The 72,089-nt window shown below is 38.7% G+C and overlaps 1 protein-coding gene across 1 annotated transcript; it reads right to left on the minus strand.

Moving 5' to 3' along the window:
• Window positions 1-1,275: 1,275 nt before the first annotated feature.
• On the minus strand, window positions 1,276-32,305 carry HDAC2 (histone deacetylase 2). Its single transcript, XM_079716863.1, has 14 exons — window positions 32,232-32,305; window positions 21,546-21,658; window positions 20,315-20,432; window positions 18,349-18,423; window positions 17,733-17,871; window positions 15,365-15,506; window positions 11,727-11,819; window positions 11,538-11,646; window positions 7,485-7,625; window positions 7,131-7,239; window positions 6,342-6,472; window positions 5,216-5,371; window positions 2,721-2,778; window positions 1,276-1,634 (listed from the first exon to the last, which is right to left on the minus strand). The coding sequence occupies exons 1-14, from the start codon at window positions 32,281-32,283 to the stop codon at window positions 1,604-1,606; spliced, it is 1,467 nt and encodes a 488-aa protein (XP_079572989.1). The 5' UTR covers window positions 32,284-32,305; the 3' UTR covers window positions 1,276-1,603.
• Window positions 32,306-72,089: the final 39,784 nt, after the last annotated feature.

Consider the following 72,089-nt stretch of genomic DNA (forward strand, 5'->3'; position numbering starts at 1 on the left):
AGATAATTAAAATGTAAAGAAGCAAGTTACAGAAGTGTACACATGCAATACCATTTGTTTCGCAAACACTAAATGCATGTCACTATTTCACTAATGAAAGACTGAATTCCGTAATTCCTAATGTCGTAAGGGTTTATATGCTGACAGATGTGCAGCAAGAGTGAAAACATGGATAAGATATGGTTACTTCTGAAGAGTGGGAGGGAAATTAAATGGCAAAGTGGTAAGGAGGGCTTCTTCTGTGTAATTTATTTAAAGGAAAAAAAAAAGCTTGAACCAAATATGGCTAAAGTGAAACATCTGTTAAATACAGGTGGGAGAATGGCTGTTCATTACAAAAGTCCAGGTGCTTGTGAATGTCTGAAGTATTTCTTAACACAGGCTTTTAGAGAAACATTTTTGACTGACCTGTTGTCTAGCATTCTATAATTTTTATATCAAAATAATCAATTTGGGCTTTGTGAGAGATTTCACTGATTTTGGCAAGCTTCTGAAATTTTTTACTTTCTCCTTTGCATATTTTAGTAGAAATTACCCCATTTGTCTGCTTTCTACTGCTAGAATGTAAGCTATAGGAGCAGGCATTTTCCCCTTTATGTCCAGATGCATACTCAAAGCCTTAATGGGTAGACACTCAATAAATTGAACCATAAATGACTTTTAAGTGTTGATTTCCTTGATTTGGAAACCTGGGTGTAATTGTGGAACCTGGATACCATGTAAATGCGGTACAAGAACCAGGTTTTGTCTAAACAGCAGGTTTTATTTTAGCCTTAATATAAACACAGGAAAGTTCTGGTAAAACACAACCATACAATTTCTTGTCTACTTGGTTTATTGTGGGGGTTGGCAAAAGAGTCACATATAGCTCAGTATGGAAGCTATAGTTTCCTTTTCTGATTATGGATTTCTTCTTTCAACTCAGAATCTCCATTTCCAGTTTTTGAGAATCTTTGGTTCAGCTCAAAGATAATTCCTATATCTCAATTGCATAGCTTGTATAATTAATTTCAGAGATAAATTATGATAATGAGATATCAATATTCACCAACATTGACTGGTTAACCTATAGAGGACAAGACTGTAGAACTCCTATTACATTAAGAAATAATAATTACTGTAAATACAGTAATTTCCTGAAGAAATAGTTTATGGATGTCTTTGAAGTTGCAAGTCGGTATCTTCCACCTCTAGTGTATTCTATTTCTACAGAAACAGTCACGTCATTAGCCTATGAAAAAAGACTCCATGATGTAATAAACAGACAAAAGACAATCCAAGTACAATTTTTTAATAAAGATAATTACAAAAGATGGAAAAATCAGCTCAGAACGGCCAATTACTTCTTTAATAGAGCAGTTTTTTGACATATAACACATCAGTTTTAAATACTATCACATAAAGCATGGTGGAGAAAAGAAATTTTGCTTCATAATTAGAAAACTCACAATAAAACTTGCCAAGAAAAACAAAACCAAAAAAAGCCATTTTGAAAATAAATACAGTCCATGCCAAAGTAGTATAAAATGAAGCCAGAAGTCTTCAAAAAGAAAACATTTTTCTTCCCAATATTTTCTCACTGAAAGTGATGAGACTCTCAAATTCAAGGGTTGCTGAGCTGTTCTGATTTGGTTCTGTTAAAAGAGGCAACATGAAATATTAAAAACAGCATAATGATCATTTAAATGCACCGACCAATGGATCAGTCTTCATTGAGTCTTCATTCTTGGCTCCTACCAAGAAACATGTTAAGCTGATAGTGCCTTGAGTGTTTTTGGAGTACTGACTGCCTTGATCTTTCTAGTGGTTTTACAATCTATTCCAAGTCATCCTATGAAGGCTAGCACAAAATTATGTGTGGCCAAGCATTTACATGCTTTCCAACAATAAAAACCTCAACTACAGTTTTTAAAAAAATTATGTACGGTTTAAAAAAAATTATGTTATGCTAGCCCAGTGCTTCTTAAATTTACCTGTCTCACAACACTAAAAAATCATGTATACAGAAATAAGAGCACCATGAAAGATCACGAGTGCCTATATAAAAGTTAATAGCGGGCTTCCCTGGTAGCACAGTGGTTAAGAATCCACCTGCCAATGCAGGGGACACGGGTTTGAGCCCTGGTCTTGGAAGATACCACATGCCACGGAGCAACTAAGCCTGTGCACCACGACTACTGAGCCTGTGCTCTAGAGTCCATGAACCACAACTACTGAGCCCGCGCGCCTAGAGCCCATGCTCCGCAACGAGAGGCCACCGTAATGAGAAGCCCGCGCACCGCAACGAAGAGTAGCCCTCGCTTGCCCCAACTAGAGAAAGCCCGCGCGCAGCAATGAAGACCCAACGCAGCCAAAAATAAATACATTAATTTAAAAAAAAAAAAGTTAATAGCAAAACAAGGCTCAGATAAATTATGTTCAAGAATATAAACTGATCTATATTCAGTTACAATACTGATTATTACCAGTCTTTGTAATTTTTTAAAAGCAAGCTACATAAATGAAAAATGAGAAAGTAGATGACATATAAACTAATAGTTAAGATACATATATTCTCTTATGCACCATTACAGACTAAAACTCAGAGCATCTCATAACAACTTACTGATATTCCAGGTTCAGTTCAGTACTTCTCAAAAGAACACATGTACACCCACCCCAACCCCAGTATGTGCTCACTTATAGTATATGAAAATTACTAGATAAAGAATATAGTTTACCCTTTGGTATCTGTTTTTTCACCACTATTGTCCTTGGACTTATCTTCTTCTTTAACATCTAAAAACAAAAATTGGGAAAAGATTAACACCTACTTTGAAATATAAAGTGTATACATTTTATTTTAAAATATATCTTACTTAAAATATTAAAAACTGCCATATACAATCTTACTATTCAGGAGATCAGTAACTAAATAAGCTTTGTGTTAGGTGCTGTACTAAATGACAGAGGTTTAAGGTGTCAGTATAACACTGTAGTCCTGCCTTTGGGAAGTTTTCTTCTATGGGATCACAGCACTACAGCCAGGATATGTGCTGTGAAGAAGTCCAGCCTACAGACGTGAGCACAGCACTGTGGGAGATTAGGAAAGGCTACGATGAAGAAGTGACATTTGAGAGACATTCAGAAGAATGAATAGTTTCTGGGTGGGAAACGGGGAGAAGTATCTTGAACAGAGGGAAAACTTAAAAGGACTTTGAGGCAAGAAGGAATCAGGCTGGAAGGAAGAACTGAAAGACCAATGTGGCTGGAGTACTGTGAGAAGGGGATAGAATTAGATGAAGCCAGAGACAAAACAGAAGCTAAATTCTATTGCTTATATAACCATTAGTTTTTAACCCTCACTATATAAGTACCAAAACTTTACCATTTAAAAAAACATTAATGAAACAGGAGGAGCAACACTACCTATTCAAGATCACTGAAACAAATTAGCCCAAATGTACTAAATTTTTTCTTTAGATAAGCAAATGAACCAAAGTTGTAAGGCACTGATTATAATACAAACACATGGCAATATGGTTACTATGACATTTGTTTAGGCTTCTGGCTTAATTTAGGATGTGCAAACTTAAATAATTCAAAGTGCCAAATGGGATAGGGGGAGGGAGGTAGAGGAAAGAAACGTTCCTAACTTCAGTTTTTGAACTACAGATTTAAAAAAATGTTTTCTATGGTAATATTTCTTTTATCTGTAGGCTGTAAGATTTTAACAAACGCAAGACCCTATAAGAAGAATTTCATTACCAAATTTCATTACCGTATCAGTAACAAAAGTATTTAGGAACTACTATGAGATTAATCCACCACCAGGCCATTAAGCCAGATCAAAAAGTACTCTCATTTTTAGCTTAAATAGCAATGAAAGATAAGCACCATAGTGCACCCACTTTCCTGTTTGGAAGAAAAAGCACAGAAAAGCTAAAAGATTTAAAAACAGGAAGAAACACCAAAAAGGAAAACAAACAAACAAACAAACAGAAAAACCAGACAAGACAAGTTAACAGTAGGAGAAAAAAATACTAGAAAAATCCTACAACTAAAGCTAAGTCCTTCTTACCTCCATCACAGCTGGAATTTCTGGATGTCAATCAGTACACAAGAGTAGACTGGAGCCATCATTGTAATACATTGGGAAGTTAAAATTATAAAATGGTAGATAGAGAACAGTAGTGTATAGAGGAGTCAGTCCACGAACAAGAACAGAACTAGATGCGTCAGACATGCTACGGATTCCTAACTCTCTAGTAAAAAAGAACACGAGAGCCAGCTTACTCACATAACTTCAATATGATAGGAAAAGGATGTTGGACCAGTATCTCTGAATCAGTTTTCCACATGCTACAGGGTCAAAATTAACAGGTGAACTAAAACCTGTGCTCATCACCTTTACTTGCATATAGGTATCAGGTATCCATCAGGAAATGCACCAAGTGCAAGAATACAGATATTTAGCATATTGCATTCTCTAGCCATGAGCAGCTCTATCTAGCAGAGAGATATATAAAGTCCCTAGTGAGGTGATAATACAATGTGTTAAATAAAATAAAATGACCCAGGTATGTGTAAGTGCTCTGGAAACTCAGATAAAAGTAACACATTCTGGTAGCAAATTCAATGCCCTAAAGCATCTATTTTCTCAACAAACTGACACAGCATTTTAAAAATTAAGACAGCAGAAAGTATTATCTCCTCCCAACCCAGCCCCCAAATCCCTTCCCATCTTTCTGCAGCTTTTATGTTTCCTTCATATAATTTCTGAACAAAGTCTATTCTCTGAGCCTTTTCAAAATAGTGAAACTGGTCTAAGGATAGATAATGTGACTCTTCTGTGTTTTATTCCCATCACATAAAGTTATAGGTAGTTACAAATTATCTTAGAATTTCAGCTCTGCTCACAGGCTACATATGGATCTATAACCACTTTGTCCTCTCTCTTACCCAATCTATATCATAGTGCAATGTTCACTATTTTAAGCCTATGTCGTCAAGAAGAGATAGTTTCCTGTAATATAAAAACAAATGTGACTAATAACATTCAGAGAGCTCTAATTAAAAGAGCTTACTTACATGGGGGGAAGAAAAAAAGTCACCTACTGAGCACACTCACCCCCTCCAATACTTGTGTCATTGACTTCAGGATCTCATAAAAATTGCAGTATAGCTCACTTTCAAAAACTTACAATTAAAACATTAATCAAAAAATATATCTGACCTGTTTTTTTGTCCTCCGTTTCCTTCTTGTCTTCTTCAATTCTAGCTTTCTTTGCTCCTTTCTTATGATCAGCCACATTTCTACGACCTCCCTCTCCTTCGTCCTCAGAATCTGAGAATTCTTCATCACAAGCTATCCGTTTGTCTGATGCTCGAACTGATACATTAAAGATTTTTAATAAAAGTTTTGACAAAAGCAGTCACAGGTTTTACAATTGTTAAGTGCACCCCTCTACAAAAGAACTAGCCAGTCACCACATTTAAAAGTAAGGGTAACAGATTTTAAGATTAGAACTGAATGCATGGCTTGCTAAATACTGAAAATTTAGCTTTAGGAAGAAATAATTCAAAGAAACATGAAAAACATTTGCAGATCTCATTAAAAACACAAACAACTTTGGAGGAAAAAAAACTGTGTTTTCCTGATAGGTAGTGGGAATGATGTCTTCAAATAAAAAGTAATCCTTTATTTCAGAGCTGAGAGGGGAAGTAGAGAAAATAAAAAATATCATTAACACCAAGTATGTTAGAATGTCTATACCGTGAGAGTATACCATTATGCTATAAACCTACGAATCATATTAAGTGGAATTAGACTGTAGAATCAAACAGAAGGTGCTTAATGTTATTCAACTCACTCTACATAAGTGGTTAATTTGTGGAAACTTTTGATCATATATGTAGTCAAATAAACTGAAATGGCTGATACTCCAATCAAGCTTTGAGACATAGGAAATTAAATCCACGTAAGATCAAAAAAATAGTAAAAATAAAGACAAGTAATGATAGTGTGCTCATGAACAGGGGTCCCCAACGCCCTGGTCCATGGGCTGGTACCGGTCTGCAGCCTGTTAGGAACCAGGCTGCACAGCAGGGGGTGAGCGGTGGGCGAGCAAATCAGTGAAGCTCCATCTGCCGCTCCCCATCGCCTTCATTACCGCCTGAACCATCCCCACCCCCGGTGTGGAAAAACTGTCTTCCACGAAACCAGTCCCTGCTGCCAAAAAGGTTGGGGACTGCTGCTCATGAAAACATGTGAAGTTCTTGGGCCACCAAAACCTTCAATTTATAGTATTCTTTTAATAAACCAGAAAAATGTAACAATACACATTAAGGGACTTTCTTACTAGAAATTCTCTTGTCTGGATCTTCTCCATCTTCATCTCCACTGTCTTCATGAACTGCATCTTCTGGAATAGCTTGCATTTGGACGCCAGGTGCATGTGGCAACATGCGTAAATTTTCAAATAAACGCTGTCTAAATTACAACATGTGCAGTTATTAGAAAAAAATATTTTCTTTCAAGTTCCTTTTAAATGTAAGAGGAAACATGCAAAAAAAATTGCATCTTTTATCTAGCTTAACCTATGAATTAAAATAGTAACATTTACTGAGCACTGATACTTTACATATTATTAACCCGTTTAATCCTCAAAATTTACAAGATAGATACTATTTCATCCCCCATTTCAAGGATGAGGAAATATAAGCACAAAGGCAAATTAACTTGCCAAAAGTCACAGAGCTAGTGTGTGGTAAAGCGAGGACACAAACCCAGGTCTGTGTACTACAATGTCTCTCTAAACACCCCGTTCTTAGATAAAGCTTTATCAAAATGTTTCAATGAAAATAAATTTCACTTTCATGTAAGGTAAGAAAATATAAAATTTATAGTGCCCCTTTCAATTGAAAAATCCATTTTAACTAATAGAATATGGAAATATTTTTGAGCTATGAATCCCATACATTTTCCATTATTTTATAAAATTAATCAATAACCTTAAGGTTTCAAATACTTTTGACAAAGGAAATACCTATGTATAAAGCTAAAATGACCTACTGCATTTGGCCCTCTAAAAACTCTTAATGCTGTATCAAGATGAAATGTTTATCAAATCAATTCAATGATGTCTTACTTTATCTTTTCCATATATTCTGGAGTGTTCTGGTTTGTCATGTTTGAAGGACTAATATGCAGTTTGAAGTCTGGTCCAAAATACTCAAAGTAATCATTATATGGCAATTCTATCAAAAGCAATGAAATAAAGTTACATATTAAAAGCTCAATTTTCACACAAATCCATGCACAAAATCCAGATTCAAGTTGTGAAATATTTCCAGAGAAAATGTTTAAAAGTGAATGCAAAATGAATTCATTAAGTGACTGCTCTCCTATTTACATGGTTTTGGAATCAACTGTAATCACCTCAACATCTTTTTCTATGAATTGACAGTTCATCCAATAAAGACATCAAAATAAGAACACTTACCATTGGGAATCTCACAATCAAGGGCAACAGCAGTCTCATATGTCCAACATCGAGCAACATTGCGGATTGTGTATCCACCTCCCCCAAGCATCAGTAATGGTAAATTGAAAGTTTTTACAACTTCTACACATTTAGCATGACCTAAAACAAAGAAAATTTGTGTAACAATACATCTGCACATTGTAACAGTTGGAAAAATAAATTTTAAAAAGATAATATAAACAATACTTTACTCAACCAAAATAGCTTTAATATGTGAAAATTTCTAGTTTAAAACTTTTATCAATAAAACACCTTTTATGCAATGATATACAAAACACAATAAGACATAACTGGCTATGTTAGCAAGTGTCCCTGATTAAATATACAACTATATTAATATTAAAATATGAATATAACATTTTATTAACGTGATATGAAGATATTATGTTCCTGTGAGGTTACCTGGGGGAAAAAATAAGCGAGGTTGCAATGAAACATTGTATAATCTAATCTAAACTGTCTTTTTGTTACCACTTTCCTCCATAGACATATACAGAAAAATTATGTAAGGCTATACAGGTTTAACTATAGGTTATCATTAGGCAGTGGTATTATGGACATTTTTCTTAACTTATCTAAAATTATAAAATTTATATCTATTACTATTATAAAAAACTTTAACCAATTTCTATGTGTAGAAATTTCAGTATAAAGTAAACCTAACATGAAAACAAAATCTTTCCTTTGGATGTCATAGTTTAAAAATCAGTTACGAGTTACTAGTAACTTCTTATATTATCATCATCATTCAGGAACACAAGTCAATGTTTAAAGCAAGAAAAAAATCCTTCAATTATAGAAGAAATTGATGTATGTTGAATAATATTTTGGAAAAATCAAAATAGTACAAAGAAAAAACTACCTAAAATTCTATCATCCAAAGAGTTTTTTGAATATTCCTTTCCAATTCTTTTTTAGTTAATTTTAAAAAGCTTAATGGTATGTTTTCTTCATGTAACTATACTGTGAGCATTTTCATTAAGTACTCTTCAATAGTTACATTATATGCTTTGTGACCACCTAGAGGGGTGGGATAGGGAGGGTGGGAGGGAGGGAGATGCAAGAGGGAAGAGATATGGGGACATATGTATAACTGATTCACTTTGTTATAAAGCAGAAACTGACACACCACTGTAAAGCAATTATACAATAAAGATGTTAAAAAAAAAGGGTATACAAATATGTATAAATACTTGAAATTATGTATAAGGACATAAAAAGTGTAAACACATAAACATATAACATATATAAAAACATATATGTATATAAAAACAGTTATATTATATGATTCATAACCCAACTGTTATTACTGCAATTATGAAAATTCAGGCTTCTTATAATAGAGGAAAACCGTTTGGGTATTTTTTAAAGATGAAATAAACAAACAGTTAACTTAAAGATAACAGTAAAGATAGCTGGCTAAACAAAGACATTTACTTTTCTTCCATCTCAAAACCTGATAAAAATGATAAAGGAATTTTTTAAAGGCTAAAATTTATAAAAATGAAGAATGGGAGAGCATACAACAGTATCAATATAAAGTAAGGTAGAAAGGAGACAGGAGGTAAACTGACTTTAGCAGTTTGAATTGAAGCTGGCAGTGGAGAAAGCTTGGAATCAAGTTTAACATTTGGGATTGCAAACATCTTTACATGCTTTATACAACGGACATTCTATCAGTCAGTTGAAATATAGATTTATAGTAAGAGTAAAATAAAATACTGTAGTTTGTGATTATGAAAGCTATTGCTTTTAAGTACAAAGGCATTAATAACTTTCAAAAAGTTAAGAAAACTGACAAGTTAATACATATCTTAAGAGTACATTAAGTAGATTTTAAGAGGATTGTATCCATTTTGAGGAAACAGATGGTTATCTGCATATTATTTTCAAGAATACGAAACTGCTGCTTTTTGGCCACTTTTGACCTAGCAAGAAAAGGGGCAATTAATTTCAAATTATTCAACCTAATATAAGCAGAATAGATTCATTACATCATAATTTTAATGCTGGCTGGCATAGGAGCTATCATAACATCAAATAAAATAGCCTTTAATACCTGTATTTAGTTATTAAATTGCATTTAGGCCAAGAGTTGTTCTGGAAAAAGTTCTACCTGAGAATTCTTCACATTTTATGAGAGAATTCAAAGCAGAACATGAACTTGTTAGCTAAAAGTTCACAAGGAAAACAACTCCAAAATCATGTACAATATCTGTGATAAATCACAACTAATCCACACATATAAATTTTAAGAACTTATTAAATAAAATTTCAGATTTATTCTTATACCCTAGCAGTTCATTCCATAATGGTGATCTTTACTTTGGTCTGGACCTCTATCATATGTTGATTTCAACACTTATAAGCAAAGAACAGCTCGATGTTCTACCAGATCTACAGAGGAAATTCACCCAAACAGGAACAAGTCAGAAGGCTGTTCTTCATGGAGGTAAAGCTGATAGAACACTTGATCCATCTGAATATAATGTACTATTTATAAATACTGGCAATATATTAATGAGTAAGGAGAAAACTAAGGAAATGACAAAACTGTATGGGGAGAAACAAGTTATGCAAAAGGGAAATCGAATAAGCTGAAACATGCTTTAATGTTGCTGGTGATGCCATTAACACTGAATACCATGACCAAAATTCTGGTCTAAATACCAGATTTAAATGGTAAAAATGGAAATATTGGAAGGGTGTATGCATGTGTTGGGGACAAAGTGGTGCCTCCCTCTTCTTTCACAATGGAAAGTGAATATACAAGGTTAAAATTAAAAGTTAAAAATAACAAAGCTTGGGCAATTCCCCTGTGGTCCAGTGGTTAGGACTCTACACTTGCACTGACAAAGACCTGGGTTCAATCCCTGGTCAGGGAACTAAGATCCCACATGCTGCATGGTGCGGTCAAAAAAAAAAAAAAAGAAAATCTTGCATGTTATTTAAAGAAAGGTAAGCACCAAAAGAATCAACAAAAATTGTTGAAAATTATGCTAAGTGTAATATGTAGAATCAAAAAAACAAATGAACAAACATAACTAAACAGAAACAGTCACAGATACAGAGAACAAACAGATGGTTGCCAGAGCGGAGGAGAGAAATATATGAGGGAGATTAAGAGGTACAAACACTGAGTTACAAAATGAATGAGTCACAGGTATGAAATGTACAGAGTGGGGAATATAGTCAATAGTAATATAATATTTTTGTATGATGACAGATGACAACTAGACTTAGCATGGCGATCACTTTGAAATGTATAGAAATATCAAACCACAATGTTGTGGACCAGGAACTAACATAGTGTTGTAGGTCAGTATATTTTGAAAACAAACAACAAACAAACTCATAGAAAAAGAGATCAGATTTGTGATTAGCAGAGGCAGGGAGTCAGGGGAGGGGAGATTAGATGAAGATAGAAGGTACAAACTTCCAGTTAAAAGATAAATGAGTATTAGGGATGAAATGTATAACACGATAAAGATAATCAGCACTGCTGTATGTTATAAATGAAAGCTGTTAAAGAGAGTAAATCCTAAGAGTTTGCATCACAAAGAAAAATATACATATTTTTAATGTATTTCTTTAATGCTGTACCTATAGGAGATGAGTGTTCACTAAACCTACTGTGTTAATCATTTCATGATGCTGAAATCATGATATTGAAGTCAAATCATTATGTTGTACATCTTACGCTCACATGGTGCTGTATGCCAACAACATCTCAATAAAACTGGAATAAATAAATAAACATAAATAAAAGTTAAAAAAAAGAAGAAAATTACTGCCTTGGTTGGTATTGCAACAAGCCTTATAAAACTACTCATATATGAATATATACATAAATTTGACAAAATAAAAAATATATACATATGACAAAAACCCATAAAAAACACACGGTTCCCTGTTAAAATAACAGGTAAAAATTAAATGACAACTTTTATGGGAAGTTCTTAGGAAGAAAAAAAATTTTTTCCCTGGAATATCACCCTTCAAATTGCTTACCTTTGACTGTCAAATTGAAGCAACCAAGTCTATCACCAGATAGTGAGTCTGCACCACACTGTAGCACCACAGCACTAGGTTGATACATCTCCATCACTTTTGAGATAATCTATGTACAAGATAACAAATGTTAATGTCTCTAAAAAACATTTTAGAAACCTTTTCATTTTTGAAAATAATAATACTTACAGGCTTAAATATCTGCCCATATGATTCATCATCTATACCATCTCTCATTGGAAAATTGACAGCATAGTATTTGCCTTTTCCTGCACCAATATCCTAAAATACATAGTTAAATAGATCTCAGAGAATATATCATAATAAAAAGTCTGACATATTTAATTATTAAAATATTTTTAAAAGATTAAAAGACTAGGTAACAAAACCCAATTCTTAATTCATCTAGAAGGCTGAGAAAGGAAATAATACAGAAAAAGTACATATTACAACATTTATGGATGGCTTATAAAGCTGAAAAGAACCAATTCCACTTAATCTGTAATGATTATTTTGGGGAGAAATGAAATTTAACACAGTTAAAGGCAATTTGAAGTTAAATATTACCCAAGAAATTTGTCATAAACAAAATACACAAGACAACTTTATAGGTAAAACTGTAGGAAATATAAACTCTGAGCCAAAGAACCCTGCAGGACAATTGTCTCTAAAGTAGAATCCTTCTTGTGGCTCACAATCTAGTATGAGTTTACTTATAAGACTTTCTTGAAGCTTTAACAGTTGCAGACTAAAGCACTGAAATCTGTTCTTTAATTGGGCTTGAAATAAATTTTGTTTCTACTTGTTGAATAAGTACCACTCTAGGCATTAATACCTCCCAAAAGAAGCAAAGGAGAGAAATTGAGAGCTGGGTTCCAGCTACCTACACACACACACGCACACACACACACACACACACACACACACACACACACACACACACACACACTTACTTAAAACATACATACATGTATTATATATACTTATTTATTTGTATATGTTATGCATGTGTATATCTATGTATGTGTATGTTCATACAGATATATACACACAAAAACAGTTGACCTTTGAACACCAGGGTTAGGGGTACAGACCCCCGTATAGTTGAAAACCTGAATTTAACTTTACAGTCTGTCCTCAATCTCCATGATTCTGCATCTGCAGATCAACCAACTGTGAGTTGTGTAGCACTGCAATAATTATTTATTGAAAAAAATCTACATAGAAGTTCAGACCTGTGTTGTTCAAGGGTCAACTGTATATTCCTAGAAGATATGGCTGAGACATTTCTACAAAACAGTGCTTTAACTACAACATCAAAGGATTGGGGGTAACTGATTCTTACATGTTTTAAATTACAGTTGACCCTTAAACAACAGGGTTTGAATTGTGGGTCCACTTACATGCAGATTTTTTTCAATAAATGTATTGGAAAATTTTTCTGGAGATTTGCAACAACCTGAAAAAACTTGCACATGACTGCAGTCTAGAAATATTTTTAAAAATTAAGAAAAAGTTAGGTATGTTATGAATGCATAAAATACATGTAGATATACATATACAGAATATGTTAATTGATTTTATATCATCACGAAGGCTATTAGTATTTATGCTTTTGGGGAGTCAGAGTCATATGCAGATTTTCAACTGCACAGGAGTCAGTGCCCTGACCTTCTCATTCTTCAAGGGTCAACTGTAGAATGTCTCAATATATATGAATCTTTAGAATTACTAATACAAATACATGTTCTTCCCTTATCTCTCATGGAACGATCTCTCAGCTTGAATTAATTTTTTTAAAAAAGCATAGCCTACCCTTCAATATTAGAGTTATTATGATCCAACTTTCAATGAAAAAGCATGAAATTACACTCGCTCCTACAATTTTTCTTAAAGAATCTAAATTTTTATATAACTAAATACAAACTATACACATGTAGACAAACTTAAAGAACTGTAAATCCCTAGACTTCTGCACTAAAAACACAGTTGGAATACATGTTGACACTAAGATTTCACAATACAAAAAGTTGGTCAGCACTTCTCACTCTAGCTAAAGGCTGGTAACTCAGAACTGTGGCCTTTGTTGGACCAAGTTTTATACCTTCCATTTCTTATTCCACAACTACTACTTTATCTCACCTTTGGTTTTTTTCTTCCACCTAGACTACTGATCTAATAAATGCAAGCATAGTTCTAACAACAATCTAAGCTTAGAGTATCCTTCTTTTCTGATTTAGAATGAATTGTCAGGTAGAAAAGGTAATGTTTATTAAGTTATACTTGAGTTTCATGAAAGTCCAAATACAACTACACATATAATGAAGCAGTTGATTTTAGTTTCCTAAATTTGGGGTACACCTTTATAATATGCAAAAGGAAAAAATTTTGACATTTTATACAGGGAGTATAAAATCCTAAGAAAAGAGATACTGAAAGTCATTCTCAATCTTTTTAAAACACATATTCTCCAATATTTTCTAACAACTTCAAGTACACTGTCAGAAATTAAAACAGAGGCTTCCATTTGCTATTTCTGAGATTATTAGAATTGTATTGCAAAGACATTATCTTTCTTTAAGCTTAAAGCTGGAAAGCTTTTGTTTAATTTCTACCAGAGTGCAATGTTATATGCAAACAAATTCTACTGGTTTAGAACAGTGGTTCTCAAACTTTAGTGTGCAGAAAAGAATCATCCAGAGTTCCTAAAGTCTGAGAATATGTGCTTCTAAGTTCTCAGGTGATAGTGATTCTGCTAGTTTAAGGATCAATCTTTGGGAATCACTGGTCCGTAAGATAAGACCAAGTGGGGAAAGTCACTGAATGAGCTAACACGGCAAGAAAGAACTGAAAATATAAATTATTTTAAAAGCCACATAATTTAAACTGAAATAAATGAAACAAATGACCTCTTACCCACTTATAGATAAAGGTTTCACCATCTGAATTCTTACTGAAAGAGCACAACCTTGTGATCAAATAATTAAGTCATACATTTGAAGACTACTTTAAGGTCGCTCTAAACTTTTGGTTGTTAAACTATAAAGACATACCACAGATCTGAAAAACAACCTTAATGAAACAGCTTAGAACCAATGCTGAATGCCATGCCAAAAGAAATCTCCCATATAATACAGCTAAACTAAAAACAGCTTTTAAATTTCAGAATAAACTTCAACATGTTTGTAGTTTGGTTCAAAAAACCAAACCTACAGTGGAGCAAAAAAAACACAACAACTTCAAGAGCACCAAATGAAAGAAGATAACAGAAATATAGAAATAAATGCACTTAATGTAATAGGCAGGCAGGATAAGCTATGATATTCTTTCTCTCCCCAAGGTAGGGGAGGGGGGAGAGAGAGAATATACATACATTACAAATTTCAGAAGCCTAAAGAAAAAAAGGGATTAAAATTAGACCAATTAAATAAACACCAATCATAAAAGGAGGGCAGTACAAGAAACTTAAAAAGACTCAATTATTTTATTCCACCAATCTTTATATTCAACAGCAATACAGACTACCATCAAGTAGGTTTTGAAGATTCAAAATGAACATCAGAAAACTGCTTCATGCTTTGTGGATGTTCAAAAATATTTAGTCAACCAAAGAAAAAAGCTCAGCAAAAGAAAGCCCTTTAAGTTCTCATTGAATGTTTGCTTGTAGTCAGCAAAAGTGAATTCCAACAAATGTTACAGCATATAAAATGACTAATCCTTCATACAAGATTCAAATTAATGACTCAGAAAAACATTAGTTCAGGTGTAAGATTACTAACCTCCTAGGTTAATCTCATAATATTTATTCAGACAGAATTCAGTCTTACCCTCAAGTCTCCCGTTCCAGGAAAGTATTCCCCATATTTATGGAATGATACAGTCATTACACGATCTGTTGTATAAAAAGCTTCTTCAACACCATCACCATGATGGATATCAATATCAATATATAAGACTCTCTGATGATACCTGAAAACAAAACCTTAAGTAAGTTTTCAAAAAGGTTTTAAGATGGGAAAAACCACCACGGATTCAGGAAACCTATTTTTGAGCTCCTGCATTCCAGAATGTTTAATCCTCTTTCTTTTCTTTACTTCCAGCCTAAGACACCATTCAAAGAGACCATCCTGAAGTTACAGTTTGAGCCCAGACCTTTAAATCTTCCCTTTACAACCAATCTAGGTGAGAAAATGTATTTACTCTGTGAAATCTGCCCTATTCTGCTTTAAAAACATAGTATATGTTTCTGTACATTAATAACTGAAGATTATACTTTACTTAAGATTGTTACTTTAAAACATCTCTCTAGGGCTTCCCTGGTGGCACAGTGGTTGCGAGTCCGCCTGCCGATGCAGGGGACACGGGTTCGTGCCCCGGTCTGGGAAGATCCCACATGCCGCGGAGTGGCTGGGCCCGTGAGCCATGGCCGCTGAGCCTGCGCGTCCGGAGCCTGTGCTCCGCAACGGGAGAGGCCACAGCAGTGAGAAGCCCGTGTACCGCCAAAAAAAAAAAAAAAAAAAAAAAAAAAACAATCTCTCTAGCATATCTTTAGTATTATAAAATAGGGTTTGGCAATCTATGGTCCATAGTCCAAATCTGGACAATGGCCTCTTTCTGTATAGCCTTTGAGATAAGAATAGTTTTTAACATTTTTAAATGGCTGAAAAACAAAATCAAAATAAAAACTTTGTGATATGTGACAATTAAATGAAATTCGAATTTCAGTGTCCATAAGTAAAGTGTTACTGAAACATGGCCATGCTTGTTTGTTCACGTATTGTCTATGGCTTCTTTTTTATTTCAACTGAATGCTTGTGACAGAAACTACAAGTGGTATTCTCATCACTTCACAGTGCTGCTTGGAGAACTACATATTGCAGCAAAATTCGAATGCATTATAGGAGCCACGTGTATCACCATACTGGACATCTTATAACCAGTGCATACCCATGTCAAAACAAGAAAAAAGCAAAGTGAATTTCATATATCATCCTTTCAAGGCACAATGAAGTGAGATTATGGAATTAGATGGCAGAGCACTGTGTTTATTTTACAATAATACCACAGCCATGTCAAAAGAATACAATACAGGCTGACATTACCGACTAAGCAATCACAAGAATATCCTAAACTTGCAGGAAAGCAACATTCAGAAACTTGGAAAATAAAAACCAGAATGTCTCATCATAGACTTTCTTAAAAAAAGAAAAAAAAAGTGTGAACAAAGTTAAGTGTCTGAGTGGCTCATAAGCTGTTTCCAATAGTCAATTAATTAAATCAAGTTTGCACTAGTTGAAGAAGTGTGTCCAGAGAAACTACATTAAACCTGTTAAGACTGTTAGCATGCAGGCAAGAACTGCTGCTCAGAGATGAAGACACAGCAACCAACATCAACAGTGAATTAAAAAATAAGGCAAGTGATTTCAAGGGGTTTTGCTTGGCTCTCAATTAGTCAATTGACAGAGGTCAGTTGTTTATTGAAGGAGTCAATACCTAATTTTAAGTAACTGAAAAATTAGCCTTTATAAATAGTATGCATGGAATAACTTCAGGCAAGAACATTTTCAAAGTTAAGAAAACACCAATTTGTTACAATCTGAAGTACGATCTGCTAAGATGTGTTATAACTAATGAGGGTAAAGAATCTAACTTTGTAAATCTCCAAAATCACAAATACCACTATAGATATTGCTCTCAAACTGCAGTCAAGAATAATTTTAACTCCTTTAGCAATTTAGATAATTATATCCATTAGCACAAAACCCCATTCTGTGTGGAAGCTAGGCAGTTAGCTGGTCTCATTCAACAGGTAAACAAATTTCCTTTAACATAGGTTTCAAATTTTTGCCTTCAAAAGTTAAAATTACAAAATGTTAGAACATAAACTTCTAGGGTCATGTCATTTTTCATTAATTAAAACTATACCTCCAATCTAAATTGTCAAACTACTTCTAATATATTTTAGAAAGGTACTTAAGAGCCTCAAACATTGATATGTACTTCTCATTCTTAATAATCCAAGGACTGGGCAAATTTCCTGTATTTTTACAATGGTTTGGAATGAATCCACAGATGATGATTCACCATTAACTATTTTCAACCCACTGTTCACTTTTGTTTTTTTAAGCCATAGATTTTTATTGTTTTAAATAAAACACCTTTTCATAGGAAAAACATCAACACAAATTAACTTACTTTAGTAATTCAAGGATGGCAAGCACAATATCATTAACATAACAGAATCCTGATGCTTCTGATTTCTTAGCATGATGTAATCCTCCAGCCCAGTTAACAGCCATATCAGTCTGTTGTCGGTTTAACTTCACAGCCCCAGCTAACAAACAAGACAGGGGAGACTTTTAAATGTTTAAGATAAAAAATTAGTATAACTAGACAAAAGCCCTAGTGGAGAGAGTATGCCATGCATAAGCAAATAAGCAAAAGAGTATAAAACCATAAAAGGATCATTATCAAGAGCACTAACAGTTTTGGTTAGGTAACTATTTTCTTATAGTTGTGATCCGATTAAATAAGAGCACATAGATGGAAAGGAGTAGTGACAATGGTAGCTAGAAGAAGTCTCTAAGTGAAAATGCAACTGAAGTAAAAAACTGAAAATTAAAAAAATAAGTTTGAGACATTATGATCCCAAAACATGGAGGGGGGCCCAGTTAAAGGAAACTGTACTCTGCTAAACACACTTTTTGTTATTAAAATCCGCCACTATTAAAACTTGTTCTAAGCAAATAACTCAAAAGATACATACCAAGTTTAAATCAACTTTCAAATTTGACCAAATCAGGACACTTACCAACTGAACCACCAGTTGAAAGCTGACAAAACTCAAAGAGCCCATCAAACACTGGACAATCCTCTCCAACATTAACTGTGGAAGATGGATTTCATTAATTTCAATTCATTCTGTGAATTAATGAAAGCCTTTTCTTACAAAAACTATTTCCTACAAATAACGTTTGTTTGATGCAATCATAAAACATACACAGCACAGCAGTAATCTAAAGTTTGCAATTTTATCCAAGGCAGTTAAAGTGTTATATGTGAAATACCACCACCAATTCTTAACATGATTATTTGTGGAATATGTCTGCTTTATTAACAAGAAATCAATAGCTATCAAAATATAAAAGGTATTTGGTGTTATTTAATTAAAACATGGGCTTAAATTTTCCAGGCATTTCTCCTTAAATATATGACAGTAAATTAATCAAAATTCTAAAAACTTTAAATAAGTAACTTCAGTTGCTTTATGATTTACATTCTTTAAAACTCCTTAAGTACACAGAACATCCAAAACTTTGAAATGTATTTTAGTGATTACCAAAAAGATGTAACAGTTGGTTCCCTACGTCCATGGTTAGCATTGATCTTGAAAGATGGTAAGAATTAACTAAGCTCATGACAGCCAAGATACAGAAGAAATATTTAAGGCACAAGCAGACAACACATGTAGATATACCACACATCAAGACATATTTAGTTCCTTAGTACTGAATGAAAGAGGAACTAAATATGTCGTAATGCATATAACCCATTCTCAGTTTCTCCTCATCCCTTAATTTATATCCTCTTCAAAAAAAGGGTCATTATTTTATGTAGCTTTGCACATCCTTAATTTATTGATACTATAATAAATAAATTTTAGCTTCCTGATATTCAGATATGATCACAATCTTAATACAATTCAGTATTATGTAAATTTTAAACCAACCCTGTTAATTCATTTACCTTAGGGCTACCCATGACTTAATCTAAGCCTGAATCCCCACTGAAAAAACAGGGACAAATAATATCTATTTATATTACAGCATTTTATTGAATCAAATGAGATAATCTATGGTAGAAATGTACATGAAGTTCTATGAATTTATGAGATGTCTAGCAACTACACTTAATTTAGTATTATTGAAACTGTTCTTTTTTTTAAAAAAATCATTACTGAAGTCCATCAATAAAAACATCGATGAGAATGAATTCCAGTATCAAGCTTTAAAAGACACTCTTCCAGTCATTTTAGAATGACATTTTGCATTCCATCTTCAAGCCAACCAATCTCTAATAATAAAATACCTTTTATCTATAAAAGAGAACACTATGTAGAAGAGAACCAAAAGCTTCACTAATACAACAAAGGGAAGTACAAATTATATGTATAATTGTCCCTTGGTATCCACAAGGGAGTGGTTCCAAGACCCTGAGGATACCAAAATCAGGGGATGCTCAAATCCCTTATATACTATTTGCATACAACCCATGCAACATCCTCCCATGTATTTAAATCAGCTCTAGATTACTTACAATACCTAATACAATGTAAGCATGTAGCTGTAAATTCAATGTAAAGAGTTGCCTACAGGAGGCAAATTCAGTTTTGTTTTTTGGAACTTTCTGGTAGTCCAGATTAACTAAAGCACCCAAACAGAAGAGGTATACACACCAAGCTAAGGCCAAAGTACAATCATTTTTTTTTTTTTTAAAGCAGGAGAGTGAGGTCTCCCCACCAATATCCATTATCCCAAAGTTAACAAGGAACCAAACAAAATGCAAAGAAGATCCAAATAGCCCTTTGGCAGTTTGGCAGACCAATAAGCTTCAAGTAGGTTTTTTTTTTTTTTTTTCGGACTTTTTAAATCAGTAAATAATTAAAACAATATTTTAGATCAGGAAAACACCTAGATTTGGATAACTAATTACAAGCTTCTAAAAGTACTCATTTATATTTATCACTACTAATATATACTTTTAACATAGAAACGTACATCTCTGCATCTGCTTACTATACTCGGACATGTTATCTGGTCTTATTGAACGTAGAAATTTGATGTACTCATCGCTGTGGTATTTTGTCATTTCTTCAGCAGTGGCTTTATGGGGCCTCTGTGAAGGAAAATAAATGTCAGAATTGTGGAATTATAACTGGTTACATCAGGGTTACCAAACACGAAGTATACAATTTCCCCTAACAATACTCTCAAAAGAACTAGGTCTGCCAGAACAAAATAGATAAATTCCAAAGCAAATCCAAATTTATACGTTTTAGAAAACAGAAATCAAATCCAAAGATAATTCACATTCCTTTAAAAAGGATTAGGCAGGCCTAACACCAACTATGAATTAATCACTCTTTTTATTTTAGTGGAAATAGGTCAACCCTTCTAAAGACTAATCCACATTCATAAACTCTACTTTCTCTTATTTTCTATCACAAACCTCCTGCTCTATATCCAGTAATTTCATCAATGACCAAAAAGCTTCAGGAAGGATGAGTGAGACTCATTCAGGTAGAATGAGATTCATTCTCTACTAGTTCATGATCTCTCTTCCTTTTCCTGACTATCCAAATCATCCTTGTTCCTAGGATCTTTTCATTTATGACACACTTCTGCCACAAGGCTTCCTGACTGAAAGTCTTATCCAACTCCTCTTCTCTAAATGTCTATAAGCTGAAACAAAGAAGCTCACATATATTACCCAACATTGTTAACTGCTTCAAGTCTTTCTTTTCTCCCCAAGTGGATAAGAATTGTTGCATCTTATATCTGTTTATCTATATTCCCACGTCTTCTACAAAATAGACACTTTGCTTGCTCACTAATACAGTGTTCCTATATGCTGACAAATATTGGTAGGATTAATTTTCTGCATAATTCTTTTGTAACAGTCCCAGGTCAACTCTTCAGCAGCACACAGGTCAATAATTATCATAACAAAAATATTTAGTATATGCTAAATTGAGTTGGTCTCCAGTTATGTGAAAACCTGGGGAAGGGAAACTATTTTTTAAAATGGTTGAAGGAATAGGGGAAAAAAAAGAGGCCACAGCTCCCACACTCTCAAGTTTTCTCTGAAGAATAAAACAAAGAGAGGAGTTTCTGTTTTCTTCCACACCTTTTCATCTGCTAAATGCCCTCCAACTTTGAAAACAAAGTTTCAAAGTAGTGGTTTAAACAAACAAACAAAGAGTGAATATTTACCAAAAGGTACACTCACATATATTTCCATTTTTCTATACAAGCCATAATTTAGCAGCAAGTTATGGGTCATGCGGATCCTATGAGGTTTCATGGGATGACCCTGTCCGTAATAATAATTTCCAATATCACCTAAAAGAGGAAAGAGACAAAATGAACAATACAGACAAGAGAATCTTCATGAACTATTTAAATTTATGTGTCCACCATTAGACGACATTTATCACCTAAATAAGCTTTATTTGAAATCTTAAATAATAATTTTAGATTTTGCAACTTTCAAACTGTATTAGAAAACCAAGATCCTATGCACACTTTTACATACTGATGACTCCATCAATACATTATGTTTGTTCAATGAAAGCTTTTCTGATTTTTAGTCTACTGAACTTTCTTATTTAGGATTAGCCCGAATAAAACACTCTTTACTCACTTACAAAAGTTTCTGTTCCTTGGAGTGATACCTGCTTTTAGTATTTACTGGCAAATTTAGATGCTTAAGGTACATTCTCTGAGTTTCACCAGTATGACTTAAAAATTTTATAGCAAATATTGCTTCTTGGATGATTCACTGGCATGCCAAAAATCCTTTATAGTTGGTATTATCGTGGCTACAATGTTTTATATATCCGTATCACAGTCAATAAAAATTTTGGTAACTGAAATTTGGATCTTAAATAAAGTTTTACTATGATTACATACTTATTACATTTTTCAAGGTAATAAGGATATTTTTTCTTATTCTTCATGATTAAAAAGTTATAATTCCTAATCTATCTTTTTATGATATATTACATCCCAAGGTCTTAAAACTGACATGTAAGATTTACTTTAAGTAAAATAACACCAGGGCTTCCCTGGTGGCGCAATGGTTGAGAGTCCGCCTGCCGATGCAGGGGACACGGGTTTGTGCCCTGGTCTGGGAAGATCCCACATGCCGCGGAGCGGCTGGGCCCGTGAGCCATGGCCGCTGAGCCTGCGCTCCGCAGCGGGAGAGGCCACAACAGTGAGAGGCCCACGTACCGCAAAAAACAACAACAACAAAAAAAACCCCACCAAAATCCCAGATTTTTGTCTACCAAATTTCAACAAAATTAATACTTTTAGATAAAGATCCAGTGTTTCTATAATAAAGTGTTAAGGATGCCACTTAAATATATACCATTTTTCTAATGTAATGGGTAATTTTTACAACAGCCTTTATTAGAAATTACCTTCAGTACTAATTCTAGTTTTTAAATAATCAATTCTAAAATTTTGTTAGGATAGCCAAGCTGATTTTAATGGTTTGAAGTTAATCATTTAAACATGGGTTCATATAATAAAAACTAGGGATAAAGAATGCCATTTACTCCCCTTCTAGATCAAAAAAATCTTTCCAAATCCTGCCTAAATACACACCTTTTTTTGTTTGTTTAATGAAAACTAAGAATTCAAAAACTTTTGCTTCTCTCTTCCATATATTTGATAACAGTCCAGGATGAACATTTACTTTTATAACATACCCGTTTCTAATACTACGACTAATTGATTTTGTTGGTACCGCACCTCTAATTTACTTAACTCTTCATTTTCAACACAAGCTCTCTTCTGAAAACAATTCATATATACACATGGTCATTTAAAAGGAAAGTAACCTTTCTTAATCTGTACCAACAGTAAAGCTAAGACAATACAGACAAGTAGCAAAGCAGAGATATGGGGATACTCCTCTGCATTTATCACAGTTCAGTCTATGAATGCAGGAAACAAACTACCTCCCAAGCTATAAAGCTCCGCTCTACATCATGGTAGTACACATAAAGCTCCTTGAAAGCAGCCTGGTCTCAATGAATTCTTAGATGTAGAAAGCCCACTAGAGACACAAAGCATCACTGAGCTAAGGTTAATGCAAGGAAGGTATTTCTAAGTTATCATCACTACCAAAGGAGATAACGAGAGTAAGAATAAAGAAACTAGTCTTCATATAACTTCCATCTGCCCCTGTGTAAGAATTATCAAGATGAAATGTCTCTAATATCTACCGTATCTTAAGATCAAATACTCTAGTTATGTACATACTGAGAATCCAGTGAAAAGTAATCACTAATCTAATACTGGGAAAGACCACAATAATGTATAGAAGGGAAAGTACAGTTGCAATTTCTCAGCAAGAGTGCTTGATAAAAAAAGATGTTAGCAATAATTAACATTTATTGACAGCTTACTAGAAGGCACTATTCTAAGCACTTCATGTGCATTATCTGTTAATCTTCTCAACAACCCTATGATGTAGGTATCATTACTACTTTCCTATTTTATAATAGTGAAGATGGATGAGATGCAGACAAGTCAGGTGACATTGTCAAAGTCACATAGCAATAGAGGAGCTAGATTCAAGCTCAGGCAAGGCAACTCTGCCAATCTTCTTAAGCAGTAGCTACTGGGAAAGAAACGGCATTTATAGAACCTAGAAAGAAATGGTAGGGGGAAGCCTGACAAGAAAAGGACATAATACAGGATACAAACATTTTAATAAAGACTTAAGGTCTTTGTTGGGCTACCCTGGTGGTACAGTGGTTAAGAATCCACCCGCCAATGCAGGACACACGGGTTCAATCCCTGGTCCGGGAAGATCCCACATGCCACGGAACAGCCAAGCCCATGCACCACAACTACTAAGCCTGCGTGCCCCAACTACCAAGACTGCGTGCCACAACTACTGAAGCCCGTGCACCTAGAGCCTATGCTCTTTAACGAGAGAAGCCACCGCAATGAGAAGCCCGTGTGCACGCTGCAAGGAAGAGTAGCCCCCCATCTCTGCAACTAGAGAAAGCCCGTGTGCAGCAACACAGACCCAATGCAGACAAAAATTAATTATTTTTTTTAAAAAAGAAGAATATGCACACTACTTAAATGACACATGTCCACAAGGGCAGCTACAAATAACTGCTATTTGGCTTATGAAGAATTCTTCCAAAATGTAAGGGGGGTCTAAAAGAACCATCCCCAACTTTTTTCCTGCTTAATCCCCTATCACAAAATTCTCTACATGGGTGCTTTGCAGCCATCCACTTTTTCATAAAGATAAAATAGCTTTTCTTAGTTTTAAAAACCTATGGATTTCATTCATCTGATTTAAATGGTCAGTAATGTAATTTGGGCATTTAAAATGTTACCCTGATTTTCATCAAAATACTTTAAGACTTGAAGCTTCAAGTCTTTCTTCAAAATACTTTAAAATGCTTTACCAATGAAATAAGTATCCAGGAAAATTAGCTCAAAGTGGCTCCTTGAATACAACAAACTTTGTCAATGTGAAGTAATTACCAAAAAGATTTAGTTATCTGCAAAATTCTCAAAACTGCTCACTCTTCAAGAAGCTATCAGAAGAGAAGTGGCTACTAAGGTCTACAATCTCTTTTATATAAAGTCCTCTAAAGTCCTTGAGACTAGATACATTTCAGACTTTTTCAGATTTTATAAATGTAAAATGATACATCTGCCAGATATTATGTGATAACCTGGAGACTGGGCAGCATTCTGTAATCAAACATTAATATTTCTGCAGCAAAAATGTACGAATATTTAGAATAAGAGGAATAAAGATAAACATTAATTCAGGTTAAGCTTTTGATTCCAAATGAGTTACAAAAATTTTTTTTCATCTTTCAGATGATTTTGGACTTCAGGACTATGAAATATAAAATATACCCCTGAAGAAAAGCTGACTAAAAAATGATTCAGGAGAAAAACAGAGAGCTACTGTATTATTTTTGTCTTCCACAGACTAGTTAGTCCACTAGCGGCTTTAACACACTGGCCACTTCTTGAAACATTCACTCTTGGCTTCCACAATACCATGTTCCTGGACTTTACTACCACCCCACAGCCACTCCTCCACCAACCTTGAAGTATCAGGGGTTTCTCAAGTTCATTTATTCACTGAACAGACTGAGAGCCTACCGTGTGCCAGGCAGGTGCTTGGGTAAGTCCATGAATCAAGAGTGCTACCCTAAATCCTCTTCTCTCAGGAATAAGTCACCTAACTGCTCAATTCAGAAATTTAGGAGCCATCCTTTATTCAGTCATCACAAAGCCCCCACTCCATTTCCAATCCATCAACAAGTTCTATAGGTTTTATTCCCAAAACCTCTCTTAAATATGTCCATGTCTATCAGTTGCAATTATTATCTTGTACGTGGACCAATATATACTCAATTCTTGCTTTCAGTGTTCACATTCTATTACTCTTTACCATTCTTTATACACTTTCCAGAGTTTTCTCTACTTAAGAAACCTTCAATGGCTTTCTGCTTCCTGAATATTCAAGTCCAAATCTCTTACCACAAAGTCTTGTGTGGTCTGGCCCTTTACTACTTGGCCTGGCACCCTACAGTTCCCCCATGTCTTCCTCTTGGCTTCCTTTCTGTTAAGTGTACCAGGTTCTTTCTAACTACCCAGCCTTTGCAATGTCTTATGTAGGAAAAACTCTTTTAAGGAGGCTGGCCCACTCTCTGCCTTCAGGCCTTCCCTTGTCCAATTTACCCTACAAAGGTCCCCTCTCTCACTATCTAACAGTCTTATTTTTTTTCTCCTTAAAGACATTTTTAAAAAATCTTTTAGATTTTTATTTTACATTGGAGTATAGTTGATTTACAACGCTGTGTTAGTTTCACATGTACAGCAAAGTGATTCAGTTATACATATACATATATCTATTCTTTTTGATTCTTTTCTCACATAGGTTATCACATAGTACTGAGTAGAGTTCCCTGTGCCATACAGTATTATACAGATTAACTATTTTATATACAGTAGTGTGTATATGTTAATCCCAAATTCCTAATTTATCCCTCCCTCCCACCTTTCCCCTTTGGTAATAACCATAAATTTGTTTCCTAAGTCTGTGAGTCTTGTTTCTGTTTTGTAAGTTCATTTGCATCATTTTTTTAGGTTCCACGTATAGTAAGTTCATTTGCATCATTTTTTTAGGTTCCATGTATAAGTGATATCATATGATATTTGCCTTTCTCTGTCTGACTTACTTTACTTAGTATAATCTCTAAGTCCATCCATGTGGCTGCAAATGGCATTATTTTATTCTTTTTTATGGTTGAGTAATAGTCCATTGTATATATATACCACACCTTTACCCATTCCTCTGTCGCTGGAAATCTAGGTTGCTTCCATGTCTTGGCTGTTGTAAACAGTGCTGCAATGAACACTGAGGTGCATGTATCCTTTTTTCTTTTTTAATCAATTTATTTATTTAATTTTGGCTGCATTGGGTCTTTGTTGCTGCACGCGGGCTGTCTCTAGTGAGCGGGAGCTACTCTTTGTTGTGGTGCGCGGGCTTCTCAATGAGGTGGCTTCTCTTGTTGCGGAGCATGGGCTCTAGGCGTGCGGGCTTCAGTAGTTGTGGCGCAAGGGCTCGGGAGTTGTGGCCCGCGGGCTCTAGAGTGCAGTCTCAGTAGTTGTGGCGCACAGGCTTAGTTGCTCCGCGGCACGTGGGATCTTCCCAGACCAGGGCTCGAACCTATGACCCCTGCATTGGCAGGCAGATTCTTAACCACTGTGCCATCAGGGAAGTCCTGGGGTGCATGTATCTTTTTGAATTAGAGTTTTCTCCAGATATATGACCAGGAGTGGGATTGCTGGATAATATGGTAGCTCTATTTTCAGTTTTTTAAGGAACCTCCACACTGTTCTCCATAGAGGCTGTACCAATTTACATCTCCGCCAACAGTGTAGGAGGGTTCCCTTTTTTCCACACCCTTACCAGCATTTATTTCTAATATGGTCTTATATTTTCTTCTTAGGACTTCAATCTTTTCTCTACCTGGCACACAGTAGGGACTTTAAGCCCATTTGATATTTCTGAACCCAAAGCTGACTTCACCCTTACACTTGAACTTTTAAATCTTATCTCAGCCATGTTTCAGTGCTGTTATTATTCCCTAAGAGATAACTACCCTTCCTCCCCAATTCCAACTGTTTCCTTTAAGGATTTGTCAACACAGGCATTTAAAATTTTTGTTAATGGAAAGACATAATTACTAATACTTTTTTTTTTTTTTGGTAGCAGAGAAACCTCCTTTTTTTTTTTTTGTAGCAGTGGCAATAGTTCCACTCTTGGGTCACCAAAGGAAAAAAGAAAAATATTTTAGGTACCAGATGTTGATCTCTCCTTGGACATTAAAACTAGACAATGTAGAAAAGGATTAAGTGGTGGACTGAGTCAAACAGAGATACGAATCTCTTTTCATGGGGAAAATAAATAAAGCGCCACTCATCCTACCTGTCTGTAACTAGAGTGGGTGTAAGAATTAGAGAGAATATTATATGAAAGTGCTCCAGCTATAAAAATATAAGGTGTTAATCATTTACTCATCAATAATGTAAAAAGGGGCTTCCCTGGTGGTGCAGTGGTTGAGAGTCCGCCTGCCAATGCAGGGGACACGGGTTCGTGCCCTGGTCTGGGAAGATCCCACATGCCGCGGAGCGGCTGGGCCCGTGAGCCATGGCCACTGAGCCTGTGCGTCTGGAGCCTGTGCTCTGCAACGGGAGAGGCCACAACAGTGAGAGGCCCACGTACTGCAAAAAAAAAAAAAATAATAATAATAATAAAAATAATGTAAAAAATGTTTGTTTGCTTATTTATTTATATTTAGGCTGGTGAAAGTATAGACATCAGCAAAACAGGTTCTGTCCTCATGAAGTTATATTCTAGTGGGAAGAGAGACAAAAATTATGTGGTATAATTGATAGGGAGAAAAGCAGTAACAGGGATTAAGGTAACAGGGAAAAGCTTCTCTGAAAAGGTGAAATTTGAAGGAAGTAAATGGTAAAAAAAAATCTGGGGGAAGAGAATCCAAGTATATGAAAATCTCAGTCTTATGTCCTACTATGTTTAAATTAATGATGTGCAATTAAAACCATTGGTATTTGTGAACTGCTGCTATAATTCATACAGCACCCTGATTTGCCTCCAAAGAAACGATTACCTATTTTATGGATAATAACTATTTTATGGATTTATACTATAGCTAAGAACCCATGCAATTACATTAAAGACTACCTGGCAAAAGGCTTTGGCATCACTGTTATAAGTAAACGTCTAAGGAAATCTGTCAATAGTCGGCTGCCAAGCAGAATTCTTATAATGTGCTACAGTAAACTAGGAGTATATTGGGAGACATGATCTTGGTAACTCTTTGTACAGTGTTGAGTGCTTTTCTCTGAACCACTTGTCTCCAAATAGTTTGATGTATCCTATCAGAGAAGGGAAAAATACAACACAGAGCAATGCATATAATCATATAAATTATGTATATATACAACCCTATTATATTGTATATACAGTAGAAGACACTAAATGTAATTGGCCTCAAGCTTAAAAGAAAGTACACTTAACATTTCTAGGTAAAGTATTAATAATGTGAGTATTTAATCAGAGCCTAACAAAGCTTGGTTTGCTAATTACATTTAAGTACAGAATCACATCATTTTATTTTTTACTTTTTATTTTTTTCTCTTTTGGCCGCTGTGTGGCGTGTGGGATCTCAGTTCCCCGATCAGGGACAGAACCCATGGCCCCTGCAGTGGAAGCTCAGAGCCCTAACCACCATATTGCCAGGGAATTCCCGGAAGTCACATTATTTTAAAGCCAGAAGGGATCTAACTATATCGTTTACAGATTATTGACAATCTTGCAGTATATACTAGAAGATCAAGATTTAGATATACGTTTTTGGAAATGAGTCATGAGTCAATAGCTGCAATAAGAGAAGTAAAAACTTCTCTTACTTGTCCTCAAAGGTTTAAGAATACTTTATCCATCAGTGCCTGAAGGTTCACTTGAAACCATCATTCCAGTGATCTAAAGGGTATGATACTGAAGACTGTAATGTGTACAGAGAAAAGAACATATGTCTTTTAGAAGCCCCTTTCATTTGCTAGACATTCTCTCTGTGTCACCGAGAGTAGTCCTAATGGTCCCAGTAAGCCTAAAGGTAGGATTCCTATGGTTACAGAATTTGCTACTTCACTCCTTTCCTCTTTATCTTTCTTCCTTCTACTTCCTTTACTAACAAGTTAAAACCAGCTATTCTAGTCTAATAGATTAAGGCCCTATTATTATTGACACCATACACTCCCAATCCAATCCATGTTGTGTATCTTAGAGTCAGTTCCCTGTGCACAAGCTCCTTTACTTGCATCCCCTTTCCTCACAATTAAAAAAAGAAAAAACTACTATTGCTACCTTTATAAGCTGACAAAATAGGGTTTTTCTGGTGATGAAAATGTAAGCTTTGGAATTAACTATGCACAGCTTAACATACTATCACGTACAAAGAATTAGCATAATAATACCCCTTCAATTTAATAACCTCTGCAAAATATTTTATTAGCCCCACGCCCACGAAAAGAACTCAAAGCATATTCCAAATGTAAGCAACTACAAATTCCATTCTAAAAATTAGTCAAGGAAGAGCCATAGACAAGAGACAGATAACCTAACCAGAGATACCCAAACATTCAGTTATACACCTGCTGTTGGCCATCAGATAATGCAGTTGTATGGTCCACTATAAAGTACTTAAGTCACAATCAAAGATTACTCTTCCTATCAAGTCTGCATCCCACCTTTGGGACCAGTACTTGCTCCCATTCCCTCAACAAAGGCTCACCATAAACGGGCCCAGGAACAAATAGCTGATAAAACTGCAACTTAAGTGTACCTCCTGGTTCTACGGTTCAAGCCTGGTAACAAGAAGTTTCAAGCAGCTTACTTTATCAGAGCCTATCACTGTCAACAGCAACTAACAGCACCAGGAAGAGCCTTAGCACCAGTTACCCCAACCTTTTAAAACCTTTCTTCTCTACCCAAAGCCCTGACGACAACAACCTCTAAACCTTAGAGAAACAATGTTTTAAAAATTAACTTACATACATGGTTATTTACTTTCCAATTTGGTCATGGAATGCAAGACCAGGCCAGTGACCCAAAATATGCGTGAATTCTTCAAGAATTAACTTTAAGAAACGTTAATAATTCACGGTAAAATTAAAATGTACTCCCATCTCCACCCGCCCATGATGGCATAATTTCAAATCAATTTGTATCACACATACATGCAGTTCTCTCAAAAAATATTTTAAAAACATGGCTGTGACTATTTAGCACTAGCTACCAAATATCAAACAATTTAGATTTCTTCTGTAAGATTTTAGATTTTTCCACAGATGACACAAGTGGTTATTTTATATAAATAGGCATTAAAATGATTCATCCTTGCTAACTCAAGAGATATGATATGGCCATTTTAAAATTAAAGTCAGATTTATTCTGACCTAGTCCTGTAAGATCTTTCCACCGCTCTAAGATTTTACGGTTTACAATACATTGAATGTAGTAAACAGCTTCCAAATTTTGTATCGCTTCTCACAAATCAGATGGACGCTCAGGTCTCTGAACCTAGTTTCTTTGTTAAATTTTAGAACTTCTTCTCTGGAGAGTAACCTACTAGGAACTATTTACCAAGTTAACGTCTTTGTGCAATCTGTAAAAAAGGTAACTGCTCCTTTCATTGTATTTTGACTGGCCCAAGAAACAGGATTCAAGAAGACTTACTGCTCAAATTGCAAATGAGAAGAACCCCTAAATTGAAATTATCTGACTTTTATAATTTACTGTTCCACGAGCTCAAGCTTTTCTGATTATTTAGCACTTTCTGCACTGCTCCTCAAAGTTTTCCTGCACCAGGACTCCCATCGCCTAGAAACAGCCTTCGCAAGCCAAATGCCAATGCTATCTGTCCCACACCTCCAAAGCACGGTATTTCCTGATCGAACAAAGCAACAAAGAAGTGGGTGGTAACCACCTCTCAGAGAGGCAAGCCAGGACCCATCGAGTCTGATCGACAACACAAGCAGCAACAGCTCTACGATGCCCTACCACAGTCTTATTTCCCGTGAAGCCTGACTACCTCAAACTCGAAAACCCTCATTTTTATTGAGGAAGTGAAGCCTTTTCATTTGAATGCTGAGAAAGTGGCGCTCAAAGCACCCGGCAAACAAAGGAGAGGGATGGAGCCCACGCAAAACAGGGGTGTGAGCGCGCCTCAAGGCGCACGTGGGCCCCCACCCTCAAGGGGTACTCTCCAGCACCCACCCGGGTCGAGGGGTGCGGGGAGAGGCCGGCCGCAGAGAAAGGAGAAGACGCTCGGGCCAGCCGGGGACAGAGGGGAGCGGAGGAGGGGAGAGGAGGGATGGGGGCTCGAGGGGCGGAGCTCTCGCGGCCGTGGGGCTTTGTGTGGAGTCTGGGCCGGGGTAGCTGTTTTGACCCGGGGGGAGAAATCGGGTGTAGGCGGCCGGAGCAGGGGACCCCAAACCTCCCTCCCACGAGCGGCGGACGGGAGAGGCGTGAGGGAGGGCCGTCTCCTTCGCACCAGCACGAAGCCAGGGTAGGCCGGCGGCGGACGGCACTGCGGGAGGGAGAGGGGCCGGACGGAAAAGTGGGGCGTCCACTTAGCTCCCCGCGGAGGCTGCCAGACAGCGTCGGGTCGCGAATGGGTTAAGATGCGGCCAAACGCCGGTCCCTCCTCCTGACCCCTCAGCACCGGCGACCACTCGCGACGGCTGCCGCGGAGCCAGATGCGGCTCCGGGCCCGGCGCCGCAGCCCTGCCCGCCCACCCACCCGCCGGCCGGCCTGCCTCTCACCATCGTAGTAGTAGCAGACTTTCTTCTTGCCGCCTCCCTGACTGTACGCCATGGGCTCCCCGGCCACCGCCGCCTCCGGCTCCTCCTCTGGCTGCTGCTGCTGCTGCCGCCGCGGCTCGGCGGGGAGACAAGAGGGCTGAGGCGAAGGTGGGGGGGTGGCAGTGCCGCGGGGAAAGGCAGGCCGGAGGGCCGGAGGGAGGAGAGGAGGGGAGTGCCGGGAGGGCTCGGTACCGCCCGGCCGAATGGCCGAGAGCGCGGACCAGGGGGTGGCAGCGGCGCCAACTCGCGACACTGGGGAGGGGGAGGGGGCAGCCAAACCACCTCCGGAGGCCGAGGGGAGGTGGGGTGCGTCCACTGTGACTCCACGGGGGAGGAGGGGGCACGACTAGAGAAAGAGGCTTCTTCTTTTCTGGGGAAGGAGGCCTTCTAATGATGAACAACTTGTGCAGGGCGGCTACAAATATAGTCGGAAAATGATTTTTTAAAAGAGTCAGGCTTTCGCTCCGTAAGTAAAGAGAGCGTGGAGCCAGGTGAACGCTCCACCCCTTCGTATCTTCGCACAGTGGTTGCGTCTATCTTGAGCCTGCGCAGTCGGCGCCTCCCCAACCGGAGCCGGGGCTGCCTAGACCCCCTCCGCGATGTCCCACGCCGCTCCCCTCCCCCACTGTGGCTAAGCTCCCGCCCGGGCGGACCACGTGCTCCGAGCCGGGCGGGGAGAGACCACTCTCCCACCCCTTCGACCGCATGGAACCCGCCGAGCTGCAGCCCACGGCCGCTATACTGGGTCGTCGTGGATTTCATTTATTTTTTCATTTTCTGCTGATAATTGCTCGGAGGTTCTGACCTGTTAAGGGGACCTACTGCAGACGTTAAGGAGTCCCTGGGTTTGAATGGGCATTTATGGAATGCATTTATGTGTTGGATAGGGTTCTGAGTGTTTGCATTTATGATGTATTTCATTGATACCTATTTGTAATAGATAACCTGTTAACTCAGTTGAGACTCCCAACAACGCTGGTATGTAAGTATTACTTCTAGTTCTTCTTTATAAATGGGGAGATTAAGGAACTTGATCCTCTCAAATGTTGATGGTCTGGAGTTTGATTTCAGTCTTTCTCCAAAATCCACACACCCTAGCTACTCCATTATGACTGCTTCTGATAGCTGGGCACTGAAAGGTTGTTGCAGAAGTTCAGAGAAAGGACTTTCATAACTCTTGGAAGTTATAAATACCTTTGTCCCTGTGTTCAACAAGTCAACAAACATCGAGCACCTACCTACTCTAAGCCAGCCACCTTGCAGGTGACTGGGGTGAGGCGGAGGCTGACAATCCGCTACATAGAACTCTTATTCCCCTATACCATTTGCCACTTACAGTTTTCCCAAAATACACACTCTCCCTCACTCCCATTAAAAAAAAAAAAAAAAAGGCCTTATTGAAGCAGGAATTATTCAGAGCCACTACCAAAAATATCCTCTTTATTTTGCTATTTGACTTCAAAATCCCCAAGTAGTTCATACTTAAAGCAGCAATTTTCCTGGACCTCATCCCCAAGAAATTTAGAAAAAGTCCAGGGTAGCCTCCATCGCCCTCTACCCAAGTCTGTATTTTTAGCAAGCACCCTAGGTAACTGATGCAGTTGGTACAGGAACCAGAGTGAGAAACTTTGACTCAGAGGTAAAAATTGCATGGTATTGACTTTAAAAGTTTTACTCTATCAAGTCCAAAATCAACTTGGTACATTCTGAGAACAGAATAAGTTAATTTAGTAGAAACTAATGTTCTTCTCAGAGCCAGCATAGTGGAATCTGAAGTGAGACTTTGTTTACTTCTGGAACACTTCCCTGATTACTTCTTCCCCACCCCGGAGTCTGTTTTTTTGGCCCCTCACTGCCTGGATGTGACTTGTACCCCTCTAGCTCCATACTCACCATGTTGCAGTTGCCTACAACTTCTCTGAACTTCTCATTAGAACAGAGCGCCATGAGAGGAGCGACTGTGTCTGTCTTGCATATAAGTTTATGTGTATGCCTATAACTTGGGCAAGTCAAGTCACTCGATTGTCTGAATTGCCTTATCTGTAAAATGGGGCAGTATTACTTGGAGAGTAATTCCTCATGTGAATATAGAGTACCTCAAATAAGAAAATTAATACAGAATAGTTTTTAAACAATAAAGAAGTATATGAATATAAGGGATTATTAGGATTATTGTTATAATACTAGTAATAATTATTATTGTTGGCATCCACAGCACCTAGCCTTGAACATGTGAAAAGAGTCCGGACATATATAATTTGACTGGTTGAGGAACTTGTTATATTAATTATTATTTAATAATTTTATTTATTTATTTTTAGTTTTTTAATTGAAATAGAGTTGATTTACAATGTTATGTTAGTTTCTGGTGTCCAGCAAAGTGATTCAGTTATATATATATATGTATACTTTTTAAAGTATATATGTGTACCTTTTTATATTCTTTTCCATTATGGCTACTACAGGATATTGAATATAGTTCCCTGTGCTATACAGTAGGACCTTGTTGTTTATTTTATATATAGTAGCTTGTTTCTGCTCATTCCAAACTCCTAAATTATCCTTCCCCCATCCCCTTTCCCCTTTAGTAACCATAAGTTTGTTTGTTATGTCTGTGAATCTGTTTCTGTTCTGTAAATAAGTCATTTGTATCATATTTTAGATTCCACATATAAGTGGTATCATACGGTACTTGTCCTTCTCTTTTGGTTTACTTCACTTGGTACGATAATCTCTAGGTCCATCCATGTTGCTGCAAATAGCATTATTTCACTCTTTCTTATGGCTGAGTAATATTCCACTGCGTAATAAAAACAAAAAACTTTAAAAACTTTTTAATGATGGCCATTCTGACCAGTGCGAGGTGATGCCTCATTGTAGTTTTGATTTGCATTTCTCTGATAGTTAACGATGTTGAGCGTCTTTTCATGTGCCTATTGCCCATCTGTATGTCTTTAGAGAAATGTTTATTTAGGTCTTCTGCCCATTTTCTGACTGGGTTGTTTAGTTTTTTGTTCCATTTTTGTTTAGTTTTTAGTTTTTTGTTATTGAGTTGTATGAGCTGTTTGTATATTTTGGAAATTAAGCCCTTGTTGGTTGCATTGTTCGCAAATATTTTCTCCCAGTCTGTATGTTGTCTTTTCGTTTGGTTTGTTTCCTTTGCTCTGCAAAAGCATATAAGTTTAATTAGATCCCATTTGTTTATTTTTGCCTTTATTTCTGTTGCCTTGGGAGACTAACCTAAGAAAACATTGCTACAATTTATGTCAGAGGATGTTTTGCCTGTGTTCTCTTCTAGGAGTTTTATAGTATCATATCTTATATTTAAGGCTTTAAGCCATTTAAGTTTATTTTTGTGTATGGTGTGAGGGAGTGTTCTAACTTCCTTGATTTATATGTGGCTGTCGAGCTTTCCCAACATCACTTGGCTGAAGAGACTGTCTTTTCTCCATTTTATATTCTTGCCTCCTTTGTCAAAGATTACTCAACTGTAGGTGTGTGAGTTTATTTCTGGGATCTCTGTTCTGTTCCATGGATGCATATGTCTGTTTTCATGCCAATACCATGCTGTTTTGATTACTGTAGATTTGTAGTATTGTCTAAAGTCTGGGAGGGTTATGCCTCCAGCTTTATATTCTTTTTCCTCAGGATTACTTTGGCAATTCTAGGGGTTTTTTTAGTTTTTTGTTTTTTTGATTCCATATACATTTTAGTATTATTTGTTCTAGTTCTGTGAAAAATGTCATAGGTAATTTAACAGAGATTGCATTAAATCTGGAGATTGCTTTGGGTAGTATGGCCATTTTAACAATATAAATTCTTCCAATTAATGGGGCTTCTATGGCAGACCTGGGCTAGGTCCTGTGTACCCCCCACACACACCCCGATTGCAGCTCAGACCACACTCCACCCCTGCAGGCTGTCTCCACAAGGCCAACCTCAGTCCTCTCCCGGGCCTGTCTGCTGAAGCCCGAGTTTCAGCACCCAGCCCCCACGCACACCAGCAGAGGTGTTCTTGGGCTAGGGAGTGCACGGAGATGGCCAGGACCCTCTGTGCTGGTCTCTCTCTGTTCTGCCCACTACAATCCAGCTGCTGCGCTCTCCTCTGAGCCTCTGAAGCTCCTTTTCAGTTCAGCTGATCTCCCAGCTGGTGAAGGGGGTTCCCAGGGTGAGGGAACCTTTCGTCTTTCACAGCTCCCTCCCAGGGGTGCAGGTCCACCCCGATTCCTTTCTTTTCTTTCATCCTACCTGGTTACATAAAGATCTTTCTTGCAATTTGGATTGTATGAGATCTGCCAGCATTCAGTAGGTATTCTGTGAGAATTATTCCACAGAATTTTGGTGTATTTGTGGGAGGAGGTGAGCTCCATGTCCTTCTGTTCTGCCATCTTGATCTCCACCCGATTATTTAATGGTTTTAAATCAACCAAGCAAATTATTTTAGCCCTAGAAACTGGTATTGGAGAAGGAGTCTTGTCCAATGATAATTATGGTCATGAGAATTATGTGCCTAAACATCTGTAGTGAACTTTAGATCATTAGAGCTAAACCTGGAATCAGTTATTGAAACCTGTTGACAAGTTCATTTCCATATTCAAACTCGTCTCTATCAAACCTTTTTACCATTAGAAAAAGGGGAGTTTTAGACAATAATCAGTAGAAGGAAACAAATTGAATGCATGGATAATTCATAGAATGCATAATTGAGGATTGTCTTTATTCTTAAACTATTTTTCTTTAGCTCCTGCTCTGTCTACATGGACTTATTTTTTTCAATCTTGAAGATGTTTAGTGCTTTGAGATTATTCAATTAAATGATCTGTTAAACATAAATGGGTTATTTAGAAACATGACTATTTAAAAACTGATTGCTTCAGCTTATGCTGAAAATTAAACCTTGCTATCAACTGCAGCAGATAGTTTAATTTTGGTTGCTATAAAATTATTCATATAAGCTTGTTTCTACTCTAAGGAAATTTAGATTTCTTGGTATTAAATTCTATGTAGCAATTCCATAAGGTAATACAGAAAGTAAAGTATAGTGACTAACACTAGGGTGTTATCGCAAACTAAAACAGCCTCAAGCTGAATTCTGATCTCCTTGGAAGCATGGTGCCTATTTTTACACAGTACTGTAAACTGTAGCTCATAAATCTAAACAGTAGTACCAAAACAATGAAATATTATAATGCTATTTGAACTGTGTATTTGCGTAATAAAATTTAAAATCATCCATTTTCATTAAAAATATTTTTGAGTAATAGCTTATCTACTAAATTATTCAGTTACATTAAACCTTTCAAGTCACCTCTATTAACTTGTTAATTATTACTTTGCCCATGAACCTCAAAACATAGTATTACTTTGATCCAATCCATCTACTTGCACAAATTTTCTAGTAAAATTCTACACCCACACTGTTTCTACGGAAATCTACTTGCTAGTATCTCCTAATCACTCTACATTTGTATCTTAATTCTTCCTCTTTCATATCTCAGTTTTTTAAGCTTTCCTTCAAATCTGATCATCGGAGTGCTAGAACTATACAAATGGGGGTGGAGTATGCTGTTACTCCACCCATCAAGTGGAAAGCCAAATGGTGAGGATGGTAGAGCAGGAGAATAGGGACCTGGTCCTTGAAGAATTCATTTAGTTTTGTACCAGACCTGGACTGCCCACCTCTGGACTGCTGGTTACATGCAGGGAAAAAGCCAAACAAAACAAACAATATTTGGTTAAGCCACTGTACTCAGGATTTTGTTATACACAGCTGAATACAATAGCTCATGCAAAATATGAATTAGAAGTTAGTGGCTTCTGGTAACTTCTACTAAGAAACTATGGATTTCTGTTAGGAAACGGCTCTCCATGAGTTTCTGAATATCTTGAGAGCAGAGGTACTGAATGCCTTTTGTTCTGAACAGTCCATTCAAGGATGTTTGTTTCAAGGATGTTTGTATAGTGAACAGCTCTGGAAGGTAGAGACGATGATTCCCCCTGGAGCAAAGGATGGGCATGCTTACTACCCATTATAAAATATTCAGGTTCCCTAAATTCAGGGTTCCTCTCCTTTTTTTTTTTTTTTTCGGTACGCGGGCCTCTCACTGTTGTGGCCTCTCCCGTTGCAGAGCACAGGCTCCGGACGCACAGGCTCCGGACGCACAGGCTCAGCGGCCATGGCTCACGGGCCCAGCCGCTCCGCGGCATGTGGGATCCTCCCAGACCAGGGCACGAACCCGTGTCCCCTGCATCGGCAGGCGGACTCCCAACCACTGCGCCACCAGGGAAGCCCAGGGTTCCTCTCCTTAATGCAATCCACTGCAAGTGTAGGTAGCATCTGGGCCTCTTCCTCATGGCCTGTAGGAACTGGGGCCTCAGGGCAGCATCACGAAAAAATAATATCAATGCACTGGTCACTGCTATGGTCATGAATAATAACTTATCCTTTGTCTTTAATGCAGGTTTTTTGTGTCTTATACTAGCATCTGTGAAACTGTGTTGGCTGGCTTGTTAGCTTGCAAATAGGGTAAAATCTCAGATCCTTCCCATTTCTTAACAGTTTTTGGTGATCAGGCTTGGATGCTGAGAGAGACATAGCTTTCTGAAAAAGGAAAGATGAAGGCCTTATCAACCAACAGAATTTGAGGAAAGTCCATGGGAATTGGTAGCAAACGTATCAGCCAGATTGTATGGTCACCTGGGAATTAGATGGCACTCCACTGTATTGCCTGTTAATGAGGAGCAAGTGAGGAGGGGGTTTCAGGATGAATACCAGAAAGTAGGTTTACAGACAGATGCCTGAACGGTGTCCTGGTTCTTATAACTTTCCCCCAGGTGTTGGAAATTCTTCACCATGTTGGAGGCACTGTCCATCTGCAATCTCAGACTTATGTTGGTTCCACTGGGGAGCCCCAATAATTATAATCAACACTTTCTTTCAAGGGACACCCTGTTCACCCCCAGGACTGTACTTCTTGTGTGGAAGCCACACATTAATTTTTCTACTTCCAAGATCACAATAATTTGTACCCCAGGCATGGTCATAAGAGACTCAGATAATTATGGAGATCTCTCTGAAACAGGACCATCCTTAGTTACTTGGAAGGACTTCCCAGAGGGATAACTGACTCATTTATGCGCACTCTGTGATTGGTAATCCCAACGATGTGAGTCAATTAATCAGAAAAAGTGGTAAGATATGTATCCCTGAGTTTAGCAAAAGTGATCAGTGATGCCACCCGAGCCTTAGAAGGCAGTCAGGTCTGCCTCAACTCACTGGCCAGAGTTGTTATAGATGATAGAATTGCCCTAGATGGCAGATTCTGAACTATCCTTAATACATCCAGATGTACCTGGATTAATGCCTCAAACCGAGTAGAAAGGTCAAATCAGAGCCTTAAGGAGAAAGCTGCTGGCTTTCTAAGGTAGACCCTGATGGGGACTTCCCTGAGGGTCCAGTGGTTAAGACTCCATGCTTCCAATGCAGGGGGCACAGGTTCGATCCCTGGTAGGGGAACTAAGATCCCACATGCCACGCATGGCATGGCCAAAAAAAATCAAGACAAAAAAACAAAGCAAAAAAGATTACAAGAGACAAAGAAGGATATTATCTATTAATAAAAGATTCAAAACAGCAGGAAGATATAACAGTTATAAGGTAGACCCTGATGGTTTATGGGATTTCAGGAACCTGGGAGCCACGATTGAAGTCACTACTGCAGATTGGCCTCACCCTGCTGTTCGGCTATTGGTGACAGTGCCTCAATTAAATGCTGTATGAGACAAATTGAATGACACCTCTGTCAGATTAATCATAGTGGTCAACAGAATCATATATCCATGTAAACATTTCAGTTCTGCCAAGAACGTGTGGAGTGGATTTTTAGAAGAGGCAAGTCTGCCGTAGCTCTGAGTGTCCTTGCACATCCTTGCTGAGTATGCCAGATTGTGAGGCTTCTCTGTCTCCTGAGACTGAGCAGTTTCTGTGGCTGGTCACACAGACAACTAAGTAGGTCAAGGTGACCATATCATGGCTATCGTGTAACTGCCTGCTCTCAGGGGAAGGGAGACTGGCTTGCTGCTGCTTGCTCAGGAAGCCTGGATTCTTGGTCTTTAGTTCCTCTTTTGCAGTGCAACCCACTCGGTGTACAGATGTCATCTGGGTCCATCACATATTCCCCCCTGTGGGGCTTGGGGGAAAAAGCAACTGACACAAATATGTTGATGCTCATGCCACTCGCTGTGCTGTGAACAGTAAAGTACTTTGTCTCTGATCCAGGAGTCTCTTGACTTCAGCCAGAGCCCATGAAACTGTAACAGGTTAATTTGTTACATTGCAAGAAGGAATAAAATCTCAAATGCTTCACAGTTTGTAACCATATAACGCCAAAACATTGTTAACAATGAGAAAATTTTCCTTATACTGTGAGCCTGTAGATATTTTACATCCAGCTCGAGGTGAATCCTAGATTCTTCTTTCTGATCATAGGGGAAAAAATGTAAAAATTCCCAGGAAACTGCACATTAGCTTTGGATGGGTTTAATTGGAAAACTCCATCAGATTGGTAGTTAGCAAAGAAAACTGGATATGCTCTTGTATCATATCCCATTTGTGCTAATGTTAATACAAAAAAGGTTGAGGTATTAATCAAAAGCACTTGAATAGAATCACAAATTATCCAAGATTCAGTATCTTCATGAGCTTGTACAGAGAATGCTGATAATCCGGACTAGATATTACTCAGCAGCAGGGGAGGTTAGATTATGCCAACTGACATTTTCTTCACCTTCTCTTTTTCTCTTCTAATTGACCTTGTTTTCTTTTTTCCAGTTTTATTGATATACAATTGACATATGACCTTGTTTTCTTTTTCATCCAAATTTTCCATTGTGGTGCCCGGAGAGATTACCACACCTTCCTTAATATAACGACTTCCACCTGGGTGCACACAATCATAGGGGCTGCATTCTTTGCTGCTGCTAACTTTTCTTTTTCTATAACAAAGTTTCATCATTTTCTAAAGCATTACACTTTTCACTGTGGACCCTGGCTTAGTTGTGCTAGTAGCAGTCTTTCTTCACAGGATGGTCAGTTGCTGTCCTGGTATAATTTAGCCACCTTGCTTTGTGGGAATAGTTTGATATTAGTTATATATTCTATCTGTTCACATAATAAATGTGTACAGTGGTTAATATATTAGTATGTTCGAAAGCATCTTTCAGGAAAAACTTTAAAAGTAAGATGTTAAGCCTTGAATTTTTTTTTCTCCATCAGTTGCTTTATAGTTTGCCTTTACTGCATTTCTTTTGTGATTGTAGGTTAATTAGCCAAACATTTTCATTTTCTTCTTAAGCTTAAACAACTAGTACTTGAACTAATGAGGTTCAAGAAAAGATCATGTTTAAAATAAGACAAATAATATCTAAAGCCATATAGCATTTTCCTAACCCTCTTCCCTAACTCTTCATGCTTATCCTCCACCATCCTCTATTTAATTTATATCTTAGCATCTATATTTTTTTCTTATGCTTATTCATATTTATCACCCTTTACAAAGTTTTAAGACCCTTGCAAACATGTGTGTTATTTCACTAGGGCTGCCATAACAAAATACCATAGACTAGGTGGCTTAAATCATAAAAATGTATTTTCTCACAATTCTGGAGGCTAGAAGTTCAAAATTAAGGTGTTGGCAGGTTTGGTTTCTTCTGAGGCGTTCTCTTTGGCTTGCAGATGGCTCCCTCTTACTGTGTCCTCACAAGGTCATCCCTCTGTGTTGTCTGTGTCCTAATCTCCTGTTCTTATAAGGACACAAGTCATATTGGATTAAGACCACTCTAAGAACCCCATTTAAACTTAATCACCTCTTTACAGGCCCTGTCTCCAAGTACAATCACACTCAGAGGTCCTGGGGGTTAGGGCTTCAACATATGACTTTTGGAAGGACACAATTCAACCCATAATAAGAGGGAAACTTGTCTTATTTCTCTTTGGATTTTGAGTGACTAATATAAATGTATACAAGTTATGTCGTAAAATTAATCCAGGCTTTGTAACATATCAAAATAGCCCCACTTATGCTATAACTACTTTATAAACTGTATCAAAAGAACTTCCCTTGAAACTTCCTAGACAAGAGTGTTACACTAGTCAGGGTTCTTGGTTGCCAATTCTGGTTACCATAAGCATAAAAGGAATGTATTAGAAGGGTACAAGTTGCTCACAAAGCTGATGGGAAAGCCAGAGGTAAGGGCTTGGAAAATTGACAGGAATCAACCAATGTAAGACAGAGCACAGCTAAATATTTCACTTAATGGGTCTGGTTATGATGTTGCTTCCTCATTGGCACTGAAAACTGTCACTGATAGCACCACCATCCCCATCCCCAGCTCCAGACCCTGGAATCAGCTACCACTGGTCACACCAGAGTCACAGATTGTCCCTTCTTTATCTGTGTGTTCACTTCAGGATAAAAGTACTGGGCACTGGAGCATCCAAGCATATGTCTTATGCTCCAGTCATCAGGAATTCATGGGAGCACGTGTCTGGTGTTTTTGGTGGGAGATGGGAGCTTGGCTGCTATTAAAATAAGCCAGTGGAAGACTGCCCAAATGTAAGAAGAGAGTCAAAATGCTGGTCAGCCAAGAAATGTCCAACTCAGATCTTAGCCTCTTGATACAAATGACATATAATTAACTTTGATGGTTCTTCTATGTTATTATACTGATATACAGACTCATCTTTTTCATAAAGTAACTTGAAAACCTTAATTTTTATTATAAAATATTCAACTGGAAAATGAACCATTTCTGTAAAAAGTAAAGAAAAATTACTGTTAATCTCATAGACATCAGATCCAACTTAGGTCACTGTGATGGCTAATTTTATGTATCAAGTTGGCTGGGCCACAGTGTGCCCAGATATTGGGTTAAACATTATTCTGGGCGTTTCTGTGTGATGATTAATTTAATGTGTCAACTTAATTGGGCCACAGGGTGCCTAGATATTGGGTTAAATATCATTCTGAATGTTTCTGTGAGGGTGTTTCTAGGTGGGGTTAACATTTGAATCTGTAGGTTGACTAAGGCAGGTTGACTATTCAGTTGAAGGCCTGAATAGAACATAAGACTGACCTCCTCCTGAGCAAGAAGGAATTCTGCCAGTGGATGGCCTTCAGACTTGAACTACAATATTGAACCTTCCTGAGTCTCCAGCCTGCTGACCCACCCTGCAGATTTTAGATGTACTAGCCTCCATATTTACAGGAGCTAATTCCTTAAAATAAATCTCTTTCTATAGCTACACACACATTATTGGTTCTGTTTCTCTGCAGAACCCTGACTAATACAATCATATTAGAATACAATAGAATGAGTACTATGTCCCTAAGAATAAGCTGTGTGCTGCATAACTGAAATCTGGTGCACAACAGCTCTCCTGTAGTAAAGCTTTCTTTAAGCTATTAGGAAACTGTAGAATTATAGAAAAAAATAACTGAATGGGTAATTTAACTTATATATTTTGCTGAGTTTCCCTCTACACTGTATTTCCAAATACAGACATTTTATTGTGCTTTGCTTTATTGTGCTTTGCAGATACTGCGTTATTTACGAATTGAAGGTTTGTGGCAACCCTGCATGGAGCAAGTCTATTGGCATCATTTTTTCCAAACAGCATTTGTTCACTTCGTGTCTCTTTGTTACATTTTGTTACTTCTTGCAATATTTCAAATTTGTCCATTATTATAATGTTTATTATTATGGTCTGTGATTGGTGATCTTTGATATTACTACTGTGACTTGCAGAAGGCTCAGATGATGGTTAACATTTTTTAGCAATAAAGTATTTTTAAATTAAGGTATTTACATTGTTTCTTTAGACATAATCCTATTGCACATTTAATAGACTATAGTATAGTATAAATATAACTTTTGTACGTACTGGGAAACCAAAAAAATTCATGTGACTCACTTTAGCATGGTGGTCTGAAACCAAACTCGCAATGTCTCCGTGGTATCCCTGTACTTTAAAACTACTTATAGCAGCCAATGAAGATTTTTGCTACTCCCAATGGAAAATTATTCAGTATATTCATAATAAAGATTTACCAGAATTTAGCTTAACTCATTTTATTCTATTAAACAAAACTTTTCCATTAAATTACTTCCCTTATTACTCACTGCTTTCCATTATATTACTTATGTATACTCATTTACTAGGTAGAGTTGAAGCAGTCTTAATTATTCAACTTACTTTTATTTCTTCATTTAATTATCATTCTACTAAAGTTTTAGGATAATAAGAAACACCTAAAATTGTAGATTCCCTAAAAGTTAATCTGCAAATTCAACTTTGGTGTAATAAAATTATATTTTAAATCATTTAGAAAATAACCTTGATGGAGTTTTCTGATTATAAAAGTGCTTGTCCTAAGTATAATACTTAATTGGTGCCTAGCAAAATGCTAATGAATTTTTCTTTCCTTCCTTCTCCCATCCTCCTCCCTCCTTCCTTTCCTTTTCTGTTTCTTTCAGAACTATCTATACTTTCAATACTACTTTGCTAACAACATAGGTATGATCCTAGAATCGTTTCTATAATGTGAATTTTTGAAGATTTTATGAATTTTGATCCCTAAAAATTTGGAATGTATTCTACTGGGAAAAAATGTAGTAAAATGATTCTACTTTTCAAATCAAAGAAAGTTTGATGACAACTGTATAATTTTCTGATTAATGTTCATAGGTGAAATGTTAGACAAAAGAACTGTGCAGTTGATGATAGTGGGAATATAAAGGCACTGGGGTGTACAGTGGTCCCTTCTTGGCAGTGCAGTCACTTTCTTCTCACACTGTTCCTTATGATCTCTGAAACAGGTGTTCTCATGCTTCAGTGTGCATAAAAATCCCCTGGGGGACCTACTGAAAATGCCAGTTCTTTGGCCCACTGCCTAAATTTCTGAATCAGAAAGTCTGGAATAAGACCAGGGAATCTGCATTTTAGCAAACTCCTCAGAAATGATTCTGATATAGGTGACCCAAGACCCACACATTGGGAAACATTACCAATACTTGGTATCTAAATATTTTCCTGCAGGTCATTGCAATCCACTGAGACTTTTGGCCCAATTTTTCTTATTGACCAAATCATTTAGTTAGCTAGGTAAGTTAGTGGGGCCAACACCTGCCTGTTGCCACCATTGTGAAACTGACTAGGTTACTTGCAAGTAACATTTAATGCATAAAATTTTATATAGAATTTGAGTTTTATTTTATAGGAAAATAAAAACTATAAATAGGCCAAAATTTTAAAAAATCATCTATCATCCATTTCTTTCCAGCTTGAAATATCCCTTGGTAACATTCTATTGTATGTACTTCCCTACTTTTTATTTATTTATTTATTTATTTATTTATTCGGTTGTGCTGGGTCTTAGTTGCGGCAGGCAGGCTCCTTAGTTGCATCTTGCCTGTGGGATCTAGTTCCCTGGTCAGTGATCGAACCCGCGCCCCCTGCATGAGCTCAGAGTCTTAACCAGTGTGCCACCAGGGAAGCCCCATTCCCTATTTTTTAAATGCATATGTATCTATGTAAGCAGGTAAGAAAATACATTATAAGATGAAAAGAGAGACTTAGTGTTTATATACTGCTTTATAAATACATACAGTTTTTAAATTTCTATATATATTCAAAACCATTTCATGAATAACATAAGATTTGTTTAACTGAACCTCTAGTCGATTAAATAAAAATCTTTAGCTCTTATAAAACAGTGTTTTCTTTAAATCTATGATAATAGATTTTTATGTTTTTGTCCAATATTTACCTTAATAAGCTTTTGACATATAGTTATCTATGTTTAGGTTCATTAGAGTTATATCATAAAACTGTGCCTTTATGAAGCATAGGGGAAAATTGTAGCTATGGTTTTTGCCTGTCTACCAGTTTTTCCTTCTCTCTTCTGGTTCTTTAGGTGAACTGCACCTTGTAACATCCTATTCTGCCCCCACCCCGCCACCTTGGATCATGATCCTGGAAGCGTTGTTAATCACCTTGCCTCCCTTCTCCCATCCCAGGCATGTGCTTGTGATCCAAATTGGACCAGAGTATTCCCCCAGACATTGCTGATAAAGCAAATTAAGAGACTTATTTTATCTGCTCTTGGCTGTCTTCCCTGGCCTTAAGGAGAAGGCTGTTTGTACAAAGAGCAACTGAGAGAAATATGGAGGGAAGTAGAAAATGATAGATGATTGATGTTTAGGTAGATAGGCAGATAGATAGCTGGATGGCTGGAGGGGTGGATGGATGATAGATAGATAGACAGATAGATAGATAGATAGGAAAGATTTGAGCCTCTGTATCTAGCCATGTCTGAAAGTTACAGCTACCTTTGGACGCCCTAGTAATAGAGGCCAATAAATTCCCATTTTTTGCTTAAACTTGTTGATTTGGATCTCTGTCACTTATAACCGTAACAGCCTTGATAATACATGAAGAAATTTATTTTAATATCTACATATACATTTATTTCCTATCATATGGTTCATTAATTTAAAACAAAGGATTTTTGCTCTTAAGCTTACATGATTTATCGCTAGCCTCTACCTATCTAAACATCCAACTTTGCAGGAATACTGCACTTTAAGGAGAGAGGTTTGTTTTAGACACTGAAAATTTGGATTAAAGAACTAAAAAGTTTGTATGTCTCACATTTCAAAATGTTATTCTATAATATTCTTTTAAATGCTTCTCATGTGCAATGAAAATATGGTTTCAATTATAAAAATACAAATTATTCATAGCTTTTTATGAACACATATTCTGCAAAAGACTATTACATAATTCTGTTTGGCAGTTGCACTTTTACCTTTTGTGAGAACTTACCCGGTTGTATTTTCACCATCTTCTCTTAGCACTTGCATCGTTTTTGACACAACTGTTGTGCAGGAGCGTATAAAGCTAAGGAAGTAGGATTGGCATCACTTTATAAACTCAGGATACAAATACTGTTACATCTCTTATTTTTCTACTTTCTAGTTTGAAAACTCACATGCCATATTTAACAGGAAGCATAGTGTCCCCTCCTAACATCTTTCCTCCCGAATCATCCAAGAACTCTGAGAGATGACCAGGTTCAAAGGTTAATCCTGACAAATAGATGGCACTGAAGTCTGCAATAGCTCATTATTGTCACAAAGTGTCATGGAAAAGTTTGCATGGACTGACCACCGTCTGCTACAAAGCAATACTTGCTGGTCCAAGCCCCTGTCCAGAATCCAGGGCATCCCTCTGTACTGTATTCCCATTTTCTGAGGATCGCTCATTGCTTCCCAAAGCACAACTAGCCTATGAGCATTGCGGGATTCAGAGAATCTTCTAGGAGTAAGAAGATTGCCTGTGCCCAAACCAGCCCTATCCCATGAACGCTTAGGTCCCTCTCTTTTTTTAGGTGGTTAGGGAGAGCTATTTACTTTGACATAACTTTTAACTTTCAGAATAGTTATAAGGATAGTACTAGAAACTTCTGTATACTGTTTTGCCAGATTTGCCAATTATTCACATACACTTTTTTCCTGAACCATTTAAAAGTAGGTTGAAAACATTTCAGTGTGTATTTCCTGAGAAATAAGACATTCGCTTACATAAGCAGAGTAGCATTATAAGAATTACGAGGTATAATACTTGTAGAATACTATTATCTAATTCAGAGTCTATGTTAACATTTCTCAACTATCCCAATAATATTTTTATAGCTATTTTCACCCCCAGTTTAAGATCTCATCCAGGATCATGTGTTGCATTTAGCTGTGATGTCTCTTTAGTCGCCTTTAATCTGTAAGAGTTCCTCAGTCTTTCTCTGTGTTTATTTTTTTCTTTTATTTATTTATTTGTTTGTTTGTTTATTTATGGCTGTGTTGGGTCTTCATTGCTGCACGCAGGCTTTCTCTAGTTGCGGCGAGCGGGGGCTACCCTTCGTTGCTGTGCATGGGCTTCTCATTGCGGTGGCTTCTCTTGTTGTGGAGCACAGGCTCTAGAGCACAGGCTCAGTAGTTGTGGCCCACGGTTTTAGTTGCTCCACGGCATATGGGATCTTCCCAGACCAGGGCTTGAACCCGTGTCCCCTGCACTGGCCGGCGGATTCTTTTTTTTTTTTTTTTTTTTTGCGGTACGCGAGCCTCTCACTGTTGCGGCCCCTCCCGTTACGGAGCACAGGCTCCGGATGCGCAGGCTCAGCGGCCAGGGCCCAGCCGCTCCGCGGCATGTGGGATCTTCCCGGACCGGGGCACGAACCCGTATCCCCTGCATCGGCAGGTGGACTCTCAACCACTGAGCCACCAGGGAAGCCCTGTTTTTGTTTTTGTTTTTGTTTTGAGGGAAGGGTCTGACTAACTCTACAATCAATGTTTGTTGTTCTCTACAATCCTTAAAATCCTAGGTTGTAGCATCTGTCACAGATTTAAGGTGACCTCAAACTAATCTCTGAAAACAATGGATGGTTACTAGCTTTATCTTTGTATAAGTAATCCCATTAAGTTTTACAAAACAAAGGGCGGCAAGCTCAAATAATATGATGGCTTCATATCTAGGGACTGAAACTGCTATTAACTGTGCAAAAGGCCATTTCTTTGCTATAAAATACTTTAACACTTTTTCCTCAAAGAAGCATCACACACTCCAGGGACAGGAATTGGAAGTAGCCTTGGGACTGGTGGAAGATCAGGCTCTCTAGACCTTCAAGTGATGGGAATTCAGAGATCCTCCTGAGGGAGTCCCCCAGAACCCATCCTGTCCCAGTCACCCCTCCCCAAGGGAAGTCGCTCTGTGTATGCTAAATTCAAAGCACTAAGTCAGGAGTGGTGCATAATCTAGTTAGTGGGTAAGTAGAGTCCAGTGGTCAGTAGTCAAAACTCGTCAGCTCCTTAATGTTTCTACCATGAAAAACAAAAACAAACAAAGCAATAGGAGGAGTAAGAATGAGCTAGCCATTCCAGTGAGCCCTGCTCATGCTTTGGTGGGCTGCTTCTAGATGGGCTGCTTCAAGTGGCAGAGAGGAGGGAAGGAATTCCTCTTAAGTGATTGCAGGGCTGAAGATGTGTGTTTGCCACTATTTGTCATCCAAAGTTGCCTAAAAATGCAGAGACGGTGTGAACTCTGCTTCAAAAACTGCTTCATTACTGTTCCAACCACTCTTCAGGGTTCTGTGAGGGTCCATTCCTCCCCTCTGCCACACACTTACCTGCTGAGGCAGGTGCAGGAGCTGGAACCTATCTCTCATCCTCTGTCACATGTGAGAGGCTTTACAATGGTGACTGTAAAGGGAGTTCTCAGGAGTTCCCAGGCTGCTCACTCCATGGATGCATCTTCCATTTCTGCCAATACATTTAGAAGATGATGTCAGGCAGCAGCCAGAAGAAGAGCTGGGAGAGCAATGAGCAGCTTAAGAAGATGCTCCAAGTGCCTGCCCTAGCCTTTCCTATCTGCAGTAGCTGTAAGCTTTTGACACCTTCAAGATGGTAAGAGGAAGCGCAATCAGTCATGGGCCATCTAGAAGGCATGGGGTTCTTGTGTCCTCACAGGTATTGAGTTCCATGAACTTAAGTCTTTTTACACAGATATGGAAATTGCCGTGACAGAGTTCCCCACAGGCCACCCAAAGAAGCAATTGCACAGAATGGTGGCACTGTGGCTTCCAGCAGTTTAAATCCTGAAATTATCCAGATTTATGAAAGTGCATCAAATCCACCAAAATGCAGGAAAATCTAAATGAGGTGCAATGGATTAAACAGTCTCTAGTTAGCAGAAACCTTTGCCATGGAAGGGTTATCGAAAATCTCAGAAGAACTCGAAACTCCAAATTTAAACACTTGTGATTGTTTGTGTTCTGTGGCCCATAACACTGATTGCTAAAGTTGTGTGTAATACTTTCTATTTCATGGTACACTATTATTCTATAAATTATAGTGTTGAAAAATCTATAAAATAGAACAAGACACTGAATCAGTTAGATACTTTGGGCTGAATGTAATTGAAATCATCACTCAAAATGGCTTAAACAATAATAACATTTATTATCCCCCTAACAGAGAATCTAGAATAAGATAGGCTTCAGGGTTGGTTGATTCAGCAGCTCATCCACTTTGTTGGAGACGAGCTTCCTTAGATCACTTTTTCTGCCATCACAGAGTCAGCCCCATCCTAAGGCTGGCATCAACTTGGGCAATGGGCTTCCTTTTTCTCATCCAGTAGGAGATAGAAAGGCACAGTGGAGTGTAAATCCTTCTCACCAGTCTCCTTGGCTAGCCTTGGTTACAGGCCCACCCTGAACTGGTAACTGACCTTGGGAAAGACTGCACCTATTGGTTTAGAGTCTAGAGTTTCTCATCTTGTGCTAAGAATGGGTCAAATGTAGAGATATTGACTCCTTTAGGCCTTAAAACTGTCATTTATTCCTGTCCAGAAGCCACTGTCACATCTGGTTAGTCACCTCCAGCCAGAGTGGCCTGTTCCCTTTACCCCATGGTTCCAAAAAACACTATCATTTTCTGTATTTGTCACATCATGAAAAAGGTGAAACAATCTGATAAATTTGTCTATTTCCATATTATATACAGTACGTCTATATGTGGATATCCATCATGTACTCCCACAATTTGGTATCTTTAATAGAGTATTTATATATTTCATTGTTTAAGAATAGTTAATGCTTGGAAAGCACTCACCCATGTCAAGCAATACTGTATTAATTCATTTAATCTTCACAATAGGTCCATGAGGAGGTACCATTTTTACACTCATTTAACAGATGAGAAAATTGAGAGGTAGAGAGGTTAAGTAATTTGTTCAAGAAAACACAGCTAATAAGCACTGGAGCTTGTGATTGAACCCAGGTAATTTAATTCCTGAATCCTTCCTTTTACAGTTTGATTGGGGGTGCTCTTGAAGAGATAGTGGTCTAATCCAGTAAGTATTCAACTTTTGTCAATGACCCACAGTAAAAAAAAAAAATAGAATTTTTATTATGACCCAGTGCACACACACTGAAAACAAAAAATCTTAAAGCAATACTTACTTTTAGGGCTTCCCTGGTGGCGCAGTGGTTGGGAGTCCGCCTGCCGATGCAGGGGACACGGGTTCGTGCCCCGATCCGGGAAGATCCCACATGCCGCGGAGAGGCTGGGCCCGTGGGCCATGGCCGCTGAGCCTGCGCGTCCGGAGCCTGTGCTCCGCAACGGGAGAGGCCGCAGCAGTGAGAGGCCCGCATACCGCAAAATAAAAAAAAAAAAGTACTTACTTTTACCAGGGAGACAAGCAGTGGGCTATTTCTATTCCATTCTATTCCATGTTCCATTCTTGAGAAAACTAGTTGTAACTCCCCAAATGAATTCTAGTCCCAATAATGGGTCATGATCCACAGCTTTAAAAACCCTGGTAATATAATGAGAATGATTACAGTGATGATTAGATGCTCAGTAATCATTTTTGAGCCAGGGCTCTAGTTCTTCAGGAAAAGCAGGGGGTAAAGGGATAACTGTAGTTACAGTGCAAATTAATCTCAGGGTTACGAGAGCCCTGAGGGGTTTTGAGTTGTGAGTGAGTAGCTGGAGATGCAGATCTGGGAGTCAGCAGCAGATAGTTGAAAATCAATCAAAGGCACGAGGATGAGATCCCTGGGGAAGAGTGTGCAAAGTGAGAAGAGACGAGGCCTGGGACAGCACCGTGAAGAGCACCACTATTTGTAAGACAAGGCTAAGAAGCTCCTGCAGCAGTGGCAGGAGAAGCAAGAGGCCAGCCGCTCCCCACCACTCAGCTTCCCTTCGTAGGGTAGCGATGTCACGGGAGGCTGCTGCCCGGCTGGGACTGCATCCTCTAGTCCTTCCTGCATCCAGATGTGGCCACAGGACTAGTTCTCACCAATGGAATGAGGAGGAGATTTATGTCACTTCCCAAAAGTGCTTTTAAAAAGAATCTGTGCCTTCCCTGCTCCCTTATGCATGTCTGAATGGGAAAGCTTCTTCAGCCTTAGGGGTTGGCAGAGTCATAAGATGGAAGGAGCTTAGGTCTCTGAGCTCCTCTATAGGGAAAGATGTAGCCAGTGCAGAATATCTGCTCCGGGCTGTTAACCTGGATATGAGAGAACTAGCCACTGAAAATTTGGTGCTTATTTGTTTAAGCATTTGTCTAGTGTTACCATAGCCGGTACCTAATTAGCCTTCTTACACCCTCAACCTTCTCATCTTAAATTCCATCTTCTGCTATTCCTTCCAGGTCGAATTCTCCTGTTATCTCTGGAAGAGGCTGCTCCTTCTCCCACATTCCAGAAACCACGGGGTTTAAACTCCTCATTGCACGTTTCAGACCACCTCACCTTTGAAATCAATGCTGTCCAACTTTTCCTAGCCAGTGCTCAGTAAACAGGGTTAGTATTGTCATTGTTATACAGTCTGCAGGTGCTTAGGGAGAGAATTTACAGATAAAAGAGAATATCAGCCCCGGGTCAGTGTCTATGGCAACCATAAGAAATGTATGAAGTGCACATCAAATTCTCTGATTACCAAGAGGAAAACACCCATTTCCTCCCAGTCTGCCACCTCTTATTTGTCTCACTCCTTCTCTCCCTACCCAGAAATTGCCTCAGCTCTACCATTGCTACAGAGGGTGTGGGCAGCAGAGGGAGATGCAGCATAAGACATCAGTGTTGAAAATCCTGCCAGGAAGGACCAAAGACCCAATGAGATCCTGTAGCCGACTTTCTAATGCTTACATAACCAAGGTATAAGGCTCCAGTTTGCTTAAACCTCTAAATGATATGATAATTTACTGATGATTCAGTTTAGAGCTTTGAAAAAAAAAAAACCAAAAAAAACCCCTTGTATTTCTGAAAATAGTCCTAAAATTCAGTAGTCTTCTTGCATAGCTCCAATATTACCCTGTAACTGGTGATTTAAGGTAAGCACATTTTTGCAGTCTATCTAAAAGAACTTACTTTTCCATAAAAACCGTCTGTTTCTTTGCCACTTATTACATTTATAGCTGGTTCTTTCAACACTGACTTTCACCTTGACCTGCAGACAATAGCAGAATATGAATTCCTGGGGAAGGCGGTAAGCACTGTCTTTCTCAGACAAAGACTGAGAATCCTACCAAGAAGAACTAAGAAATGTTGCCAATCTTAATGCATATGATTAAAGTCACTCCCCCACGACCCTTCTTTTCCTTTTGATTTATTTCTCTAGGTTTACTGCACTTGCCTCTGGCAGTTATTGAATCTTGTGCCACTCAGATCCTCCATCAGATTGCAAAACTGTGATCATAAGATGGTGCTTTTGTGCTGTGGTGAAAACCGCCTTCACGCAGACACTCTGGGGCCCATGATGCAGCAATGGATAGAATGGATGCCAATAAAGAACCAGAAGAGCGCAGCCTTCCTGAGCAGCAGAACCCTTGTGGGAAATGGCAATGTAAACAGCTGGCCTTTTTTGAGAACAATTATTCCTTCAAGGCCCTGTGCAGGCATTCCAACAAGTGGCTCCCAGGCAGGCTTGGCATAGCTTAGGATCAGTGATAGCCAGGATTATTTTATTTCTGAGTGACTGAGAGAAGTAGTACTTGGGTATCCCACTTCACGTGAGTTTTATTTTTTAAGAACAAAATAGCAACAAATATAAATAACTGTTAACAGCAGAGATCATAGTTCTTTCTAAAATGAGGATCATATTTATTTTTCTTCTTTTAGGTGTTTTTATATTGAAGTAGAGTTAATGTACAATATTATATAAGTTACAGGTGTACAATATAGTGATTCACAATTTTTAAAGATTATACTCCACTTATAGTTATTACAAAATATTGGCTATATTCCTTGTGCTGTACAATACATGAGGATCATATTTAGAATGTCCCAGATTGGGATACATTGTCTGACAAGATGTCAGAATATCAGAAGATGGAAGTGTCTTAATTAAATAGTCCCTAAATAATTTAATTTCATGGGTAAGATTTTTTTAAGGGCTAAAAGAAAGCACAATCTCTAAGAGAAAAAGTCCTACCACCCGCATAATCATCATACTGTTTGTATTTTATAGTCAGAGATGCTGCACCCTGGCCAGGGATTTTTAAAGTGTAGTTCCTGGCACAGCTGCATCAGAATCACCCGTGTTGATGAGTTAAAATAAAGAGTCCCAGGCCCCAAGACTCTGGAGGTGAGACTGGTGATCTGAATTTGTAAGCAGTTGACCTGATTCGTCTGCTCACCAGTGTCTGGGAAGCCCTGCCCTCTGCTCTTTCAGTAAAGGTAACAATAGTTTTAAGAGCCCTGCACCTCAGCTCTCCACTGGAGAGACTCTCCTTCCTCCCAGCTGAGGTCGTCCTCAGCCTCCTACTTCTAACTGCTGGCTTCCCGCCTGCCTGCTGCCTGCCAGAGAGAGGGGCTGTGGGCTCGTGTGGGCTCCGCCCTCTCTCCCTCCAAGCCCAGGATTTGGTCCTTCATCTACACTTTACGAGGACACCCTCCTTTTCTTAAAAGGGGGCAACCATTTCAAATCTCATCTTAAACAAAACAAAAAATCACCACCACTAAGCTATACAAAAGCATGTTTTTAGCAGCCTTTCGAGCCACTGACTTGGACCAAAAAAAAGGAGGTCAGTGGCAGCTAGGTCCTGTGCCAGTGGGGCTTTCTTATCCGTTCATGCTTAGAGAGAAATACCATCAAGCTAAGATGTCAATTTACTTCTTTTTCAAATTAAAATAATGAGAGCTATATCTTATTAAGCAAAGTACCTTTCTTCTTGCATTTTTATTTTTGTAGCATTTACAGAAATCTATTAAAAACTTCTTACTCAGTAGTAAGGTTTAGCAATTGCTTATCATCATGGATGAAATAACTTTGTCATAAATTTACAACCCAGAAACCCGATCTGATTTTGGCTCCAGAAAATAATTAAGGGCATTGGATTTTGAATCTTGCCCATGTCTTACGTGGTTCCCAGCAAACAGACCACAACCTAGGAATTAGGATTCCTGGACCAGCTTCCACTTACTACTCACCTCTTGATATTTATAGAACTGGTCGTCACTTTCCATATATTTCAGCTCCACTCTTCCAGTCTTTAGAAGAAAAAAGAAAATAGCAATAACAGTGAGAGAATCTCATCTCCTCCAGAGAATTAGTGAGGAAATAAGAGAGGGAAGAAAGCAAATGAAATATTAGAATTGGGGATATGTATGAAGAGCCAAATATGAGAGGCGATAGCAGCTGGCAAGAGGGGAAAAGGTGGTGTAGAGAACAAATTCATTATTAGAGAACCTGTAAACTGAACAGCATGCAACCTCTTAAGAAATAAATGTTTTGTCAGTGGTTGTGATAGTGGAAAAGACAAGGATATTGGCTGATTACAAATAGGGACATGCCAAGACTGTGAATAAATTTTAATGAAAATAGAAATGGATCACCTTCTATTGTCATATCAGAGGCCACAAAGCTATAGGAAGTAGATGCTTCACTAGAATATTCTTCACAGCCTCTTTCAAATGACATACACCTACGTCATTCTACATTACATTTTAGACACAAAAATAAGTTAGAATGGAATCGTTTTTCACACTCACAACCTGACACCCTTAGAAACCTGAATCTTATGCCAACTTAGAGCAGAAAGCAAAATTGGAAAATGAGAGCATGAGGAAAGAAGACCAAATAGAGTCCACATAAGGACATAGAGACTTCTGGTCTGTATATGTCAACACAGTTTAGTCCCTAGTCTATGTTAATCACCATCTGTTAGTGGAGACCCCGGTCTGCATGACTTGGTGGTAAAATATCTTTTCTCTGGCAGCAGTTTTCATGGGGTTTTTTTTTGTTAGGAGTTTCATCTCTTTTCCTTCCTGTTATAGAGTGACATGGAAGTCCGCTAACAGAACACATCCATCCACATGATTCTGACAAAGTAGCCTGTATTTCCCAGTTTATACCACCTTCCTTTACGAGACTTATTTTTCACTGTGTTCCGAAGACATAAGAACCTTGGTGATGATCGATCGGCAAAGATCCTAACAGGGTGGCGGGCAGTCTTCCAGGGAGCTTGCAATTCCATCTCCATCAGCCACAAGGTGGTTCAAACAAAACACTTGGCCACCATTGGGAAGGACCCTGTGGGCGTATCTTTCTCTTTTCCATTGTGTTTCATTGCCTATCGTCACTCATAGAATATGAGCATGGCAGGATGCAGACACCACGGTCTGGTGTTCCTGCCAGCGGGAAAAGGTTGGGGTTTGAGCCTAGATCCCCAGTTTATGTCACTGTACATCCCTCTACTGTTATCTCAGTTTTGCCACCTGGAGGGGAGAGCAGTGTTTGCTAAGAAGGAGGTAGCTGTTGCAACCCTGTGAAAGTAGCCAGGGGCCATTAGGAATTCATCCATCTGTCAAGTCTGTGGAAGGAAGGAATGTGAATGGAAGCAGGACTACAAGTGTGCCTTAGAACAGATGTTTGGATTGCCAAGTCTGTGAGGTGGTGTAGCATGGACCAGGGCAGTGTTAGTACCAAGTGAGAGTGGGGCTTTGTCTTTGCAGCTGTTTCAGTTGCAGATTTGTTGCAGTGGTTTGAACAACATGGATTTTATTTTTTAAAGGGAATTTAGCAATTTGTGGAATTTCTCCAGAATCAAGCCCTTTAATAATAGCTCCTCTACAAAAAGAAAGTTCCGCTGTGAGTTTTGTTTTGTTTTGTAAGAAAGCACAGCAGCATCCATTTATTATTTCGCTCTATTTAGGGATACTCCCTCTTTAGAGATTCATTTTTAGGCGTTGCACTTTCCCTCTTTTCCTCTCTCTTGGGTGTGAGGGAAGCTTTGCAATAGGCTCCTATGAGACTTCTCAAAAGTGATAAATGAGATGTTCAATCTTCTCATTCAATAGTAACTGCCTGAAAAGGCAAGAAGTGGAGTGAGGGGGTGGAGCTGAAGGTGACAGATTGGTGAAGAGAAGGAGAAATGAACTTGGAAAGGGACGGAGGAACAAACCAATGAGTTGTAAAAACCAGAAAAGCAATTCTAAATTAGATTTAGAAATGGCAGAATGACAAGGTGAAGTTTTCTATAGGGAGAAAGTTGCTAGGCTGCCACATTTGAGATAGCCTGGAATTTTTGAAAAGTGAGAATGCAAATAAAAGCTAGAAAACAGTGATCCTTTCATACAAGGCAGGAATTGATCAGAGTATCTGCGGAGGCAAGCTTAGGGCAGCTTCTCTGGAGACATTCACTTGATTCTGGGTTGTGATTTGATCAAAATGGCTTGTTTTGTTTATAGAGAATTAATGGCACATCGGATATGTGAGTCATAGAGACCTGACTACAGGAGCTTTGGCATGAATCTTGAATTTTGCAAGACTCCTCACTTTTAGCTCTGTGGCTTGTGTTACTGTCTCGGTCTCTGCTGGCTCCTGAAAAGTGCCTAGAAAGGAATGATCCAAATGACACACCCACTTCAAATCTCACTGCGTCCAAATGCGTCCTTCTCCTCACCCAAACCTAGATGTTGGCAAGGTTAAAGGAAAAGCAATTGGAGGGCTTCCCTGGTGGCTCAGTGGTTGGGAATCCACCTGCCAAGGCAGGGGACATGGGTTCGAGCCCTGGGCCAGGAGGATCCCACATGCCGCGGAGCAACGAAGCCCATGAGCCACAGCTGCTGACCCTGCGTGCCACAACTACTGAAGCCCGTGCGCCACAACTACTGAAGCCCGCGCGCCTAGAGCCCGTGCTCCACCACAAGAGAGGCCACCACAATGAGAAGCCTGCGCACTGCGGCAAAGAGTAGCGCCCGCTTGCCGCAACCAGAGGAAAGCCCACGCGCAGCAACAAAGACCCAACACAGCCAAAAATAAAATAAATAAAAATTTAAAAAAAGAAAGAAAAGCAATTGGAAATCTCCTTTGGGACCTGATAAGGAACACTGCTGTTCAGGTTCAGTGGCTTTCTGGGCTTCCATGGGGTCTCTCCCTTTGTCTCCATTGGGAAACTGTTGATATACTTGCCTTCTCACCCCCCAAGCTCTTTTGTCCTCTGGAAAGTCTGATTGCCTTTGAATCTTATAGTGCCCAGGACCAGAGAGCTAGACAAGCCTCACCTTCCCACCTAGCTCCAAGGTTTCTAGCGAGAACCAAAGGAAATAAGGTATTCAAAGGTGATTTGTAAAGCAATACAAGCACAACCCATATATAGATAGGTATGATCATAGCATTATTCTTGAGTCTTACTCCATAGCTCCTTTTCTTGCTTTGTCTCTCTCTCTCTCATGTATGTATATATAACTGCATGAGTACATGAGTGCTAGGTGAGCACATTTGCAAAGTTTATGATGCCTTATTTTAAAAAGTTCTTCCTGGGCTTCCCTGGTGGCGCAGTGGTTGAGAGTCCGCCTGCTGATGCAGGGGACACGGGTTCATGCCCCGGTCCGGGAAGATCCCACATGTTGCGGAGCAGCTGGGCCTGTGAGCCATGGCCGCTGAGCCTGCGCGTCCGGAGCCTGTGCTCTGCAATGGGAGACGTCACAACGGTGAGAGGCCCGCGTACCGCAAAAAAAAAAAAAGTTCTTCCTATGTCATTGTAAAATTTTTATAAGGTTCAGATTCCAAATAGTACCATTGTACATTTACAAATGATGCTCAACTCTTCAGTATAAACCAAGTTAAGAGCAACACATATTGAACAGAACTGGAACTGGAGAAAGTGCTTTTATAATGAGCATCTTTTTTCATCAACCTCAGCATTCTCAGAACAAATTGAATTCAGTAATCCCCATAAGACCTAAAGATGAACTATCTTATTTTTTTAAGGCAAAGATGAACTCAGTGTCAGGGTTCTTCAAGAATATGATTGCTATTTCTTTTATTATCATATATAGTACCTTTCCATTGAAAAGCCAAAGGCATTTTACAAAATTTGACAGTGATCCTCACAATGTCCCTCTGGGTCCAGTAAGCTTCATTACAAACAATAAATAATAAACTGGGGAGGAGCTTCAAGATGGCGGAAGAGTAAGATGTGGAGATCACCTTCCTCCCCACAAATACATCAGAAATCCATCTACACGTGGGACAACTCCTACAGAACACCTACTGAACGCTGGCAGAAGACCTCAGACCTCCCAAAAGGCAAGAAACTCCCCACGTACCTGGGTAGGGCAAAAGAAAAAAGAATAAACAGAGACAAAAGAATAGGGACAGGACCTGCACCAGTGGGAGGGGAGCCGTGAAGGAGGAAAGGTTTCCACACACTAGGAAGCCCCCTCGCGGGCGGAGACTGCGGGTAGCGGAGGGGGAAGCTTCGGGGTAGCGGAGGGGGAATCTTCGGAGTAGCGGAGGAGAGCACAGCAACAGGGGTGTGGAGGGCAAAGCGGAGAGATTCCCACACAGAGGATCGGTGCCGACCGGCACTCACGAGCCCGAGAGGCTTGTCTGCTCGCCCGCAGGGGCGGGAGGGGCTGGAGGGGCTGGGAGCTGAGGCTCGGACTTTGGTCAGAGCGGAGGGAGAGGACTGGGGTTGGCGGCGTGAACACAGCTGCAGGGGGTTAGTGTGCCACGGCTAGCCGGGAGGGAGTCCGGGAAAAGTCTGGAGCTGCCGAAGAGGCAAGAGACTTTTTCTTGCCTCTTTGTTTCCTGGTGCGCGAGGAGAGGGAATTAAGAGCGCTGCTTAAAGGAGCTCCAGAAACGGGCGCGAGCCGCGCCTATCAGCGCAGACCCCAGAGACGGGCATGAGACGCTAAGGCTGCTATTGCTGCCACCAAGAAGCCTGTGTGTGAGCCCAGGTCACTATCCACACCTCCCCTCCCGGGAGACTGTGCAGCCCGCCACTGCCAGGGTCCCGGGATCCAGGGACAACTTCCCTGGGAGAACGCACCGCGTGCTTCAGGCTGGTGCAACGTCACGCCAGCCTCTGCCGCCACAGGCTTGCCCTGCATCCATACCCCTCCCTCCCCCCAGCCTGAGTGAGCCAGAGCCCCTGAATCAGCTGCTCCTTTAACCCCGTCTTGTCTGAGCGAAGAACAGACGCCCTCAGGCGACCTACACGTAGAGGCGGGGCCAAATCCAAAGCTGAACCCCAGGAGCTGTGCGAACACAGAAGAGAAAGGGAAATCTCTCCCAGCAGCCTCAGGAGCAGCGGATTAAATCTCCACAATCAACTTGATGTACCCTGCACCTGTGGAATACCTGAATAGACAACGAATCATCCCAAATTGAGGCGGTGGACTTCGGGAGCAACAATATATATATATATTTTTCCTTTTTCTCTTTTTTCTGAGTGTGTATGTGTATGCTTCTATGTGTGATTTTTTTCTGTATAGCTTTGCTTTTACCATTTGTCCTAGGGTTCTGTCCGTTTTTTGTTTTTTGTTTTTTTCAGTATAGTTTTTAGTGCTTGTTATCATTGGTGGATTTGTTTTTTCATTTGGTTGCTCTCTTTCTTTTTCTTTATTACTTTTTAAAATTAAAAAAAATTTAATAATTATTTTTTATTTTTTACTTTAATAACTTTATTTTATTTTATTTATTTATTTTATTTCTTTCTTTCTTTTTTTCTCCCCTTTATTCTGAACTGCGTGGATGACAGTGTCTTGGTGCTCTGGCTGGGCATCAGGCCTTGGCCTCTGAGGTGGGAGAGCCAAGTTCAGGACACTGGTCCACAAGAGACCTCCCAGCTCCATGTAATATCAAACGGTGAAAATCTCCCAGAGATCTCCATCTCAACGCCAAGACCCAGCTCCACTCAACGACCAGTGAGCTACAGTGCTGGACACCCTATGCCAAACAACTAGCAAGACAGGAACACAACCCCACCCATTAGCAGAGAGGCTGCCTAAAATCATAATAAGGTCACAGACACCCCAAAACAAACCACCAGACACGGACCTGCCCACCAGAAAGACAAGATCCAGCCTCATCCACCAGAACACAGGCACTAGTCCCCTGCACCAGGAAGTCTACACAACCCACTGAACCAACCTTAGCCACTGGGGGCAGACACCAAAAACAACGGGAGCTACGAACCCACAGCCTGCGAAAAGGAGACCCCAAACACAGCAAGTTAAGCAAAATGAGAAGACAGAGAAGCACACAGCAGATGAAGAAGCAAGGTAAAAACCCACCAAACCGAATAAATGAAGAGGAAATAGGCAGTCTACCTGAAAAAGAATTCAGAATAATGATAGTGAAGTTGATCCAAAATCTTAAAAATAGAATGGAGAAAATACAAGAAACGTTTAACAAGGACATAGAAGAACTAAAGAGCAAACAAACAATGAGGAACAACACAAAAAATGAAATTTAAAATTCTCTGGAAGGAATCAATAGCAGAATAACTGAGGCAGAAGAACGGATAAGTGACCTGGAAGATAAAACAGTGGAAATAACTACTGCAGAGCAGAATAAAGAAAAAAGAATGAAAAGAATTGAGAACAGTCTCAGAGACCTCTGGGACAACATTAAATGCACCAACATTCGAATTATAGGGGTCCCAGAAGAAGAGAGAAAGAAAGGGACTGAGAAAATATTTGAAGAGATTATAGTTGAAAACTTCCCTAATATGGGTAAAAAATTAGTCAATCAAGTCCAGGAAGTGCAGAGAGTCCCATACAGGATAAATCCAAGGAGAAACACGCCAAGACACATATTAATCAAACTATCAAAAATTAAATACAAAGAAAAAATATTAAAAGCAGCAAGGGGAAAACAACAAATAACATACAAGGGAATCCCCATAAGGTTAACAGCTGATCTTTCAGCAGAAACTCTGCAAGCCAGAAGGGAGTGGCAGGACATATTTAAAGTGATGAAAGGGAAAAACCTACAACCAAGATTACTCTACTCAGCAAGGATGTCATTCAGATTCGATGGAGAAATTAAAACCTTTACAGACTAGCAAAAGCTAAGAGAATTCAGCACCACCAAACCAGCTTTACAACAAATGCTAAAGGAACTGTTCTAGTCAGGAGACACAAGAGGAGGAAAAGACCTACATTAACAAACCCAAAACAATTAAGAAAATGGTAATAGGAATATACATATCGATAATTACCTTAAATGTAAATGGATTAAATGCTCCAACCAAAAGACATAGAGTGGCTAAATGGATACAAAAACAAGATCCATATATATGCTGTCTACAAGAAACCCAGTTCAGACCTAGGGACACATACAGACTGAAAGTGAGGGCATGGAAAAAGATATTCCATGCAAATGGAAATCAAAAGAAGGCTGGAGTAGCAATTCTCACATCAGACAAAATAGACTTTAAAATAAAGACTATTACAAGAGACAAAGAAGGACACTACATAATAATCAAGGGATCAATCCAAGAAGAAGATATAACAATTGTAAATATCTATGCACCCAACATAGGAACACCTCAATATTAAGGCAAATACTAACAGCCATAAAAGGGGAAATTGACAGTAACACAATCATAGTAGGGGACTTTAACACCCCACTTTCACCAATGGACAGATCATACAAAATGAAAATAAATAAGGAAATACAAGCTTTAAATGATACATTAAACAAGATGGACTTCATTGGTATTTATAGGACATTCCAGCCAAAAACAACAGAATACACTTTCTTCTCAAGTGCTCATGGAACATTCTCCAGGATAGATCATATCTTGGATCACAAATCAAGCCTTGGTAAATTTCAGAAAATTGAAATCGTATCAAGTATTTTTTCCGACCACAAAGCTATGAGACTAGATATCAATTACAGGGAAAAATCTATAAAAAATACAAAGACATGGAGACTAAACTATACACTACTTAATAACCAAGAGAGCACTGAAGAAATCAAAGAAGAAATAAAAAAATACCTAGAAACAAATGACAATGAAAACATGATGACCCAAAACCTATGGGATGCAGCAAAAGCAGTTCTAAGAGGGAAGTTTATAGCAATACAATCCTACCTTAAGAAACAAGAAACATTTCAAATAAACAAACTTACATAAACTCAAATAAACTAAACTTACACCTAAAGCAATTAAAGAAAGAACAACAAAACCCCAACGTGGGCTTCCCTGGTGGCGCAGTGGTTGAGAGTCCGCCTGCCGATGCAGGGGACACAGATTCGTGCCCCGGTCTGGGAAGATCCCACATGCCGCGGAGCGGCTGGGCCCGTGAGCCATGGCCGCTGAACCTGCGCGTCCAGAGCCTGTGCTCCGCAATGGGAGAGGCCACAACAGTGAGAGGCCCGTGTACCACAAAAAAAAAAAAAAAATTCATTTCGACAGTCAGGTCTGATTTGGGATTTTATTAATGTGGTTGTTGTATCTGTAACCAACAGATGTTCCTGTCCTTTATCCTTGCTAAAGGAACCTTGATTTGGTAACTCTTTTCCAAGAGGCAACTGCTTTAGAGAAAGCTGACCCCATGGAAGACTCATAATTGGTTTCCTTTTCCTCATTTGCCTTTGATTGATGTGGCATGTATGCTACTTGGTTTTATGAAAGAGAAGTGAGGGGAAGTCTGCTAATTTAAACCAGTCATGGTAAGTACATGACAAAAGTTTGACCAGTGAGAAGCCTAATAGGGAAGCTTTATTAAAGGCTTTCTTCATTCTTAAAAAAAATGGAAGGAAGCAAAGATGTTTCCCTTTTCCTTGTCTTGCCTGTGGAGGTGCTGTGTAGTGATATTATACATTATACTTGATGTTATACCTGCTGCAGTCATTTTGTGACCATGGGATAAGTGCTGAAACATTGACAACTGGCAGGCTAGAATGAAGAAAAAATTCTTGGCCCTGTTGATTTATTAATCAACATTTTAAACTAACCCTGGAACTTCTCTGTTTCTGGATTTTTTATGTGATGTGGTTAAAGTCAATTTTAGCCACATTTTTTAAAAAAGATATTTGTATTTCTTGAGGCTGGAAGTAATTCAACTTGTATATCATATAAATAATTATAATTTTAAAAATATTAACAATAAACAAATGTGCTCATAGAATTTCAGAGTTGGGAGGGTCTTTAAACTTCATCTAGTCTAACCATCTGATTATATTATGCAAACTGAAAATTTGATGGGCAACCTATAGTCACTATTAGAAAATGTTGTGAGACAGATGTAGAGAAGAAATGTATGGACACTAAGGGGGGAAAGTGGTGGGATGGGGGGTGGTTGTGGTGGGATGAATTGGGAGATTGGCATTGACATATATACACTAATATGAATAAAATAGATAATAAGAAGTTGCTGTATAAAATAAAATAAAATTAAATTAAATTAAATTAAAAAATTAAAAAAAAAAAAGAAAATGTTGTGAGAATTGGTTTTCACTGACACTCTAAAATTTTCACAATCACCTAAGAGATAGTATATTATCTATAAGAGGAGACCTGTTATGAACAGTTATAGTGTCCTTCCCAAATTCATATGTGGTTCATACATGGATATATGAACCACATATGAATTTGGAGATAGGGCCTTTAAAGAGATAATTAAAGTTAACTAAGGTCATAAGGATAAGGCCTTAATCCAATATGGCCTATGTTTTTATAAGAAGAGGAAGGGATACCAGGGATGCACTCACAGAGGAAGGACCATATAAGGGCACAGTAAGAAGGCGATCAACTACAAGCTAAGGAGAGAGGCCTCAGGAGACACCAAACCTGCCAACATCTTGATCTTGGACTTCGAGCTTCCAGAACTGTGAGAAAATAAATTTCAGTTGTTTAACCCACCTAGTCTGTGGTATATTATTATGACAGCTCTAACCAACTGATATAAGATCCAAACAAAATTGCTTTAAATATAAGCAAATTTATCACTTCATATAATATAGAGATTTCCAGAGTTAGGACATTCCCAGGGTTGATTAATTAGTAGCTCAATAATGTGAACAAGGACCCAGGCTCTTTTCATTTTCCTGTCCTGCCATCCTTAGCATATAGACTTTTAACCCTTAGGCTTGTCCATGCATGGATACAAGAGAGCTAATAGCCCCAAGTGTTACCTCTGCACACAGCTGTATAAGAAGCAGAAAAGCAGGCTTCTCCTCATGCAAATCCATTTAAGAGTGAAAAAAAAGTTCTCCAGGAGTCCCATCCCATCCTCCAAAATCCTCTCCTCAGTCTTAGTCAAAATGGTATCATGGCTTTTGCCTAAGTAATCCCTTCAAGGAAAACGGGATTACTGTGATTGGTTTAGATCAATTGTGAGTCACTTTTGGGGACTGTGATGGGGCCCAGCCCCGCCTTGAAGCAGGTAACCCCTGGGTATCTGTTAGCCAGGAACTATGGGGTAGGGATGAGTCTTGGATAGGCAACCAACAAGATCCCTTTCATGTGCTTATTCCATTTCCTGCTTTGATCCAATTTACTAGCCTGGCATGTCTTCTGATATGTAAAATTGCCAGGGCAGGGAAGACAGGACTGCACAGAACATCCCTTAAGACTCTCCAGCTTTCTTTGACCTTGTTCCACGCTTATTAAGCAGTATTCTCTTGATTAATTATGCTACCTAACTACCTTGATATCTGGTAGGAAGTGCCCTAGTTAGCTGACTGACATAATTAGTATATTCAAGAGGTGTATCACATGTTATAAATTAATAACTTCATGTTCTGACCTCACATAGCAGTCCCATGTGTGTAATTGGAGTAATTTGTTCATCATTCATTCAGCACTTTCTTTGGGCACTACCGCAGGTGCTAGAAATTCAAAAGTGAATAGGATGTGATTCCCACTCTGAGGGCTTCTCTCATTTTTAGGAGCTCAGTCCCAAGGGTAACTATTATAGTTACCATTTAGGGAGTATTGTGCCTGGCATTGGGTTAAGAGATTTCCATGTTTCACAATCTTGCTCTCTGTTATCTTTCTGAGCTCGTTTCTTGGAGTCCTTCCTCTCACTCACTCAGTCTGCTCCAGCCGATCTGGCCCATGAAGCCTTGAAGCAGCACTTTTGGGAACAATCCCTAACCTAGAATACTTTCCCCCGGTTATTCTCTCATCTCTTTCAGATGTTGACTCAAATGTTATATTTATGGAGAAGCGTTCCCCAATCATTCTATTTAAACTTTCAACTTCCCAATGCTTCCTATCCTCTTCCCTGCCTAATTTTTTCCCATAGAACTTATGTCCATGTAACATACTATGTATTTCATATATTGCTTTTATTTATTGCCAGTCTTCCCCTACCAAAATATAAGCTCCTTGAGGGCAGGGATTTTTGTCAATATCCTTAATGTCTACCATGGTACCTGATACATGGTAGGATTCTCAATAAACATATGTATTGAATGAATGAATCATTGCCTATAAGTAGAACTGTTATTTATACAAGTTGCTCTTGATTACAAAGCTAGGAAGTGGTGGAACCAGGATTGAAATTCAAGTCATTCCAGTGATAAAGTATGCTCTAAATTCTTCATATTCTTTGAGTTTCCAGATCTGCAAAGCCAGGTACCAGGCCCTGGACCATGGTAACCCTTGGAGGCTTTATCTCCATGCAGACCTCGTGGAGACAGAAATCACACCAATAATTGAAAAGGGAAAATTTAACACGAAGAATTGTTAACTTGCAACAGACAGTTAACTAAAGAGAGTGAAAAAGGACTCCGAGAGGTAAAGCAGAATCTATGCCTAGGCAGAGAGTGAACAAGAAGGAACTAGAAACTTAGAGGAAGCTCCTCCCTCAACCCCAGGTTGAGCTTCAGAACCTCTGAGAAGAGGGTACATGTGGCCCACTGGTGCTGGAGAACCTTGCTGGAGGGTGTAGGTTGACCATGCATGCCAAATCTGCCAACTGCTGAGTGGAAACGTCCCACCGGAAGAAGGAAGGAAAATCCCTGCCTCCTGTTCTGTCCTTGAAGAGTCTCTCTAGTGCCCTCTATTGGCAAAGCCTTATATGATCCAGTCAGCAATGAAGATAATTTGATAAGATAAGCCTTATATGATCCAGCCAGCAATGAAGGCAGGGCAAAGAAGAGTGGATTTGGAGCTGTGAGACAATCAATTAATAACTGGCCCACTGAGTTACAACACCCCGCCCCCCGTGAGGCCCTACGGCATGTAATAGTATTTGATGCATATCTGCCCCTCCTGTTTCTCATCACAGCACAAAAAAATCCATTGGCTTGTAGCCTACCTTAGATGTTCTTGTATGTTTTCTTTCCACATATGATTTGAGAAATTTCTCTAGTTTTTCTTGTCAGTCTGCTCAGGACTTTCATGTAACCATATGGGGTGGCAGACGATTCAGCTGAAGAAAGCAATATTTTGGTTAATTTGGTCTACCTCTATTTTATTTTCCCCAAACTAATTCCTTCCCAGTCTAACCATTTACAGACAGTCCCCAACTTACAATGGTTTGACTTATGATTTTTCAACTTTATGCGGTTCGAAAGTGGTATGTATTCAGTAGAAATAATACTTGGAATTGTTAATTTTGATCTTTTCCTGGGCTAGTGATATGTAGTACGATACTCTCTCATGATGCTGGGCAATGGCAATGAGCTGCAGCTCCTCAACGGCCATGAGACCATGAGGGTAAACAACCAATACACTTAAAACCATGCTGTTTCCATGCAGCCATTCTGTTTTTCACTTCCTGTACAGTATTCAATCAATTACATGAGTTATTCAACACTTTATTGTAAAATAGATATTGCGTTAGGTGATCTTGCCCAACTGTAGGCTAATGTAAGTGTTCTGAGCACGTTTAAGGTAGGCTAGGCTAAGCTATGATGTTTGGTAGGTTAGGTGTATTAAGTGCCTTTTCAATTTACACTATTTTCAACTTACAATGGGTTTATTGGAACTTAACCCCACTGTTAAGTTGAGGAAGATCTATAAGATCATAGAGCTACTATCCCTGCTGTTCACACACACTGTACCTTCAGTTTGATTTTCTAGGCTCTGGAATTCATGGGCAGTCCATGCATCTCCTGCTGGGAAATAGAGACTCCTTCCCTCTGTGCATGGACATTCAGGAATTTGTACTGTCCTCCTGAATCAGTCTATGAAAAGCACCTGAAACTCCTCTCATTATTATTTTAGTAAGTATCAATTTATTAAAGATTCTCTTTCCCTACTTCTCCAGATCTTTTGCCTGAACATTAGCAGCCATGCTTCTCCAATGTCTGTGGTTTTATCTTGCTGAGGGTAAGGATTCAGGATATCATTTTGAAGTCTGCTCCTTTAAAGGCAGGCCATTTATAGTTTTGTTGCCTGGGCATAATTTTAACCTTTTTGAAAGCACCAGGGCTTGTTTCAGGGGAGAGGTGAAGTACATTAGAGACAATAGCTTCTCTCATAGTCTGAACTGAACTGTGGTTTGGGTCACTTTTCTAATTGATTTGGATTTTCAGTCCATTAAAGGAAAGCTCTGATTACATTTTACAGCAGGTCACTAGGCAAAAATCTGCTTCATCTGCGCAGTGGCTGTGGTTCCCTTTCATTAGACTATGTCATTGGAAGATACTTACTCTGTGCTGGGCAACAGAAGCATCCCAGCGAGTGCCCCATTCTCCCAACCGCATCAAAGCACTTTATACAACACAGAGCCCTGAGGGAGGACTCTCAGGTGCACTGGCTGAAGTTCACTCATCCATTTCATTACATCCAACCTAAGTCTTGGATCTTGCAAACAGCAGGGTGGTTTCTGTATTCAGACCCCAGTGCGATGTGAATCTCCCAGAAATCTCTGGCCCATGCAGGGAAAGTTCAGATCTTCCAAGTTTAATAGCTAGTTGAGGAATAAGGAGGGAAATTATAGGAATATTGCAGGGCCCATTAGAAGGAAAGCATGCAGGCTTCCCTGGTGGTGCAGTGGTTGGGAATCCACCTGTCAATGCAGGGGACACGGGTCCGAGCCCTGGTCCGGGAAGATCCCAAATGCCACAGGGCAACTAAGCTCATGTGCCACAGCTAACTGAGCCTGCACTCTAGAGCCCACATGCCACAACTACTGAAACCCATGTGCCACGACTACTGAAGCCTGCACACCTAGAGCCCATGCTCTGCAACAAGAGAAGCCACCGCAGTGAGAAGCCTGCGCACCACAACGAAAAGTAGCCCCTGCTCACCGCAGCTAGAGAAAGCCCGCATGCAGCAACAAAGACCCAACACAGCCAAAAGTAAATAAATAAATAAATAAAAATTTAAAAAAAAAAAAAAAAGAAGGCAGGCATGTTTGCTTGTGCCTGTGATTTGTTATCCCAAACAGTCTTGGAATGACCAAAAAATGTGAGGGAGGGGAGAAAAATAACTAGGATTTTTAAAGTTATATACCTCTGAGCCTGGGGGTTTAGTATGGCACTCTGAAATGTTTACTGTATGCATCAGTATCAATAAAAATAATTATATTAAAAAAATCACTCCCAGCCTTGGAAAGACATCATGCACAGGTAAAGCCAACTTGCCTTGCCTTTTAGTCCTTTGTGAAAGGGATTTACCTAAATCCCTAAAAGACCAGTCCAAGAAGCCAATCTATCAGTGTTTTAAGATTTGAAAGCAAAAATATTGGCAATTTCCTGGTCAAACTAAAAAGTCCTAATGCTTTGTGGGCCAAAAAAAAATGTATAAAAGATATGTCTTTCCTTGACTAAAGTTCCTTACTAAACTGTGGTCTCCTTGAGGGTAGGAACTGGGTCCTACTTATGTTGGTGTCCCTAATGCCAGCACTGTACCCACCTATAGTCAGCAATCAGTTAATGACTATGGAGAAAACAAAGAAGAAGGAGGGAAGAAAAAGAAGGGAAGGAAGTGAAGGAAGGGAAAAGAAGGGAAGGGAAACTTCAGTTACAGAGAGTGAATGTCAGAGAAAGAAAACACTTCGAATAAGAGTGAGAGATGATGGTGGAGTGTGATCCTTCAAATGCTGGAGCCATTTTTCTTTTTCTTCCGCCAATAGTCTCCTTTCTTCTTTGGGGGTATTTTTCTTGTCCTCCAACACATTTTAAGGCCTCCCATAGCCTTTCATAGCTTTGCAGAATAATTTTTTACTGTAGTGAAGGGCGCAACACGGACACTGTGCAGTCTCCCCTGGGTTGTCCCTCACTGCATGTGCCACTTAGTCCATCATGGTGCACGGTGTGACCTGAGGGAAAGGCAGGCATCTTTTCGTGGTTTAATCTCTCAAAGAATTATCCTCATGAGGCACATGGGATAAATATTTGTAAAGAGGGGCTTCCCTGGTGGCGCAGTGGTTGAGAGTCCGCCTGCCGATGCAGGGGACACGGGTTCGTGCCCCGGTCTGGGAAGATCCCACATGTCGCAGAGCGGCTAGGCCCGTGAGCCATGGCCACTGAGCCTGTGCTCCGGAGCCTGTGCTCCGCAAGGGGAGAGGCCACAACAGTGAGAGGCCCGCCTACCGCAAAAAAAAAAAAAAAAAAAAAAAAAAAATATTTGTAAAGAAATAGAAGCTTTTTAGATTAAAAAAAAAAAAAGCTAAGAAAGGTCAAAGTCTTATTAGAGACAATACACTTGATGCACATTACTGAGAACAGCGTCTTTCGTGGGCAGTGCAAACGATTTTTATCTTAATAACACTTTCATGATGTTAATTTAAAACATACTCTTAAAGCCTCAATTAAAAATGAATGCATTTCTTTGCCTGTTATGTTTTAAAAGAAGCCTAATTTTAAGAATATAATTGATGATTAATTATACTGCCCTTTTTCATAGACCTGATAATAAAATACTGCGCCCTTTTTTCCACACTTATAAAAATAATTACAGTACTTGAGAATAATTTTTCCTAGACCATCTTTCAAAAGCAGCGTATAACCATGAGTATATAACATTAATTAGTTAAGATTTCCTCTTAGGTGCAAGTCTTCTTTGTGTGGCTTCAGAAAATAATAAATTAATCATTTTTGGTGCTAAATGTCTGCACCTTCTCCACAGCCATTGTCTTCCTGAGTTCTGTCTTGGTGAAGGACATTACCAGCCTCTCAGAGCCCACACTGAAACCTGGGAGCCACTAGTGACTCTTTTTTCCTTCTCTCATCCCCAGTACTACTGGGAATTCACGCTCTTATCAACCTTTGCTTGGACTGATGAGATTTTTTTATGGCATATCCCCATCAGTTAACTGATGAGTTCAAACTCCCCAGTATATATATTTTTATATTTGATGAAATTAAATTCATGCACTATTTATCTAATATTTTATATATTATAAAAAAAAATTTAGAGGAGGTAAAATTGAACAAAACAATAATTTTTAAAATTTTATTTATTTTTTTAATTTTATTTTTCTGGCTGCGACACATGGCTTGTGGGACCTTAGTTTCCCGACCAGGGATCGAACCTGGGCCCCTGGCAGTGAAAGCGCTGAGTCCTAGCCAATGGACCACAGGGAATTCCCCAAAACAATATCTTAAAAAGTTGTGTTTTTAACAGCACAAAAGCAATTTTCTCACACATTATAGAAATTTGTCAACGTACTTGAGACTTTATTATTAAACATCTGACTTTAAAAAAGTTTTTGTAAGTAAACTTTTTTATTTAACAATAACATGCAAGGAGAAAAGAAGACAAATCGTGAATGTCCAGCTTCATGAATTTTCACAAAGTGAACATAGTTGTGTAATCGTGTAACTTAAATTAGGAGCAGGCAACGGAACATGACCAGTGCCTCAGAAGCTCCCCTTGTACCCTCTCCTGGTCACTATTCCCTCCTCCTCCACTGCCAAGGACAATCACTAGCCTGACCTCTGACACCACAGGTGAGTTTTACTTTTTTTTTACTTTTTTTTTTTTTTTTCCGGTACGCGGGCCTCTCACTGTCGTGGCCTCTCCCGTTGCGGAGCACAGGCTCCGGACGCGCAGGCTAAGCG

The sequence above is a fragment of the Hyperoodon ampullatus genome (genome assembly GCF_949752795.1).
Source record: "Hyperoodon ampullatus genome assembly, chromosome: 12".
In the NCBI taxonomy this organism is placed as follows: domain Eukaryota; kingdom Metazoa; phylum Chordata; class Mammalia; order Artiodactyla; family Ziphiidae; genus Hyperoodon; species Hyperoodon ampullatus.

Excerpts from the sequence above, each read along its gene's own strand:
- HDAC2 (XM_079716863.1), bottom strand. The coding sequence starts at position 32,283 with ATGGCGTACAGTCAGGGAGGCGGCAAGAAGAAAGTCTGCTACTACTAC. Across the intron at positions 15,507-17,732 it reads GCCATCCTTGAATTACTAAA|GTATCATCAGAGAGTCTTAT; the intron begins GTAAGTTAATTT and ends TTTTGTTTTCAG. Across the intron at positions 5,372-6,341 it reads TCCAGACAAGAGAATTTCTA|TTCGAGCATCAGACAAACGG; the intron begins GTAAGAAAGTCC and ends TTAATGTATCAG.